At 34.5% G+C, this 72,089-nt stretch overlaps 1 long non-coding RNA gene across 1 annotated transcript; it reads left to right on the top strand.

Annotated features, from left to right (window-relative positions):
* Positions 1 to 33,708: 33,708 nt before the first annotated feature.
* LOC141489830 (uncharacterized) lies at positions 33,709 to 67,983 on the top strand. Its single transcript, XR_012468998.1, has 3 exons — positions 33,709 to 33,924; positions 34,850 to 34,954; positions 67,456 to 67,983. It is a non-coding gene; the product is annotated as an uncharacterized LOC141489830 (long non-coding RNA).
* Positions 67,984 to 72,089: the final 4,106 nt, after the last annotated feature.

The raw sequence follows: 72,089 nt of genomic DNA, 5'->3' as shown, positions 1-72,089 counted from the left end.
GGTTTCTAATACTTTCCAAATCTTCCAATTCTTTTCTATTTTGAGTTGGTGGGGCAGTTAGATGGTATGGTAGTTAGAGTATCTGCCTTGAAGTTAGGAGGACCTGAGTTCAGATTTTACCTCAGATACTTACTAGCTGTGTAATCTTGGGCAAATTGTTTAACCCTGATTGCTTCACATTCAAGGCTATCTCAAGACATCCTGATCCACATCTGGCCCCTGGGCCCAGATGACTCTAGAGGAGAAAGTGAGGCTGGTGACTTAGTACAGCACACCCTCATTCAAATCAAATTCATGTGCATGTTATGGCTTTACCTCCACTTCCTTCCCAAGGTTTTTTAAGAGAATGAAAGACACATATTAGTCAATTTGAATTGGTAAGCTATTTAAAGTCCTACAATGTGTGACTAAGTCTTTCAATAAATTAAAAATTAAGACCTCTAAATAGATCAAAGGACTTTCCCCAAACAGTCTAATGCCTAGGATTGAGGAAAAGAAGTTTCCAGGCTTTGTTTATACCTAGTGAACAACTGAAATGTGTCCTCACCTCATGAAAATATTAAAGCATGGCATTCTGTTGCTTCAAGTAGGATGAGTATAATTCTCTTGGATCACCCTTCTCCCTACCATACATACCTTTTTACTAGGAAGGAAGGATAATGAATGAGTCAAGTCAAATGTTTTCAGTCAATCTAATTCAGTCAATCCAGTTCTTTGCCATTATAAAGCAGCCCTTACTGCTTAGCTAAATCAATCTATTAGAAATATTACTTTATTCAATCAAGAATGATCTCTTTAAATATATAAATATTAGCAATGGAGAAAAAATTAAATAAAGTAGGGTTTTGCAAGTGTGTATATCAAAGACACAAAATAGTCAATAGAATTATGACAAAGGATTGACAAATGTGCTAAGTATTGTAGCTATGTCAACTGTGACATTCAAAAGAGGAAACACCCAAACAACTTTATATTGTTCTACTATCAAACCTTGGGTACTTGGAGCAGTTAACTTGATGTCATTACCTTTCTTGTTATTATCAGAAATTTGTGGTTATCCACACCTATTATATATCTTCCTAAGGTCTTTGCCAATTGAAAATCAATTATCTCCGGCTTCCATTGGGATGTATCTCTGTGTAAAGTCTACCAGAAAGATGTCACCAAGTAGTAGATGATATGTACTATTGGTGTGGTAAGCTCTGAAGTAGAATTCTTGGAGGAGAAAAGAGAAGAGATTCGATGGAGAGGGAGAGAAGAATCCAGGAAGATTAACATCAGAGAAATGGAGGAGAGAAATGTTAGAGGAACCTGAGCCATGTGTATTAAGATTCTGGTTCTTAAAATGCAACACTTTCTAGAGAATAGGTCTCATTGACTCCATCTGAATTTTGTTGGATCCACAGGCTTCTGGAAAACTCAGCATATGAAATACTGGTTTTCTATCCTAGCATTTTATCTGGCATGCTTAAAAGTTAATTTGTGTAGTAGAAAAGAAAGGATTTGTATCTTTAAGACTGGGAGAACTGGAGCAGGTTGTTCTAGAAAATTAGTGATGGAGTATTTTCTATCTTAATTCTATGCTATTTTCTAAGTGACTAGAGTGCTGTTCTTGAAGTTAGGAAGAGCTGAGATCAAATTAAGACATTTGATAGCTGTGTAAACTTGAGCAAGTCATTTAAAGGCTCTCAGTCTCAGTACCTATAGTCTCAGTTTCTCTATTTATAAAATGGTAATGATAGTGCCTACTTCATAAAGTTGTGAGGATCAAATGAGATAATATGTAGTTTGACAAACTATCAGTAATTCTATAAATGTTCACTATTATTACTATCATCATCATCATCTCAATAAGCATCCTTTTATCTTCTAAGTTATAATGTCACATGTTTAGTTCTTTCTGGACGGGAGAGGAGACTATTTCAGGGTTATATAGTGGCTTATGAATAGTAGTTTTGAATAAATGATGGACTTAAGTATATTTCAGGAACTTAATTCTTTTCTTTTTACTTAATGCCAGCTCTTGGATACTTTCAATGGACTGTGTTGTAATCGGGAAATTTGAGAGAGGAATATGAAAACATATGTGCTAGTCATTTCAATAGTTATCTAGCTTTTAAAAATGTTCATAGGGATAGGGAAAACAGCAGACCTTAAGATAATATTTAAGATAAATATTTTGTTGAAAATATTAAATAGAAATTAATATTTAAAATAAATATTCAAAACATATTGCCTAGGGAAGTGATAATCCTTAGGGGAGAGATTCCCCAACTCCTTGAATTTTAAAAAGGAATGTATTTTGGAGGATAAAATACTTTAGAAATATTATTTACACAATATACCAAATGAGAATGAATATCTTTTTTTAAAAAGCAATAATGAGTTTTAATAAAACTATTGAGTTTGGGGGTTCTTTTTGTACCTCACCTGAGATTTTAATTTATAAAGGCAGAAATTCCATTTCCCAGAGCATATCAGCATGTCAGTAACTCTAGAATGTTGCCTAGGAGACTTCAAGATTAAGTGATTTGCTCAGGGTCACAAAATCAGTATAGTTTATATGTTAGGAATGAGAGAAACCCAATTCTTCTTGAATTTGGTAATTATATCCATATTGCCTCTGTTTACTGGTAAGAATCATAAATTTGTAGTAGCTGAAAATGGGTATAAACTTCAATTTCATTACTTTAATGTTGCTACGATTAGTTTCATGGATGTCATTTGTTCATTCATTCATTCATCATTCATTCATTCATCAGTTTATTAAACAAAACTTTGAGTTCAGGACATTGCAGCAATTCTAGGTTAAAACTTCTTATGATCACAAAGATCTACTAACAAATTTCCATTGCTATATACTGAACAAATCTATTAAAAATCACCTACTTATCTTCCCTCCACTTCATCACACCTTCTTCATCAAGAGAATGCTGAAAACTAGTTCAGAGGGTATGTGAGTGAGGAATTTTTTTCATTTTATGGCTGTGTTCTCTAATACTCAACTTCTTTCCCCCTATTTCCTACTGCATTCCTGTAGTCCCATGACTCTTATTTTCATTCATTTGCTGAAATTCATGAGAAGACCATTTCCTTTGAGTGAGAGCATTCATAGGAAGTAAAAGAATTAGTCAAGTTCAGTAGAAGCTGGTTGCCTTTCTAAAATGTATATGGTGAAAATATACTATTCACTGTGAAATTAAAAAAACCCTTCTCTTTCTGATTTGGAGCAAAGCTTTATTATGCTTTCAAATGTATGTTAGCACAGGCTATGGGTTGAATTAAATCACTTTATATTTTTGTAGAAAACAAGGTATTCAATCCTGTTCTACTGATAAGGAGTTCTTCCACACATCCTCAAGGGTACCTTTTTATGCTACTAACCACATCTATGTGAATTTCTCCATACAATGGATATTTTAAAAATCTCTATTGGAACGAAGCTTCTTTGATTGGTCTGTATTATTTACTGAGAGTATATACAACTACCTGCTAACATAATCTAAATAAGTCATTACAAGTCCATTGGGCATGCTGTTTTTCTCATTCCTTAAGCTTTAGTGCCTGTGTTGTATGGATCTGACATTTAATAAATCACTTGAGGGCCAGCAAATACATTATATTCCAGTGGTATAGACTGTCTAGACAAAAGTAGATGGAGAGATCTTTCTGATTTCAGTAGTGGGATAGCATTTGTTTTCTACAAATTGGTTCTGAATCAATTGTTCAGAAACTCTGCACATCCCCTTATACGTTTTTTTTGTGGGAGAAAGGTATAAAGAAAGGCAGTTTTCTTCTCCATGCTTAATTTAAGAATGAGCAATAGCTGAAGAAACTACAGTCCTAGAGATAATTTTCTAAAATTATATCAAATTCCAATGATGGAAATATTTGCAAAGGTTTTTTATATGTGATTTTGGTTTTTGGAATTCATGAATTCTCCTCCTCTATTCACCCTTTAAAAAAAAGAAAATCATCTAATTAATAAAATATATTTTTATTATTTGCATATGCATTTTATATATATGGGTATGTGTGTGTATATATACATATATGTATTTTATAAATAGAAACATAAATACAAACATGGTTGTATAGTTCATGGGCTATAATATACACATATAACATATATGTATGTATCAATATAGATGAAAAGTGCATATTTATATGTATATGTGTATACATATATACATGTGTATATAATTTGTTTACTCATTTCAGTCATGTCCAACTCTTCATGACTTCATCTGGGGTGTTTTCTTACAAAGATATTGGTGTAGTTTGCCATTTCTTTTTCCTACTCACTGAGACAAATAGGGTTAAGTGACTAACTCAGGATCATATAGCTAGAAAATCATTTCTCTGATCATTTTGGTTTGTTTAAGCCAAGATTTTAAAAATTTCATATGTACAAAATCATTAAATTCTACCACATTAAAATATTCATAAACTATACAATAAACAGTTGCAAATGCTCAAAAACAGTGCAAAATTAAAATAAATATTCAAAATTCTCTTTCCTTCTCAAAATATAGAAAATCAATCTTAAGATTTTAATGGTACGTGTGCAAAAATCCAAAATGTTTTCTGAGATTTGAATTTTAATCCTGTCTAGGTAGTGCATCTACTAACACATTGGGTAACATAGTATGTCATAAACATGAACAAACAAAAGCACACAGAATAAAATTAGGCATAGTTTTGATTTACCAAAGTGCAAATTAGAAAGACTTTCCAACTGGAAAATTTAAAATGGGGTATGAAAATACTTTCTTTCATTATTGTTCACTTTTATTAAAAATTATTTGAAACAATTTTATGTGTCAAAAATAAAAGATATATAGTTATCATTAATTATAATTAAGAGAGATTAATTAATTATTGGATTAATCACTATCTCCATTGATAATAGACTTCCTAAACCAAGCTAATAATTTCAGTCTTCTTTGGATTAACTACATAAGGCAACTATTATGGTTGTATACTTTAATTTTGTCTTTTAAATTTCTATTTATAATTAATCTCTTTGATAAATGATAGAAAGCTTGATTTCAATTAACCAGAAACCCTCATATAATTATCTCTTCCTCTTCCACTATTATGATTTTTAGGTATTGGCATTCTTATGAATATCATTCCATATTTATGTACATACAAATATTTATTGTGCCAGGCTTATAAATAGATGGAGTTGTTGCCCACATAATCTGATTTGAAGGATATTGGGAAGACCACTCTCTGAAATTACCCTTCTCATGGAGATGTTAAGCAGTAAAATTGTGGGAAGAAGTGCATTTAATCATTACATAGCCATTACTATTGAGTATATTTCTAAAGAATAATTCCTCTTTGAGAGCAAATAATTGAATTAATGATAAATGAATTAATCAGATTTCTTTCTTCTTTGATGACATGAAACAGGCCAATGTGAAAATACCAAAAACTCAGAAACAGAGACATATTTAAAAGAGGAGGGAGAAGGAATTGGAAAGGACATATGGGGTGAAGGGGTGGGGAAATTAGAGCTGCACTAAGGTGGACTGACTGGTGCTCTAGTCCATAGTACTAGGAGACTGAATGTACAAACATTTCTTCAGTACTATGAAAACAGTTGTCTGAAAACTATAAGAAAACTTCATTTATGAAAATTGTTTTCATCTTACATTAAAGAGTTCTTGATAAATATTTGCAGAAGGACAATAAGAAAAAAAGTAATTGAAATGTTTTAATATCTCTTAAGATAGATGAGGAAAAAAGAAAAAAATTACAATCTTGTCATTCTCCAATGTTCTGTTATTTTTTTTCTTCTTTTAAATGGAGATAGAAATCGGAAGAATGGCAAAATAAATTCTGGAAAACAAGTTTTAGGGATAACAAATGAAAGTTATCAAAGAGTAATAAATGAAAGCTATATGTAAACTTTTTACTTTTGTATCATCCCTACATTCTCAAAGAAGAGATTCAAGAATACTGGGCATTTTGAGTGCAAAATACCACCATAAAAAGAGAAACAAATCACTCTCACAAACAAAATATTACTAATGTAGCATTTATTTCTGAATTAGCTATATCTTTGTACAATCAAGTCATAATCTTATTAGAGAAAAAGATAAAATAAATAATGAATATATATATATATCAAAAATGAAAATTGAAAGATGTAGGGTACAATGAAGCTTCATTTGTAAAACCTCATTTGTAAACTTAATTTGTAAAATATTTCATAAGAAAATGGTGGAAGATTGTGACCAATATCATTTCATAAAATAGTAAGAAACAGTGTAGAAAAAAAGAGAACATAAATCTTGGCAAAGCATTCAATTAGGAAGGCATTTAAGAATAAAGCTGAAAAGAAGACAACAGGAAAAAAGGTAGAGACCTCTGATAAGATTTTAGTTAATTTTTTTACATATAAATGACAGTAAAATTATCATAACTAGATTCTAACATCATAGTCCCTGATATAATTCACAAGGAAGTAGAGATCATACACACACACACACACACACACACACACACACACACACACACACACATACACACTCTCACAACTGGGGAAAAAGTTGGAACACATAAAGTATATGCACAGAGTTAATCCATGTTAAAGGTAAAACCATGTTAAGTGTATTGGCACCTGTTCTCAAGACATCTGAAAGAGGAAATGGAAAAAAAAACACATACTTTATTATAAGTGAAAAGAAATGTTTAATGTAATATCAATAACTACCAACTCAAATAACTGGTTTCAAATCTACAAAATATTTATGAGAATAATCTACAGACATTGATGGAAGTCTTGAGAAAGGAACAAACTTTTGTGAACAATATTCTACAGTAGTACTTTTTATAGCTGCAAAAACTGTGGCACCAATAGCTTGCTGAAAAGCAAGCTGTATTTGGTATTTGACTTCAAAAATTGTTTGAAATAGGAGAATAAGAAAAAAATGAAGAATGACATTAAAGAATTGAATGTTAGGAAGGCAAGATGGAGATAGTCATGTGATAAGAATAAGAGATGAAAGATGGACAGTTGAGTGTTTTGAAGTTACCTTTTTGTTATTAGGAAAAAGGAAATCCTCCAACATATTAGATGGGTAATCTGTGGCAAACTTTTGATAGAATATGAACAAAAGTTAGGCAGAGATGGATAAGGTGAAATATGCATTGTTGGTTGAAATTCTTGCACTGGTGAAATCATACACCTATTAGAGTATTTAAGTTTAAAGAGCAAATCTTGCCTTTAAGGTCATATTATATATATATTTCATGAATATGTTAAAAATCTCAAGAGAGCCTTTGAAATATGTATCAACACAGATAACTTTGACTATTCTTTCATGTTTATTATTTAGTAAATCACAAAATTTAGAAATAGATGATCCCCAAAGATAATTGGTGCTTTCCTAGAGGCAGCCCAGAGCAGAGTTAAAATAGAAGAAAGATCCTTATAGATGATAGGGTTCTTCAGATATTTCTTTTTTTAAATAAAACATTGTATTGGTTGCATCAATTCCTATAACATACCAAAGCTTCCCTTATTTCTCTTCCTTCCCCCCTTTTTTCCTTTCCTTCCCTTCCCTTTCTGACTTCCAAGTGAAATCTAAAAGTACTTAAAAGAGTTCATGCTAACTTATATACTTGGGAAAAAACCAAAACCAAAAACAAGTGAACAAAGAAACCTCTCAAACGTAGTGAATCAGTTAAAAGGCAGCAGAGAGGCACCTTTGAGTTTGAATTTAGGAAATGATGCATCATTATCAAGAAAGATTTGACAGGGAAAATGGTGTTAAGGATATTATAAAAGAAAGAGAGAGATAGAGACAGGGATAGAGAGACAGACACAGAGAGAATGTTTGTCCTATGTTTTTGAAGAGAACCAATGACATCACAAGATGATGTCTTGAGTCCTGTATGAATTGGATTTAAGTAAGGTAGAGCTGTTTACTTTCCACAGCCATTGAAGTCAAGTGGCAAGACAAAGTCAAGATGACTGGCAGTGGCCCACAATGTTGGGAATAATCTTGCTGTCTTCTTTGTTTGACTAAGCTCTAAGCATTCCATAGTTCCTTCATCAACTACCTTCATGTCTATTGGAACAAATTGCTCCATCCATTCATTACACTAGGAATGGGGTAGATATGCTGCTAACTCACGGATGGGTTTGAAGTTTGCTGGCTACCCTCAACCTGGTTTAGCCTATATACTAACATGGTTTGCTTGTGCATACTGCATTTTGTAAAGTGGTCATTCATGAAGTAAGGGAAGAAATAACTTGCCTACTCCATTTGTATCATTGTTCTATAAGAAAACTAGAGAAAGGTTCTTAGCCTTGGGTGAATCTCCTTTCTCTTAATGAACAACTTATAGGTAAATGGACAAACTTTTAAAGAAAGAATTAGACAAATGCAGTTCATATAGATGTGACTGCAAATTAATCAAAGTATCCTAGTATAATCTAGAAGAATGCTATTCACATAGGAAATTCTCAAGATGATTGAAATCACTCCTTTTGCACTGAAATTAAAGCACTGCATGGAATGCTATATTTAGAACTGAAATGGGCCTTATCTAGTCTAATTCCCATTGTGTAGCTGAGAAAAATTGAAATCTAGATGTGTTTAGTCACACAGGTAGTAAATAGTAGAGCTGTGATTAGAGCACACATTCTCTGATTTCAAGACAAGCATCCATTCTGCTACTGCTTTCCAAAATCCCCAAATTTCAAATTGCAGTAAAGCTCAAGAATTTTAAACTGTGAAAACAATTCATAGAACAACAAAAATATTTCTTAAAAAGTAGGTTATAAGTTTCTCATCGTTATTTCAAGTTTGTTTTTTTAATCTGTTTTGGGCAAATGGTTGACTAGAACAAATTCGGCTCAGACAGCTTCATGAAAGGACTTCACAACTAAGCCTTTATAAACCACAAATAAATCTCTAGAGAACTCATTCAGAGAAGTACTACTAAGTAAATGATGTTCACTATCTCGTCCAATTTAAATAGACTGAAGTCATGACCCAATTCAGAGGCTTCCCAACAAGTTGAAAGTAGAAGCTGGCAACTACCTAGAGAATTTGATTCACCAGTTCATATAGATAAAGTTCTCTTCCCCCTCTCTCCCACCATCATTTGAAACTCTCAAAGGAATGAAATATAATTAACTTGGATTGGCAGAAGGAAGTATAGAGAATTTGAGATGTGCCTCACAAAAAAGTGGTACAATATTATTTTTCACCTCAGTGGTCATGTCTTCACCTGATTGACATTTCAGCATGTAATAAGGGGGAAGTTAGACAGACCAGTTATGCACATAGCAAGAAAAAATATGGGGATTACCTCAAACATGCAAGAAGCACATCTTCTTCCCTCTGCTATTTCCATGCTTTTCCTTGAATATGACAATTATTCTAATTCTAAGCATTTTTAGTGGCCCTCCTGCCTAGATGCTCTTCCTCTTTTCTTTTCACCTTTTGACTTCCCTGGCTTCCCCCGTCTCAACTAAAATTTCACATTCTATAGGATGTCTTTCTCCAATCTCCTTTCTTCTAGAGGTTTATCTTTGCTGATTATTTCCAATTTATTTTGTGTAAAGTTTATTTGTACCTAGACGCTTATATGCCATCTCTTAGAGACAGAGACTATTTTTACTTTTCTCTGGATTCCCAGTGCTTATCACAGATTAGGTGCTTAGTGAATGTTAATTTACTGACTGACATTCATACATGCTGAATGTCATTGAAATACAATTGAAATACAATTTCAACTAACTATGTTAAGAAAAAATGGGGGGGCAATGTATATACTTTTCTCTATGTGTATATTTGTATAAATTTATATCTATTTGTATAAATTTATATCTATGTATCTATAAATTTATATCTATATCTGTAAGTGAAGTTCCTAACCTTAGGGCAATAAGTCAAATAATCAAAGCAGATCTTTGTAGAACTTATGAACTTGAGTTTTGCTAAAGATCTTGACATTCTGGGTAATGTGCTGAAGATTACAAGATGAAATTTAGTAGTGATAATTCTATAGCTTTCACTTATATAGTTTACTGGTTTGAAAGGACTTTATATACATTAATTAACTAGATCCCCTCAAAAATCCTATCAAGTAAGTATAGATACAACCTTTTCCATTTTACAAATGAAAAAAGTGAGACAGAACAGGGTCAACTTTACCAGGATCACCCAACTAGCAAGTATCTGAGGCATGAGTCAAACCAAGATCTTCCTGGTTCCAAATGACCACCCAAATACAAGGGATTACATTAGACAACAGTTCCTATGAAAAAAGTCAGAACTTTAAGTTCAAGGAGACTCTGGAGTATAATATCATAGCAAAAACATAACAATACAGAATAGAATCAGCAATATTTGTAGAAGTATAATGTGGAGGGGAGTTAAGTGACAGTAGTGCAGTACTCTTCCCTGATTGAAACATATCTGGAGTTCTATTCTGGGAGCTTTCATTTCCCTTTCTCTTTTCTTGGACCTTTTCCATCACCCCCCCCTTATATTTTTTTTCCTTTTCATAATTTTCTTCTATGGGTTTTATTTCTAACTTTTTTTTTATAGTATAGGCTCTCCCCTCTACTTCAAACAATTAAAAGCATCTATCAGTGGAATGGATATTATAAAGTATTGTTCTCCCTTTTAACTGAAGGCATTTAAGGATAAATTGTGTGATCTTTTCTTAGTGTAGTTTTACAGAGATTCCTGCATTGTTTGGAAAATTGATTCAAATGATTTATAAAGCCTATTCCCATTCTAACATTTGATGATCCTAGCAAATAGTTACTTCCCTCAAGAGCTTAACATCCAGTGGATGAATAAAAACTTACCACAATAACTTATATAATATGATGGGTAGGGAGCTAGCCTCAGAGACAAAAAGAACTGGGTTAGATTCTGCCTCCATGACTCTGGGTGAGTCACAATGCTTTAGTGCTCTAGACAAATTGGGGAAACTAAAAGTTGCAGGGCAGATGTTTACCTGACCTGCCAGAGAAAACTTATTCATTTTTATTATAAGTCCAATATCTATCCCTTAGTGTAAACAAAAGACCAATAACAATCCAAGGTAGAATATGATGAAATTCAAATTAGTTAAATATTTTAGTGCCACGTATATTTAGAAGAGGGAGAAATCACTGTGGTTTGGGACATTTGGAAGATTCAAGAAAGAAATGGTCTGTGTAAAAGGGATGAGATTTTAATAATCCTGAAAAACAGTGGATAACATTTTAGACTAGGACATAATATAATTGTAACACTTAGGTCTTCCTCATCAACTGCCTCCCACAAAGGTAATATGGATTTGATGTACTTGGTAGGTTGGAATCCCCTCCTAAATATCACTTGAGAGTTTCAGTGATAGGTTTCCTTTTATTTTTTTTAAGTCATGATGATAAGATCAAATAAGGTTGAAACTATTTTTGTATTTGAAGATTACAGAGCTATAGTGCTGGTTTTTATTCTCTTTGAGTTTCTGTTTGTGTTTTGTCCTTATTGAACTGAACCAAATAGAAATGATTTTTGAGTTTCTGCAAGTTTGTGTTGTAGTCATCTTGGGATATGGGATTTTACCTAGAGGGATTTTTGAAATGATAAAAGCTAGTTGAAAGAAGACATTTCCTCCCTTGCCTATTACTACTACCTGAAGAAACAATAAATCCTCAGAAGAAAGAGAAATGATGTCCTGCAGAGACCAGGAGGAGTCAACTAAGGCTTTATTTCCTCCCTCTGGCTCAGTAGGGAATATTTTCTGTTAGAGAAAAGTTGTTAATTTTGATATGAGAGCACTGATAGTTAAACTTGGATGGTGTAGACAAATTTTGTCTCCTCCCCCCCATGTAAATCTTGCTTTGTGTTATAACTGGGAGAGGATCAGATCCCATAAACTACATCTACCGTTAAGATAGATTGAAGTTTGAATGGTATCATACTCATAATTTTATGTTAAAATTTGTCTCATTCCTGGCTTATTCCTGTATTTAGTCACTCAGAAATTGCTAGCTGAACAGATAAAGAGCATTCTTTTAGAACACAAGCATGAAGATGGTTAGAAGAGATTCTTTGTCCCTCAGAGAGAATTCTGAAGGATAACATACTGAAATAGGAAAATCTAGAAAGACTAATGAATATATCAATGTATCCATGATACCGAAGAGTTTTTCTTACTCCTATGTTTGACTTTGTTAAAACTATTCAATGGGGTAGCTAGGTGGTACAGTGGATAGAGCACCGGCCCTGGAGTCAGGAGTATCTCAGTTCAAATCCAGCCTCAGACACTTAATAATTACCTAGCTGTGTGGCCTTGGGCAAGCCACTTAACCCCATTGCCTTGCAAAAACCTAAAATAAAGAAAAAAAAGACTATTCATAATTTGAAGTGACCTGGCTGTCAACTTACTAAAAACTGCAGCATTTATAACAAGTTTAGGTTCCTTTTATTTTCCTGAGCATATTAAAATGAAAGATCATTAGTGTTACCTCCCCTAGACTACTCAGAATCACCCTGTATTTTGGGCAAGGTTGAGTTTATCTGGATTGTGATTAATTAATGACTTCATTTTTTATACTATTGTCACTTCCAAGTCTCTTCCCACTATCCTAATAAATCTTCTCTCATAACAAAGAAGTGCAGTTAAGCCAAACAAATGAACACATTAGGCATATCAAAAGATGTATCTCTTATTCTGTACCTTTTGTTCTCCATTTTTCTCCTGAGAGGAAGAAGTCATACTTTGCTAACAATTTTTCAAATCATTACTGGTTTGGATACCTTTCAATGTTATTTTTCTTTGCATAATTATAGCAAGTCTGTAAATTATTCCCCTGGTTCTGCTTACTTTGTTCTATATTTGTTTATAAAGGTTTATTTGGTGGCTTCTTTTCTGAATTCCAGGTTTTTCCTCAAGTGTTTATATTTGCTGTTTCTTATGAGAAATGTCTCTAGTCTAATATAATTACATCAAATTCTTATTTTTATACTATTTGGGTTTTTAAAAATAGCTATCATTTATATATGTTATTTCATTTTAGCCTCATGAAAACTCTGTGAAGTAAATACTAGTATTATCTTTATTTTATAGATAAAGAAATAGACTAAGAAGTTAAGCCACTTGCTAAGGTTCACACAGTTAGAGTCTGAGGCAAAATTAAAACTCAAATTTTCTTTGAATCCAAATCCAGCACTTCACCTACTATGCCACCCACCTGCCCCTGCCATTTTCCTAGCACTCATATAATGCCATGCCCCTACTTCCCTCACTCATGATTTTTAAATAAAGATCAGGCAAAACAACCACCAACTCTTGGTGGTTCCATGACATTGGGGTCTGAACTGGGGTGGCTTCTAGAGATGGGCAGCATGTACTTGAAAGTGGGAAGATCTTCCACATTTTGTATACTTTCTTCTTTTTAGGTTTTTATGATAGTCCTCTGTTCTGTTTTTTTTACTCTCTATTTCTTTTCTGGTTCCTCAATCACATAAATCCTGAGCCCTCTTTTCTTTTTGGTTCAACTATCTTAGTTGGCAACCTCATCAGCTTCCAAGAGTTCAAAAATTATTTCAATGCAGATTATTCACAAATCTTTATATTCAGCCCTAGCATTTTTAAAATTTATTTTTATTAGAGATATTATTTGAGTTTTACAATTTTCTCCCCAATCTTGCTTCCCTCCCTCCACCCCCCCACGGAAAGCACTCTGTCAGTCTTTACTTTGTTTCCATGTTGTACCTCTATCTAAATTGGGTGTGATGAGAGAGAAATCATATCCTTAAAGAAGAGAAGAGAAGAGAAGTTTAAGAGGTAACAATATCAGACAATAAGATATCTGTTTTTTTCCTAAATTAAACTTCACAGCTCCTTATCTGGATACAGATGGCACTTTCCTTTGAAGACAGCCCAATATTGTTCCCGATTGTTACACTGATGGAATAAGCAAGTCCTTCAAGGTTGAACATCACTCCCATGTTGCTGTTAAGGTGTACAGTGTTTTTCTGGTTCTGCTCATCTCACTCAGCATCAGTTCATGCAAATGCCTCCAGGTTTCCCTGCAATCCTGTCCCTCCTGGTTTCTAATAGAGCAATAGCGTTCCATGACATACATATACCACAATTTGCTAAGCCATTCACCAGTTGAAGGACATTTACTTGATTTCCAATTCTTTACCACCATAAACAGGGCTGCTATAAATATTTTTGTACAAGTAATGTTTTTACCCTTTTTCCTCATCTCTTCAGGGTATAGACCCAGTAGTGGTATTGCTGGGTCAAAGGGTATGCACATTTTTGTTGCCCTTTGGGAATAGTTCCAAATAGCTCTCCAGAAGGGTTGGATGAGTTCACAGCTCCACCAACAGTGTAGTAGTGTCCCAGATTTCCCACAACTCTTCCAACAATGATCATTATCCTTCCTGGTCATATTGGCCAATCTGAGAGGTGTGAGGTGGTACCTCAGAGAAGCTTTAATTTGCATTTCTCTAATAATTAATGATTTAGAGCATTTTTTCATATCAGCCCTAGCATTTTTGCTGAGTTATATTTTACATATCTAGCATTGCTTTTTGGACATAATGATCTAAATATCCCACAAGAATTTCAGGCTCAGCAAGTCCAAAATAGAAGTCATTCTTTTTACCCATAAACCTTCCCATTTCTAAACTTCCCTCTTAGTGTTGAAGTTACCTTCTCTTTTAATCATCTAGGCTCAGTCTATTCCTTTGGATAGACCTTTGAGTCATACTCAATTTCTCCCTCTTACTCAACCCTCATAGACAATCCATTGTTATCTATGAGGGTTGCCAGATATTGTAATTTCTACTTTCATATCTCTAGTGCAAATTCCCTTAAATCCACTTATAGATAGCCTCAAGTTAATTCAGATCCTAATTGACTCTTGCCTGAAATAGTCTTCTAACTGGCCTCCAATTCTCAGTCTCTACTAATTCCAAAATGAAGTTTATGATGATTTTTCTAAACTATAGATATGACCAGAGGTGACAAATATGCAGTCTGCAGATTGCCTGTGTCTTGCAATACTTTCCCACTACCTGAATCAGATTAAACTGTGTTAAGGAAATATTTAACAAAATAAATAAACAGGAAAACCCCACAGATTGTTGATATGTTTTTCTAATATGTGGCATATGCAGATCCTTATGTATCATTAAATGGCCCTGTTTCTTTCTGAGTTTGATAGTACTAGGTCTGACCATGTCATCTTGTTACTTAGTGAGAATCTAGTGAACTCCTCTTATCCTCAGGATCAAATATAAAATCTTCTATTTGGCATTTTAAGCACTTCATATACTTGCCCTTTTCTATATTATCATACTCTCTCTCTCCCTCCCTCACTCCTTTCATCATCTAATTATGTATCTATCATCAAAATATCTATTTATAAATCTATCAATCTACTTATCATCTATCTATCTATCTATATATCTATCTATATCTATCATCTATATATCTATGTGCCTTTATATCATCAACTTACCTATCATCTTATCTATGTATCTATCAACTATATCTCTATGTATCTATGTTTCTATGTACCTATATATTTAGGTATATATACATACATATATATATATATATATATATATCAGTCTATTGTCTATATATATGTATGTATCAATCTACCTATCATACATCTATGCAACTAGCATTAATATATCTATGTATCTATCATGTTTTTACACATCTATCAAGTTATTTTTACACTTTGTATATTTCAACAGAATGTAAATTCTTTGGAGAGAAGAACTGTTTTTTGTTTGTTTTTCCTTTATTTTTGTTTGTAATGCTTAGAGCAGTGCTTGACATGCAGCAAGTATGCATTAAATAATTGATTGATTGACTGATAGAAACCACATTTGACAGTGTAATGTAACCTTCTACTCTCTATCTCACCAAAAAGAGTTGTGTATTTCCTCATTTCTTCTCCAGGTCTAAGACTTCATGATAATTACAAACCTTGGGCAGCTAGGTGGTGCAATGGATAGAGCACCAGCCCTGGAGTCAAGAGTACCTGAGTTTAAATCTGGCCTCACACATATAATAATTACCTAGCTGTGTGGCCTTGGGCAAGCCACTTAACCCCATTGCCTTGCAAAAACTTTAAAAAAATTGCATACCATAATGGAACAATTTTATTTTCATTTTTGTTTATATTAATTGCAGTCCTAGTGTATATTGTGCTATATCTACTTTCTGCTAGTTCATATAAATTTTCCAAGTTTTCTCTGAGTCCCTCAATTGTCATTTCTGATGCCTCAATAATATTTTATTTGCTACATTTTTTATGTACAAATTGCTCTGTAGGCCCATTGATCAAAAGTAAAGAAAAAAAAATTAGTGGGATCTAAGCTTTGACAAATAGGTAAAAATAATATGTTTTTCATCATCTTACAGTGGTACCCCAGTCAATTCCAATTTCAACTTATTAGAGAATCATAGAATCTTAAAAAGTGAAAGGGACTTTTCACATTATCTAGTCCAAGCTGTAACTAAGTAGAAATTCCCTATATGTCTGACATATACAGCTTATTTGACTCTTGACCTATCAGACTAATGTTTCTTATGATGGTCCTTCAAATATTTGAAGATAATTTTTTTCTTTGTCTCCCAAATATTGCTCAAGCCACTCTATACCCCACGTGTCCTTTCTCAATAATGTGCCCACAACTGAATACAATCCTTAGAAGGTATCTATCTAGAACAGAGTAGAATTAGATTATGACTTCTCTCTTGCAAAACAGTAAGAGATTACTGTGACTATTTTTTTTCCTTTTTTGATTTTTTCTCTTTTTTTTTTAGGTTTTTTTTTTTTTGGTAAGGCAAATGGGGTTAAGTGGCTTGCCCAAGGCCACACAGCTAGGTAATTATTACGTGCCACCTAGCCACCCCTATTTTTTTTCCCTTTTTGAAATTGCACTCTGGTAGCACATTCTTTTTTTTTGCCCCATAAGTGGCTGTTTGCAAAGTATTTAAAATAAGTTGTTCTCTTCATTTGGTAGTCATTTTTGTAATCCTGTTTACACTGTTTCTTTGTTTAGTAAACCTTCTTTAGTCTCTTGCATATTTCAAAAGTCAATGTTAGCTTAATTCCTATCTGAATTCTAATAGATTTCCATTTACTTAGATTTGATTACATGGGTATTTAAAAACCTTTCTATCTTGGCTGACTAAATGCACTGTGGTCAAAAATTTCCTCATGAAAAAAATAAACTATTTTAAAAAGCATTTTAGATTTAAAAAAAAGAATAATTATTACTTGTAAATCACATGTCTACTTCAGAGTGACAAATATTTTAGGTTAGGGGCATTCTATATTTTTCTGCATTTTTGCCAAGCCTTCAAAACTTTTCTTAATTATTTCAGTTAAACCTAGGATATAAACTTTACTATAAAGTCATTCTTAATTCTCTTTCCTTTGAGCCATCACACACAAACGCACAACACACATAGTAACAAAGCCTCATCAGTATAAATGTTTCTATGTTTTATTTGTTTTTTATGTTTAAGAGAGGAAAAGGAGATTGATTGCAAGGGTCATAAAAGTAATGATGCATTTAATGAAAACATATATTTTATAGATAAAGTAAATTTTTAAAATGACTTGAAGCTACTACACAAGTTAATGAGATGAAATGACCTTCAAAATGTTAGTTCTTTAACCTTAGGTTGTCACTTTTGTGATTTTAATTTCTTAAATATTCATTTTATTTTTGAAACCTTAATGATGCTATTCTCTCTTATTATCATATGCTTGACTTTTCTGTAATGTTTTGGATGAGCCTCAGGGATTTCTGAGTTCTCTCAAATAATAGTAACCCAGAGTGTGAAATCTGAATTACTCAATATTATGTATAAGTATTGACTGCCTATTTCCTTTTAATTAGCCATATGAGAAGGGACTGGACCTGTGATTTCACTAGTGTAGGAAATCTATTCTACCAGTTCAACTTGACACCTTCTCTGTAGTTTTCTTGTCTAAGGGAATTGCTGAGAATACAGAGAGTTAAGTGACTTGCCAAGGGTTATGCAGTCAGTCTTTGTCAGAGACAGGATTTGAACACAGATATTCCTGGCTCCAACATTAGCTCTTTATCCACATCATTGGGGATTTGGCATCAGTGACTTTGTTATGAACTGATGAACTATTTTTTCATTAATTGACTTAAATTATGTTATAAAAGAGGAATTATAAGATGGTCCTTGGAAAGTCTTTTTCTTTCACATAATAAGCATGTCAATGCAACTTTTACATAATGGGCATATCAATGCAGCAACTATTTATTTAATGTTTCTCAAGCATTGTGTTAGGGCTGGAGATACAAAGACAAAAAATGAAATTATTTCTACCTTTCTACCTTCAAGGAGCATACTACATCCTACTACAAAGATATAACATTTTACCCAAGTCAGGAAATACAAAACATATACTTAGTGATATGAAGTAATTTAAAAAGAGAGACAATACTTGCAATTGTCAAGGGAAGTGAGAAATCAAAAGGATAATTTATGTAAGATGTAACCACTGAGTTCTGATCTTGAAGAAGCTATGGATTATAGCAGGAAAAGGTGAAGGGGAGCAGGGTAGTATATCCTAGACATGGGAGACAATTTTTGAAAAGATATAGAAGTAGAAGATGGATTTTTATAGATGGAGAATGGCATAGAGAGAGTGTAAGGAATTAGATGAAATAGACTAACAAATAATTTTTTTTTGCTTTTTTGGAGGCATTTGGAGTTAAATGACTTGCCCAGTTTCACAAAGGTGGCAAATGTTTGAGACCAGATTTGAACTCAGTTTTTCCTGATGCTATGGTTGATGCCACAGTGCCACCTAGCAAATATTTTAAGAGTTTAATTGCGGAAGGCTTGTTGGTGTTCAAATTTGTAAAATAAAGTCATAAGAGCTTTCTTGGGCTGAAGAAACTAAAAAAACACACACTAACTTTTCTATTACAAGAATTTCCCTCATGATTTTGAGGGCAATATTTGAACTCAGAAAATTAATATAATTGGACTGATTAATTTTTTCCTTCTTGCCCCCCCCCTCCAACTCATGGAAGGCAGAACCACAGAGTAAAAAAAAAAAGCAGAGTTTGGAATTATGTTCCAATTTTAAATGTTATATTAGTCATTTGCTATTTTAAGTGTTATTGGGCCAGTCATTTAACTGGGAGCACAGATTACTTATCTATAAAATGAAAGGATTGGATTAGACTAGGGGTTTTTTAAACTTCATGCCTCCAAATGTCCATAGATAGATTTCTTTAAGGAAGTGTCAATATGCAAATTTTTATGGAAAAAATACATATTTATTCCAATAATCTATTTCCTTTGTAATACTGTATTTTATTTAATGCATTACAAACATTACTGTGGAGTACAAAAGGATACATGACACAAAGAAGGCAAATAACCCTGAACCAGATGAATTAAGAGGTTCCTTCTACCTCTAAATCTATAATCCTGTTTTGATTATTTTGATTGGTTGAGGAACAGAATATCTTGTCCTCTCTTCAGAACTCAAAAATATCTTGATCAACAGGTCAATACAAGTTCTGAGTGCTATTCTAAACCATTGACTCAATTTTCAAATTATTGGAAGAAAGCTTACAATTTAATTTAATCAGAGATTTATTGTTACTGAAAGGTTAAATTATTCTGATTTTCAGCCGTTTGCTAGGGCAGCATTATTAACAGTAGAACCAATTTTTTTGGTCCCTAATGCTCATGAGGCTTTATAAATGGTCTATGGTGAATTGGAATGACCTAATTTTAAAGATACATTTAATTCAACTGTGTGCCTCTAGACCTGGCCTTAGTTACTTATGATAAATCATAAGAAAAGAAAGTGCATGAAAGAAGAAAACTTGCTGTACATCTTCAGATGTAGTTACAGTGAGGACTATTCCCATTGAGTAGTAGGAACTTTGGAGAAAAGTGCCTAGTTAGTGAATGCTTTGTGCTATTCTTGACCATTTCAGATTCATAGGTTATTACATTCAAAGAATCACAGACTCAGAGAATTTAGAGTTGGAAGGGACCATTCATTTAAGATTGACTTCATTTTAAAGGTTGGTATGAATTCATAATCCTTTCTAAAGTAAAATCAGAATAGTATTTATATTTGAAGACAGAGACATGCCGTCTTAGCAATTACATTATAAAGAAATGTTTTAAGTCAAAAAAGAGGTACCAAGTTAGTCTCTTATCCCATGAAAAGAATGGAGAAATTCCAATATCCCCCTGAAATGATGATTTTTTTTCCTCTCTGAGTAGTGAAAGAAAAACATTCATTCAAAAATAACCTTTAGGGATTTCTTAAAGAATAAAATAGACCAAACTTCCATCTGAAATTGAATAGCTAGATGGAGGGAAATGGCCTAGAGGGAAATGGCCTAGTGTAGGGCTTTTTAACCTAGGATCTATGAGTAGATTTCTAAGAGTACATGAACTTGAATGAAGAAAACAACATTTTCACTTTCACTTATTTTTTTGCAATCCTAAGTAATTTTTATGCATAAAAATCTATTTTGAGAAGGGTTCCATAGATTTTACCAGACTACTAAAGGGGTTTATGATACAAAAAGTTTAAAGACCTCTGAACTTGGGGCTTCAACTTGGATTTTCTTTTTTTTTCAGGTTATCCAATTTATTGGCATACAGCTTGGCAAAGAAACTCTGAATCATCTCATTAAGTTCCTCCTTGGTGGTTAGTTCACCCTTTGCATTTTACCCCTTTAATCTTGCTTCCCCCCCAGAAGGCAATCTGTTAGTCTTTAACATCATTTCCATGGTATACACTGACCTACAACTTGGACCTTCTAAGTTTGCATCAAGCTACTTGAGATCTCCTTAAATACATAATAATATTGAAAAGAATCAAAGATTTAGATTTAGTACAAATCAATCTAAAAAAGAGGCAATTTAAATTTGTTGCAACTTGGGATAAGCACCATATCCTATTGTTTTCCATGGTCCTAATGTATAAAATTCTTTTATCTATAAAAAAGATCAACAGAATGGCATAGCAATTCATTTTAAGTGTAATTTCTCATTTCTTTTCCTGAAATATCTTCAACCGTTGTAAACAAATACTTGATATCCAAGCATAATGTAATGCAATATCATCATTCTTGTGAGAAAATGATGCTGCTGATGCACTATCATTTGGAAACCTGGTTTGAATGGTCACTGTAATGACAGAAATGGCTATTACTTGTGAAATTAATAGATATTTCATTAAAGTTCTTGAGTCTATCCCAAGCCTTATATGTTTTCTCAAATCTGCTTTAGAAGTGGGAGAAATAATGATCATGTCATATGAAGACACAAACAGGAGATTTTAGTAGAATTTTAAATTAGGTTACCTCCTGATTTCATAGATACATAAATCTAAAAAAATCCAGGATGGGATTCAGAGGTTACTTCCAACTCTCTTGTTTTACACATCAGGTAACTGAAATCTAAGGAGTCACAGATAGGATTTGTATTTGTATACTGGTTCTCTGACTTAACAGTGTACTTTCCCTAATGTCATAGAACTATGTTATTAATGGCACAATTACTGGTAAAATAAAATAAGTAAAAATCCACTCATATTGTCTCATACTTGGCAATTTATCCACATATTCTCATAAATCTACCAGAAAGTGTTTAAATGGTCATTCTGGGGGCCTTTCTTCAGTCATTGCATGGATATTAATAGAGCATGTGACTGACAACTTTCCTCTTTCCAAGAGACTGACCATTTTCTCTTCCAGTCAAATATTGAGCTGGTTGCCTCTCATGAATCATTCCTGGATGATAGTGGGTTACAACCTGTCCATACCCACTGTGTGGCTGTCCCCATTGCCTTTTGGGTCTAATTCTTTGTACATTGTGATGCTCCTTTATTCATAACCATATAATGTCATCAGAATAATAGGGTTAATGGGCCTCATTTGACAGCCATTTTGATGATCCTAAATTAGTCTAGGGGAAACTGATATTTTCCAGTCCTCCCAGGTATGCTTTTAATAGAAAATGAGATCTCAGCTTTTTCAAATGACTTTGTGAAATAATAGATGGACTTTTTCTTCGAATTTGGAAGAGAAGGGTTTGTGTCTTTTTGGATACATATTGACTGTTTAATCTTGGTCAAACCACTTAACTTTTCTGTGCCCTGAAGACACTATTTAAGATTTATGGAAGTGACAAAGAAGGCATTGATGTGCATTGGTAGAGGGATAATCTTTACTAGGAGTAGCATATACCACTGAAATCATAGGTCTAGACCAAAAGAAGAAGAAAAAGCTTTACAACTTCATTTTCTCTTCCTTCATGTTCTGAGTACTCTCTCTTGCACATATTTCTTACAGTTTTATAGATTTGAGTTCAGTAGCTTGCATGCAAGGATTCTTAAATTGCCTGCAGGTGAGCAGAGGCCTCCTTATATCCAAGATCAGTAAATTTCACTGTACAAACACAATAATAAATCCATGACAGGTTGGTAGTGCTGGCACACCTCAAAATGGGACTTATTTTGTTCCCAAGCTACTTGTCTGAAGCACCTTCCATTTTCTAGAATCTTTCACCTTTGGAAATCAAACTATGGTTACAACAAAATTTATTATATCTTCTGCAGAATTTAGAAAGTTCATTTCAAAGGTATTTTTTTTTCAGAGAACCTGTGGAGGTATTCTGGGGAGCACTTGGAAATAAAAACACAAGATAGTTTAGCCATTTTTTTGCCTTCACAATCACTGAAATGAATTATTTTAAAGGACCATAAATATTTAAGTGTTTTTTTCTCAAAAAATTTGGGGTTTGAAAGACATTTGGAGTTTGGAAGAAGTCTGTGGCACTTTTCAAGAATCTTTACAATGGGTGCATGCTATCTATTTTTAAAAAATACTATCCAATATTATATTGTAGAGGCCTAGAGCAAGGGTGAAGGGGGAAAGTTGAAAGATATTTATGTAGTAAGAATGAAGTGAGAAATGCAGGCAGCTGATATCTAAGCAGTAGTATCTACTAACTTTCCAAGAGGTACAATTCTGCTTCTTAGTTGTGGCTCACTTCATTGTAATTGCTTATATGGTCCACCTGGGAAATCCATGTCCTATGAGTACCCAAAACTTTTTTTTTACTATGAAGTTAAATACATTCATTGTGTCATCTATGTATCAGACACTGATAGGTACAGAGATCATAAATACAAAGAGCGACATAATCTCAACTCTCAAGCAGTTTACATGTAGGTAGAGTGAATTTAGCTGAATTTAATTCATTTTATAATCTGATATCATTTTACCATGTGGGTCTTATCCCAGAATGCTTTCTTTCATGTACCCTGTGTTCTAGTCATCCTAGACTGCTTGGTTTTTCATAGATCCAATACCATCTCATGTCTCTATGTTCTCACAGAGGCCATTCTTTTAATTTACATTCTGAAAGAATTTTATTATGTCAGCATCCTGAGTATTACTGACTCAGTTAAGAGCAAACTTGAGCTTACAATTATTCTTTCCAATGGGTATCATGACCTTAAAAGAATTGATGGTGACACCATTATTTATTTCCTAACCTATGTATTTCCAATTCAAGTAAGAAAAGTTTCAGTAGCTCAAAGTTCATTTCTTATAGTAATGTATAGACTATCCTTCATTGTCAAACTGTTTCTAAGTCCTGGTATTTAAGCAGAAGTACCTAATATAGGAAAAAAAGTTAATCTAACTTCTCAAAGGTGTAGAGCTCCTTATCCAAGTTGAGGCTTATTTCAATATGCTTAATTATGTGATACAGCTGGGAAATCTATGTCCTATGAGTACCTGAAACATTTTTTTTAATATGTAGCTAAAAACAGTTTCAAACATAGATATTTCAGTATATAACCAAAAAACAGAAAATTGAATATAAAATGATGAAATCCTTTTAAATCCTTTTTTTTTAAAAAAAAGTATATATGAACTTTATCATAGTAGTAATAGCATTGTTCTGTTTATGTCCCCTTCTGAATTTCCTCTTCTTTTTACATGTACTTTTTAAGAAAAAAATTCCATTGACACTCCTTTCTGAGCACCTAACTCTCCATGCCCTAGTTTCATTCATCTCTAATTTGTGCTCTCTGTGAAGATTTTTGTTCAGGTTATGGCTCATGTGTTTTACTTGCCTGGATAGCTTTTTGCTGGTAGTCTGTAATGAAGATGTCAGTTGATTTCGAATTCCTAAAATTTCTTCTATCACCTTTTGAGGGCCAGACCTTGGTCCAGCTTGATGATTGGGACCTAATCATTGATGGAAAAGAATAACCAATGTTTTAGCAATGGAGGCACATCTTCCTTTTTTGTATCACAAGGAATCTCTGGATACAAAAATCTACCACTATTAATAAGAACTGGTTTCATTTTGAGAGCAAACTGAATGCTAATATATATAGCCTTTTCTGTCTATTGAAAGATCCAAAATAAATTAGAGATTTTGAGGTCATATCAGTCACATATAGTTGCATATGCTATCATAAATCTATAACTGGAAATGACCTCAGAAGTTGCCCAGTTTAACCCACTCATTTCCCAGGTGAGGAAACTGAGTTCCAAGATGATTTAAGGGTTTTTTTTTGGCACAAGGTCACAAAAGTCAGGGGTAGAAGTAGAACCCATATCTTTTGTCTCAAGAGATAGTGCTCTTTCCATTGTACCTCATTTCTACCTCAGGGGTATGAGATATTCAAGGAAGATTGATCTCTCTGATGTGAAGGTTTGCTGAGCCCTTTTCAGGGCTGTCCACCCACCTTTGGTGTCTACCTGATATTTGGTTCTCACCTGTAACTCTAAGAAGTTGCAGCATGAATAGTGGTCATACGCTCTTGGGGTGGATGGGATAAACCAGGTTGAAGGCAGTGGATGGGACTTAACTGTATTGGTAAGTTAGAAGGGGGAGTATCTAAGCATGTGAAGACTTCCTCTAGCAGAATGGAGGGAATAATTGTTCTAATAACTTGCTGAAGCAGACACTGGTCAGACATTGAAGAGGACAAGGTCATTTACTGTATCTTGGGTCATCCTGACGTTTGTTTGGTCACTCTACTTCGTTGACTGGAAGAGAAAGCGAGGCTGATGACTTTGTGTAACTCTGCCTCACTTAAATCCATTTCACTCACACTCATTTCAAAGACAAAGGACAAAGAATAACTTCCACCAAAACATCTAATAGACTCTCAGAAAATGAAAATGCCCATTTATTTTAGAACCACACAATCCTGTAATGGGTAGAATTTTTGCATTTTTTGGTGGGTAAGTGTAAAGACTATTTGGACCACTAGAACCAAGAAACTGAATATTATTTCATTACCCACCATAATTCACCAGGGGAATATCTCTACCCGTCATACCACCGTCTTCATCATCTTACAGAATTTTGTATAGGATTTGATGAGATAATTAGTAAAAACCTAAGTTTAATAATATGATGACACATAGTGCTAGACAGAAAATGGAAGTTCTTGAGGCAGATGATCCCAGACTCTGGTTTTCTTTCAGAAAACTTAAATGTATTGACTCACTATCCATTAGAGTTATTCTGTGAATAGCTTCATGTTATGGTTTAGGAACTGATTCTTTCATACAAAGAAAGGGAATTTCTTGAGCACTGACTCTTGAAGGGAGGAAATTACTATATGAGGTTTGTTGTGGTGTATAGAGCATTGTCATGAGTCAAAAAGTCATTAAGTGGGGTTGAAAAAGAACTGGGCTTTGCACTCTACAATTACTGTTAATTATTTGAATAATGGATATCCAGTGAAAAGGGTGTTATCTATCAGTCTCCCCAAAGTATTTTTATATGCCAGGGTAATTTAAACCATAAAGCTGCACCATATGTATTTTGGGAATGGTTAGGAGCTGAGACTGTTGAATGTAAAAAAGATGGAAACCAGAATAGAGGATAGAAAATTTGTGGTCTATTGTGAGTCATTTAATAAGATTTCTCCATTATTTATGGGTCACATATGAATCTTTTTGCATATTCTACCTTCTCTAAAAGGGTGAAATAAAGAATGTTGAATATATAGATTTTTTTTGCATTGAGATCTTGTATAAAAACCTGATAGCCATTGTCTACATCTGTTCAAACTTAGACATGAGCTATGTTCTGAGATGTCTTAGAGTAATATCTGTATAAAAACAAAAAAGAGTCATTTTATAAAGTAGTTCTCAAGACTGAACCTTCTTCAAGCCAGTCAATCAATAGTCAGTCAATAAATATTTAATAAGTACCTACTAAGTATAAGATATAGTATGGGACCTTGGATCATAGTTTATAGGTGAAGACTGTTCCTCTAGTACCACCTTAACTGTAATCACTTTAGTCTCAAAAACTTAGCATCTCTCTCTCTCTCTCTCTTTATATATATATATATATGTATGTGTCTATATGTATGGATATTTGTCTGTGGCTACACACACACACACACACACACACACACACACACACACATATATATATATATACATATATACATATGTATATATATATATATATATATATATATATTCAAGTGTGCACACTTACATAAATGGAGAGAAAACCCCTAAACGGTCATACTTTATATTTATTATGTTCTCTAGTTTTATGCAAACATTTCAATTTATATGTCATAGTCAATTCTCTTTGCCTGTCCCATTCCCTTATCTTATCTGTACCTTTGGAATATTGCTTTAGGAGTAAACTACATGGGCCTCAATCTATCTTAAGGGAATTTTGTGAGACTTCTCAATGGCCCTTGTAAAAGACCTTGCCTTAGCATGTTATTTGAAAATTATATCTCTCAGATCCATTCATCTAGTTATTTTCACAGATCTTCAGACTGTCTCAACATGCATTTGATGCTAATGGATAATTCTGATGCTACTAAAAGACATAGAGTAATCTACTGGATGAAAGGAAATCTCAGGGGTTCACAGTCCCATAAACACTTGTAGTGGATGCTGGATGATGTTATGAGCCAACATGCTCTAAGTAGCATGCCTACATCAACTTCCATGATGCTGACAAAATGTTCAAGGACTAAATAGTAATGAATTACAAATAGTATAAGAATTAGAGAAAATATAATTTCTATTAAATTGGTAATATCTATAGGCCTGAAGCAATACAAAAACTCTATTAGCATGACCTCTGAATTTAATAGTTGGAAATCTTACTTGTTTTCACTTGTGACAAATTACCAACACCATTAAGATTTTGCTTTAAAAATATGAATTCTGTAATTAAAATGACTCATGTGTATAATATATGTTTAACTAGATGTGTAAAAATTTCTTTCCTCGTTTATACAACAATGCCAGGGAAATGGCATTTTCTTGTTCATCTTCCTTCATAGAGCGTAACAAGACCAACTAGAAGCAATTTGAAAAATCTCACCTAGTAGGTCCTAGAAACATGGGGAGGGATATGTGGCTATTCAATTGTTCCATCTATAGTCAAAGAGACTGAGGTAGAGCTCTGAGCCAATGTCACTTTATTAAAAGACTCAGGATTCCTTCTTTTTTTAAAGTTTTTTTGCAAGGCAAGTGGGGGTTAAGTGGATTGCCCAAGGCCACATAGCTAGGTAATTATTAAGTATCTGAAGTCGAATTTGAACTCAGGTACTCCTGACTCCAGAGCCAGTGCTCTATCCACTGCACCAACCTAGATGCCCCCTCATGATCCCTTCTTATGAAGATCTTTCTCACAATTTGAGATGCTCTTTCCTTCCAGGGTCCTACTTTTATAAGTCCATATCTAGACTTTTAAGAATGGCTATCTCAAATACAGAACAATTCCATTAGTTGATATATAATGCATAGACTAGAATAAGCTAGAATAAGTAAACCAATATGTTAGCAGAGTCATGAGTTGGGTGAGGCAAGAATAGTCTTTGTTGACTAGGTGGTCATAAAATGGATGGCCTCCTTCTAAGGTTGGGCAAGAAAAGTTGATCCAGAAATACAAAAATACATAGGGACTTTCCATGTGTTTGAATCACCTCTACCAAGCTGAACTTGATCACCCAGACAAGAAAAAACAAGGGTGGAGGGCTTCTACTTAGGTCCCTATGATTACACAAATGATTTTACAATCTGTAGCTCATAGCTCTGGAACTTATTATACAGAGCTTATAATCACTTACCTTATGGAATCATATTAGATTGATTGATATTAATTGGAATAGTAGGAGTTCAACTGAATTACTTCTCTCAGATAATAGGTGTTAGGAGGGCAACTGTGGGTGTTTTTATTTTTTTTAACAATTTCTGGACCTGAAGGAAGTGCTAATGTAGGCAGGAAATATAGCTCAGGACTTGGGCGGGGGGAAAGAAGATATGATTTTACCCTGTCAAAAGACTGAAGAGCATTATATCATGTTTGTGTCTGCTGGGCAAATTTTTATGAAGGGAGAAGAGGATAAGGTAAAGAGTGGAAGCTATCTAACCTGTCCTAACATTTGAGTTGTAATACTTTTACTTTTGGGAGCTCTATACATTCTCCCTCAGACACACATCTATTCCAGTGATGCCAATTCCAGCGACTGACCGTGAGAAATAGGAGAGATGCTATCTACATTCTTCTAACTGCTAATTTCTTGACAGAAGTGAAAATTCTCCTTTATTTCTTGACATACTTTTTCTTCTTTGTCTTCTCGTCTTTTACCTTTTGAAGGGACATTTCATTCCCCATGTGAACTTGAGAATAGAATCACATCCCTATAGTTCTCTTTCTCTTCTAGAAAGAGACCAACTTTCATTGTGAACATACATCGAAATGATCAAGATAAAAGAAGAATAGAGAATAGAACTGTTATTTCATTGTTATAGGGAGATTTCAGTTGTCAACTGGATACCACCACCACATACACATATGTATATATGCATATATATATATATTACAGCATTATATAAATACCAAATACATTGCAAATGAAGGTTATCACAGTCTCTAAAATTTATCATCTTAAACTGTTTCCTAAAGCATCAAGAAGTTAAATGATTTGCCAAAGCTCCTATAGTCATTATATATCAGAGATGGACCAGAACCTCTTTTGGTTCTGTCATTCTGTCATTATATTTCTACTTGCTATGTGCCATCTAAGTATTACTATGGATATTAATAGCTGGCATTTCTATAAATTTCTATCAATCTGCAAAATGTTTCCCATAAATTATGTCTTTTGAGACTGGTAACAACCCAGAGAGCTGGGTTTTTACTATTTACTATTAGTATTTACTATTACAGATCAGAAAACTGAAAGGAAGGAAGGTTAAATGACTTGCCATATTAAAGATGATATTTAAATCTACATGCACTAGCCTTTAAATCGAACCTTTTCTCTATACTATATTGCCTGGAGCATGTTAATTCCAGTGTAGATCCTTATTTTGATGACTGCCACCTGAAATTTTGGGCAGGAACTACAGATTAATAGATGAAATTGAAACTTTTTAAGTTTAAAAACAAAAACTTGTGCAATTCTCTCTTTTTTTCTTCTTGAGATTGTTGCCTAAAACTAGAAGGCAAAGTTTATAAAAGAGAAAAAAATGTAATTATAGTAAGTGATTGGAATAGATTTTAAGCATCAAGAAGTTGTGAGTAGAGATTTAGCTATATTCATGTAAATGAAGCTTTTAGTAAATCCTCTTTCTCTTAGCCTTAATTATGAAAATCCTCTTGAGCTTCACTGTGAGCTTTGAGCTATTGTGCACCCTCCCAACAGAGGCAATTTTCTATTGTTATCTCAGAAATCTGGAGGTTCCTTCAGTTGAATGCCCAAAAAACTCTATGGTGTTATGCTCAGGGTCAGTTATTCCTTAAACTGCCAATCAATCTTTTTTCCTTCTGGAGTTGATGTAATTCTACTTAGTAGAAATCATGGTCCAGTGAGTATAAAATAAATATGTGATTTACAGGACTTTCTTATATCACTTTATGAGCATTTGTTAATATTTTGAAAAATTGGGAGCACTCAAGCCATAGGAGGCTTTTAACCAAGCAGAGTAAGGTTTTCTAGAGAATGAAGCTTCTAGAATACTTGGTAACCTAAGTGGTTATCAGTAGCAACAACAAGAAAGATAGTAAAAGAACAAAGAAGAGAGCAAAGAAGAGAGGAAGAAAGGAGAGAAGAAAGTAAGAAAGGGATTAAGGGAGGCATAAAGGAAGGAAAGGAGGAAGAAAAAGAAAAAGGAAGGTAGGGAAGGAAGAAGAGAGAAAAATGAAGGGAGGAAAGGAGGATAGAGGGGAGAGAAGAAGGAAAGAAGGAAAAGAAGGAAACAAAGGAGAAAGAAACAGAAGGAGGATAAAGGGAGAAAAGAAGAAAGGAAGGCAGAAAGGGAGAAAATAAAGAAGGAAAGAAGGAAGGGAAGAAGGAAGGAAGGAGGAAGGAAGAGAAAGGGAGAAGTGGAAGAAATGAGGAAGAATGAGAGGAAGAGAAGGAGGAAAAGGAAGAAAGGAGGAAAGGAAGGAGGCAGAAAGGGAGGGAGGGAGGAAGGAAGGAAGAAAAATAGGAAGAAAGGAGGGATGAAGGAAGGAAGAAAGTGAATGAGGAAATTTGAGGAGATCAGTAAGTAAATTATTGATCCCTATTGTCCTGTCTACTACTTCAGTTGTACAAATAATGATTTCAGTTGAGACTATGGAAGAGGAATTTAAATCCAAATATTCTTTATTAACTATAGAAAGCAACTATTTTATTCATATGCATATCAGTCTACAGGACATTAAATTTCATTAATCATTTAATAGTATCCAGTTTATAAATATATATAGTTCTATTGACATCTAGAAATATCTATTTAATATAGCATTTTAAGATTTTTCAAAATACTTTATATATATATATATATATATATATATATAAATAATTTGAAGATTAAAAACTAACAATAGTGTGAAAGTAACCTATTCAGTTCCATATCTAGCTGGAATCCATAACAAATATAAGAAAATAATGAAACAACAACAATAATATTAAACACTCTTGTCCTATCTTAGCTGAACTTATCTTCTATGTTATGGAGAGGATAGCCACACATTGAGATAAAGCCTTCAAGTGTATATTGGGTAAAGTAATGGATTGTGGCAGGAAATGGTCTAGCTCAAAGTTAAGAATTTTTTCCAAATTTATACTTGCTCACTTATTTATTAATATTTATTGATTTATACACTTTCTTGTTTATTTTTCTCTATTATCTGTTTATTCATTTACATATTTTGTATGTGTGTATGTACGTATATATGTATGTATTCACATTCATATGTCTGTATCCAGAAGGGAAATCCTGAGATTCTAGTTTTAAAATTTCTGGGAACATTCCAGAAGTGATTTACTTGGCTATAGAACCAGCATCCAAAAAAAAAAAATAGATGAAGGCCCAACAGAGTGTATTGATGGGATCTCTCTAGAACTTTTAATAGTTGCAAAACCCCTAAACAAAACAAAACAAAACAAAACAAAACCCCTTACATTGCTGCTCTGCCACTCACTGGTTGCATTAATACATGCGAATTTATCTTTGGCCATTGTAATTTCCTTATCTATAAAAGGGGAAGTTGGCCTAAATGATCCACAAGGCTCTTTAAGCTCCCACATTATATGTTTCTAATGATATAATGCTTTGAAGTTAAGAAAGTACTTTCCTTAAAACAACCTGGAGGATGTTTCAATTAACCAGGGCCATTTTATAGATGGGAAAACTGAAGTTCAGAGATTTCAATGACTCTGATCTTGTGACTTTCTTTGAGTAACACAGTAAATATTGGAGTTGGTGTTCATTGACCATTTGGTTCCTGACCTATCCAGGTTCATCCTCCTTCAAAACTCCTTCAGAATAATATCTAGGTTTAGGCATAAAGGTTCAGTATGAAACTTTGCTCTCTGAATGATCTTTACTTGAATTTTTTTATCTTAATTTTTTCCTAACTGTAAAAATATAAAAAGCAGAAAGATACATCTTCTAGATCTATCCAAAAACATAGCAGCAACAAAAATTCCCTGGTGAAAGATGAGTGACTAAGAGTCATAATTCTAAGGGTCAAGGACAAGGAATTCTATTTATCATTTGTTCAAATGAAAGAACTATGGATCCATGACAAAAATGTCTGGCTAATCCATAATTTAATGAAATAACCAAGTGAAAAAGAAATAAAAAAGACCTTAGCAGAAACTTTAAATTGACATTCACATGAGACTGTTTTAGGTTTTTACATGTAAATTCTTTATTCATATTGACCTCAAAAGGCACAACTAGATAGAAAGAATTAATATTTCAATAATGAATACTTGTTTTAAAGAAATCTCCTCTCCCAACTTTACCACCCCCCCAATACTTTCTTATAGAGAAGTCCAGAAATGGAATGAGCTGCTTTAGGAGATAATGAGTTACCCATTTTTGGACCTCTTCAAGTGTATGCTAGGTCATCACTTACTGAGTTTGTTGTAAAAACAATTCTTCTTCAGCTGTAGGTCAAATTAGATGACCTTTGAGGTTGTATTTATATTGGAGTATCTATGATTTTGAGATTCTTGTTAATATAATTAGAATGTTTATTCCTGATATGAGATGAAGAGAAATGTTCAATCATACCAGGGCACAAGATCATGATAATAGTCATCTGTCAGTCAATAGGTATTTCTTAAGCTATGCTATTACTTTGAATCATGTGTTGTACTAAATACTGGTGATACAAAGAAAAATCCCAGGATTATGGTATTCTAAAAATACAGTGCTGCTATGTAATTATTGTTATTATTATTACATTACAGAATCATATATCTGGAGCTGGAAGAGATCTCAAGATCATCTTGCTACTTTATTTTATAGATGAAGAATTCAAGGTTCAGGGAATTCAATCAAAAGCAATCAATCAATTAGGTGCTATGCAAAATGTTGGGTATACAAGGAAAAGCAAAAACAGTCCCCATCCTCAGAGCACTTACCTCAGAACTGGGTAAAAAGGTGTGAAATGATTTGTCGGAGCTGACATTGTTAATAAGTGGGATTTAAATCTCAGTCCTCTGGCTCCAAATCCAACATTCTTTCTATTGTGCAATGCTACTTTCCTATTTCAAATACCACAAGAAAAGTATGTTTAAAAACATTATGAGATCATTCTGTCTTTTTTTTAAATTTTATTTATGTCAATGGAACCACGCAATTTGCCCAAAGTCACACAACTGAGTAATTATTAAGTATCTGAGGATGGGTTTGAACTCAGGTCCTCCTGACTCCAGGGCCAGTGCTCTATCCATTGTACCATCTAGCTATGCTTCATACTGTCTTTAGAAAGATTAGCACAGTAGGCCAAGATTGGTACCTAGAAGACAATGAAATTTATGCAACATCCATCTGCCTCTTTCCATCTTTCTGGTTTGCATAGCTGATGGATGCCATGACTTTCTTATTGGCTTCTGGGAGAGCAAGTTTATCATCTTTCAGTAGGCAGGTGAAGTGTTAATTTTTTGGACCCTATTCTTGAAACATATTATGAATGAAGCATAAAATAAAGTCACTTAAATCCTAGCAATTGGCAGTAATTATAACAAAAAGCGTGTGTGTGTGTGTGTGTGTGTGTGTGTGTGTGTGTGTGTGTGTGTATGTGTGTGTGTGTGTGTAACCAATCTTTCTTGCATCATTTTAGATAAAGGCTATGATCTGTCAGTACCCTGAAGCATAGAAGGCTGCAAAGTGATTAGAACAGATTTTTCCACTTCCAGGTATATTACTAGAAGAGGTGAGGAAATCTCAATATAACACCTGACAAAAAAAAAAGACTTCAAACTCACAACCAAATTCTGACTGAGTTGGGAATTTTCAAGGACTCAGGAGGATAATGCCTGTGCTTTCTGGCAAAATGTAGAAATCAAGGTCAAAGATTATGAAGGTACTTCAGTTCTTGAATTTAAGTGTTTAAAATACTATGCTCAGGGACTGCATGGTTTAGGGGAAAAGGTCCTAAAGTCAGGGAAGGTAGGTTCCTTTTGTCTTTTTGGGCTTCAGTTTCTTCATCTGCAAAATGGGAGGGGGTTGGACTCCAGACGCTAAGGTTGTAATCTCTAATTGTATGAGCAGTTAGCACTGCCTTAAATCAGCAAGTCTATCTGGATCTATAAAGATCATTCAATAGTTTTAGGTACTGTAGTAAATGTTAGGAAACACAGCAAAAAAAGAAAAAACAAAAACAGTTTCGAGTAGCTCACCATTTAATGGAGTTTACAACATGTAAACTGTATAAAAACAAGACATCTTCAATGTAAATGAGAATGAGGGTTTTTTTTTAAATGCCTTGCTAATATAACTAGACTTCATGTCGCCACGAGACAGGAACCTGTCCTAGTGCTTAGACATCTGCACATAGTAGCCACTGAATAATCACTTAGTGAATTTTGCATCTTCCTTATCATCTAATGGTGCCCATTTAGCAGGCTTCTGGGAAATGTTTGTTGAATTCTTGGATTGAACTACTTTACTGAATATATAGTCTTTCAGTAGTCACTCCATGTATTTGTTTAATTGGAATTGGTATCTCTAAAGTATAACACTATTCAAATTGAAATCCTCTTCTGCTTAGTGATAATTATTTTGGGGAAATTGTACCTGCCTAATATTCTGTTCATAAAACATTATATTTTTGGTCAGAATCCACATAAAATTGTCATAAAATTGTGACTATTTCTAGTTAAAATCTCTAAGCAATTAAAAATTAGACCAGTGGTTGAGCAAGCAATGAACACTAAAGTTATACTTTTTTCTCCAGAGTAGCTGCATTTTATTTATGGTCTCCAATTTGGGTTGCAATTTCTTTTCAGAATACAAGATTCCTTAGTAAAGAAGAGAGAAAGGAACCACTAGATGTTGCTCTAAGACAACTTCAGGGGAAAGAAAAAATGAACAAACAGCACTTTGTCCTCAAGGTTTCTATCAATCATTATAATTTCCGTAAAAAATGCAAAGATTAAATCAGAGGCTTAGAAAATAAACTCTAAATAGTCTCATGATCTGCTATTAAAATTTGCAGAGCATATACATATATATGGCATATATTTAAACTGTCTTATTGCTAAGAATATACATGTATATATTTAAAAATCTGTCAGTGGCTATGTTTACATAAAACCCAAATGACAAATTTAAAAATGAAAAATTCAATCAATGTACTTTATTTACATGATACCAAACAATGAGTTGCCCCTTCCACCCTTCCCTTTTCTACTCTCAATTTCCTGAAGTGACTAGTTGCTTTGGTACCATGGAGATGCCAATTTCTTTCTTTTTTTTTTTTTTTAATAAAGCAAATACTAAATAAATTTTGTTTCATGAAAGGACTTCTATGTGAGGGTTTCTGGATACAAGGAAATGAAAATTGCATGGTCTCTGTATTTGACTTTAATTTTACTTTTCCTAGTGAGCTAACATTCCCATACTAAACAGTTAGCAGACACATGGAATGAGTTTGTTTGGCTCATTGATGCTTCTCAGTCAGAAGGCTTCTTTGGGCTCTGACTTGGCAAATTCAGACTGATCACTGCTGAAGTGGAAATCAGGATTGGAATATTAGTAATGTTACAGTGTGAAAAATCAGGGAAATTGTCAGGACTTTACAGGAAAGGAGAAGGTATTGGTTCCTGCTAAAGAGAGTCTTTTCACTGTTCTTCCTCTCATCTGCATTGGGTGGATTGGGAGATAGAAATGCCACTCTGGTAAACATTACATGGATGTGGCATTACACAATACCTGTATTACAGGATTCTGGGCACAACACTTTCCTTATCTTTTAATTAATTTCAGAGTATAAAATGAGGATTAAGCTATAGTGAATCATAATTTCCCATCCATTCCTTTTCCTGCCAAAAGACAAGACAGGCTGTTTTCCAAAAGAGATAGAAGGATCCCTCCTATCATACCTCTCCTCCCTCATTCTCTCCCCCCTTCTCCCTTTCCCCTTTTTCCCTTTTAAAAAGTCCATTGCTGCTTTCTTAGTCTTTGGGTAAGATCAAGTGCTGTATCAGTACATCGGATGTGTCCTCTGTAGGAGACTTAATCCTCTTCTGCCAGGGGAAGTGGCTCAGTGATCTAATGGGTTTTTATATCTCTGATGACTGTGATGTATCATCTACTAATAAATATGATTTAACATTTTTACTGCTTCTTTTATGCTGAAGGATACTAAAACATTGCTTGAAATTTTAAAAAAACCTGAGGTACAAACCATTTGCAAATATCTTTGTATACTATGTATTTATAGTAAACAGAAATACAGAGAGACAGAGATAGAGAAATAGAGAATGAGACAGACAGAAGACAGAGTTAGAGATATAGTGGAAACCTTTAGAGAGATACAGATAGAGAAACAGATACAGGGACACAGAGTCAGATTCAGAGATAGTATTTGTTCCTGCAGAAAGAAACTCTAGAGGACACATTCTCAAGGTAATAATGTAAAACTATTTTAGTTGTATGGAAAAAAAAATTATAGGAAGACATACCTCATTGCTGATGAATGTCTTTCAGTAACCAGGGAACTATTTGGCAGAAACAGTTCAATTATTCACCATTACTGGGTACTGGGGTAAGAAGATTTTCTAGTTGAGTAAATTTCCAGATAACTGAAACTCCTCTTTTGGTACCACTATACTTTTATTTCAACCATTTGTGGGGTGGGGTGGGGTACTCTCCTATTGGCAAGATATATGTGCTTTAAGCAAATACTCTCTGACTTCTGTTTTGGGTTCTAAGAATCCTTTTCTTTTTGCTTACTGACTGGTACTTAGCTGGGTTCTGAATTGGTTGATGTTTGCTACATAAAAGAACTACAAATACATGAAATATTGTTACTGATGATTTGTTTCTTGGGTTCGGTTCTGTCCTGAGATGAATCGAGACTTAGACTCAGGAATGCAGGTTTTGGAAAGAAAATAGAAATTTCTTAAAAGAAGTTACAACATATAAGAAAGTAAGAGTTAAAAAAAGAGTTTAAAGAGGCCATGTGGATTTCTGATTGAATTGTTCAGGCCAAGTGGCCAGGGTTCAGCAGGAGATTAGAAGGTAAAAGTGGGCGAGCCCCTTCCTCAGTCTCCTTAAATTCTCTCTCAGAATCCAAGTCCCACATTGGAGATTTTGGGGAGGGGTCTCTTTTGGGTGGTCTTGGATGTTTCCAGGACCTGTGTTCTAATCCAATGCCACCTAGTTGCCCCACCAGAAAACAATCCAATCAAAATCAGGCTGAAGGTCTGGCCCTCAGGTGTGGCCTAAATTAGATGATAAAGGAAGAAGGAAGATTCACTTTACAATGCAAACAAAAGAATTTACAAAGTTGGTCTCCAACTGATCTCATCACTTCCATACCCAAGTTTCTCTGCATCAATATTATTATAAATTTATTGTACATCTTGCTTTTGTTTTGGTCCTGAAACTAGAGATGAGAAATATATTTACCTTTGCACCAAAGACCTCATTATACTTAAAGAAAGATTTGAACTAAAAGGTACTTTATATTTTAGATAGAAAAATTACAGTTGAAGCCAGAAGGGGATACTGAATGAAGCAATGACAGTTCAAATTGCTGGAGTTGGGAGAAAAGTTGGTATGGCAGGAAACCACCAAACCCTGAACTAGAGACCAGAGGAAACTTAAAATCAACAAGGTTTGGAGCCACAGATTTGGAAGCACAAACTTAGATGATCCTTTTTGCTTGTTATGAGTTATATGGACTATCCAAATCCAGATAGGAAGTTTGACCTCGATTTGGGATACTCATCATCATACCTTTCAATAGCTCAAGTATTATGTAATTTATTATTGGTAACTAAAGGATGATATAATTGGGGGGGATGCTCTTAATGATGGGGGGAAGAAACTTTCTTCCTGGGAAACTACTAGAATATTAAAGATGAATTCTTGATCATTTTTGATTATACAAGTAAGCAAAATTCTATAGCCCAATGTTATATATTTATATATGACAGTGAGTAAAGTGAGTAAGATAGCTGCTTACTTTTATTAATGTATTTTGGCAACTGTGAATCATTCTTCATTGGGAAGAAATAGTGTTACTAGAAATATTTAAGAAGGAATTAGACAAGAAATTCACAAAAATTTCACAAAATCTAGAGTACTCCTTTCCAGGTATTGCAGGTATGATGGGCATCCTTGTATAATTGAATAATAACCTATATGATAGGCAGTTTTAGATTTGGGGTGTGGAAATGATGTTGGATAAACTGAGAACCATGGATTTTTCAGATTTGTAAATAGCATCAGGTCTTGTGCTTTTGATGCAGTGACCTTGGTTGCTTTATTCAGTAATGATAACAGGCTCAGCATGAAGGCAGCATTTAGACATGATTTAGAAAATCAGACATCTAGAAAGATTGGGTCCAAGTGGAGCAATCAATTTTTCAGAGTGTGGCTATAGCAGTAGGGTTGCCAGGGTCTATGATTTTGGTGCAGTGACCCCAGTCGCCTGGCCTGATGGTGCAATCTAAATTTCTCTTGTACCTTCTCTGTATGTCTTCCATGCATAATGTGCTGGACTTTGAGTTTGGCATACCCATATTCAACTACTTGTATGACGCTGAGCAAGTCATTTTGCTCTAAAAGGGAAATAATCATAATATCTACCTTCCAGGGTTGTTGCTTAAGAATCAAATGAGGCCATTTTTGGAAAGGGATTTTCAAACCTTAAAATGCTATAGAAATGCTAGCTATTGTTATTATTGGTAGAACTGTCCCATAGCCAATGGATACTAATACCAAGATCACTTAGAGTAAAGTAATAAGACCTAGGTACCTAGGTTCAGGTTCAGACCTGGTTGTGCCTTAGCTCCCACAAAGATGGTAACCAGAGAGACATTGTTTATATTTATCTGGGTAGGAATATACCCTAATAGGAAATTTCATATTCATTTCTTAGAGGATAATAGGAGGAACAAGGATGGATGTTAGTAGACTGGATCTTAGGCAGTGGCACTGAACATCCGTATTGTACTCCAAGGAATAAGAAAGGACTAGGCATAAGCAAAATGGGGTCATTTTTACCTTCTTGGGAATTGGCAAGGACTATATTTAGACATTCTAATTGGCATAACAAGGGACTTGAAAAATGTCTGCCTTTTGTATACAGTGCAACATATGAATTTCTTTGCATTTAAAGTTGATATTTAAGGATGTCAGCAATCTGACTCATCTATCTGTCCAGCCTCTCTTCACATTACTTTACTTAACATACTCAGATATTCTATCAGAACAATCCAATATTTAGAAAGCTCCTCAAAAGATCATAGATTTAGAACTTAAAGGGATTTTTGGAGTAGAGGTATAAAATGAAGGTAGTCTAACCCCTTCATTTTACAGAAAAAGAAATCAAGGTAGGTTCACACACTAATAAATGTCAGAATCAGGATTTCAACTCATATTCTGTGAATTCAAGACTCTTCTCTGTGTCCTGCTGTAACTTCATTTCTACCTATCAATCCCTCTTAACTCTTTAGATTTCACCTTCCCTGATCATCCTAGGTAAATGTTCTTTACTTTTTCAAAATTTTCTAGAATATTGTTACTGTCTCTCTTTTTTCTTTCATAAATGTTACTATATATTACTCTTGATTCTGTGTATACTCCTTTAGTGGAAACAAAGTATTTTTGATGACAGGGACTGTTTCATTTTTCATTTCTTTATTCCCAGAAGTCTGTGTAGTATTTTGTACATAGTAGGTGATTCAAATGTTTAATTAATTAAGTTGGATTATAGTTAGGAGAGCATTGGTATTATTCCCTTATCAGAAGGAAATAGTAAATGTTAATTTTTTTCATCTTTATCTTCTTTGAGAGGTCAATTTAGTAAACTTATGGTCTTCTGCTAAAAGTATTACAGCTAAGGAATGTGGAAGAATATTATCAAAGTTGAACAGACTTGGGGAAGCACAGAATATTTTTGTTCATTTGGTTAGGGCAATGTTTTCTTTTGCTGTTGATTTTCTAGCTTCATCCTATGTCTAGAGAAGACATACTGTATTTCAACAGGATCATAGATTTAGAGCTCCCCTTCCCTTCCCTTATTTTATAGATGACAAATCCAGACTTGGTGACTTGCTGAAGATCATATAAACAACAACTAGCAAATCTAGAATTTGAATTCTGATTTCAAATTCAGTATACTTTCCCTAACTTAATATATATTTATTTTCTAAAACATACCTTAGTTTGTGTCTTGAATAATTTATGATCCTAACTCTTTCACTTCTTTCTACTCTTTTAGTTAAAGGAGTAAGGACTATCTTTTGAGATAGCCAGAGAGTATGTATGTGTTTGGTCCATGTGTGGAAAACAGGTATTTTTGCAAATATGCTTGAAAATAAGTTCCACCAAATGTGGGCAATGTGAAATCATTGTTACTGTTGGCCTTGACTTAAGACAAACAGAACAAACAAAATTCTACAAAGGAGGATCTAACTTTACTTTTTTTTCTGTCTTTCTACCTCAGCAAAGCCAAATTCTCAAAGCCCAACTGTCTCACAAATGCCTTCTAATGGGCTTTGCTTATTGTGCTTGTCAAAACAGCAGATAACTCTGCATTTGCATTGCTAATAGGTTGCTTTCAAAGCAGGTGTACTTTTCAGTTAGTTTTAGATTACCACATATTGCTCTTTTGTATTTGAGCAGGGCTAATGAGACCATCTGCAGATAGGTACATCTCTCTGTGAATAGACCAGTATCCCCCAGTGGATCATAACAAGTTCAGGATTGAGTAAGGTTAGACTTGTGCCAGAGATGTGGTGGGGGTGGGAGAGGTTGTTGGCTGGTATGAGAGGCTGGGAGGTGTAGAGATTTTTTTGATTTATTTTGAAATCATATGCATCTTATTCTGGTTGCCAATGAATAATAACAATAACAATAACAATAATAATGTAGCTAATATTTATATTATGCTGTAAGGTTGGTAAAATGCTTTACAAAAATGTGGTCATATGATCCTCACAGTCCTAGGAGGTAGATGTTGTAAATATCTCTTTTACAGATGAAGAAACTGAGACTGACAGAGGTGAAGTTACTTGAGAGTCACACAGTAATTGAAGGTGGATTAGAATTTTAAGTTTTCCTGACACCAGACACACTGTTCTTTCTATCTACTGTGTCATCTAACTGCTTTTAAGAAACAATATTAAAAACCATTGGGGGAGGGGCAAGAGATCTGTCTTATTTATCATCCCCAATACTTAATAAATCTTGTTGATTTAGTAAAAATGATAGCTAACTCAGAGAAAAGGATGGCATCTCTGGGTGCTTATTTTCCATCAGAATAGTTGAATTTTGATGCTATCTCTAAAGATGTCAGTCATATAATACCTTACTTTCTCTAAAGATGTCAGTCATATAATACCTTACTTTTATACTGAAGCACATGCGCTACAGTTCTGTAGGATGAACAAGTGTGGGTGGGTTGCAATCTGTGCTTGGTGGATGGTGTGTCTACATCAATAAGCTCATGGATCTGTCAAAGCAATAAAGTAGGAAAAGTCTAAAATCCATCACTTTTTTAGTGCAGAAAGAAAACTGAAATATGAATATGGAGACAGGTTCTACTACTAACTTAGGGACAAAGATTTCACTGTTCACGTGTTCTGATTAGATCAATCTTTTTACATAGGGAAGAGAGGAAATTCATTGAATGATGAATCCACAGATACAATCACAGACTATCAAAGGCATATTAGCAACTCCTGACTAGTTTATTTTGGGTTGATAAATTAAAAGGTTCCTAGAATCTGATTACTCTAGCTTTATACATTTGTAAAGCACTTTATCTCTCTTTGTTTTCCTTTGTATAAAATAAGTTAGTCCCAATCTTTTCAGGTCACTCAGATATAGCCTGAAGTTTTGGTCAGTGTCAGGACTGGTTCATTTGTTATTTCATCTCTTAAGTTTATTACTGGTATTCAAGAATCTGGAGCATATAAACTTTGGTTTACAAATATTTTGATAATTTTATTTCAGCTGATTTTCCTCTGTAACCTATATATTTTGTTTTATGCATTTAAAAAATAGAGATCTCTTAGTTTAACTAGTTAAAAGGGGCCTTGACACACAAAAAGATAAAGAATATTTCATCTATAACAGATGCTGAGCCACAGGATAGCAGTGAAGCAAATTGGACATCTGTTTCCTTAGTATCCTTTGTTCACTAAATTGGTTCATATTCTACAATTAAACTGGAATAATTTTGTTAGTTGTATACAGATCTATGTCTTTATTCCTAGAAATCTTGGACTGAATGAACAGAATTCAGTTATCTTGTTTATAAAATGAGAAGGTTGACTAACTGATCTTTGAGAACCATTTGATGCTGAACATTCTTTAATTCAGCACATTAAAATTCTCCACCTAAAACATCCATTAAAATCCATTGTGAATATGAAGCTGTAGTAGGGTCACCAACTATCCAGGGCATGGTTCCAATTTACAAGTGGAATATTCAAAACTATTGACTGATTATATTGACTTCTCAAGAGTGACAAAGTTAACTATTGATAACACTATTGATTGGAGAAGACCCTTTCCCCTCTTTTGGTTCCCATTACTGTAGTCATGCTTCCATTTCTAGAATATGCCCATTATATTTCTTCTCTACCTTCATGAAGGGTACACTGCTTTGCTATATGTTCAGCAGATATCATATGACTGACCCAATCAATCCATTGCTTTCAAAAACCTGAATCTAAGCAAGTGGGGATCTCTACATGTGAATTCAGGAAAAAGTATTTCATAAGCACTTCTTCTGTTTCAGGCACTGTACTGGGTGAAGGAGATTTTTTTTTAATTGTGCCAATGCATTATGGCTAATCTTAAGATTTAATCTTTGAGAATTCCCTGGAGCAGTATATACCAGAGGTGGGACTTTTACCCAGGATTTCTTGACTCTTAGGTCAATCCTTTATTCATTATGGGCAGATACATGACATACTTGATGGAGAGCTAGGCCTACAGTCTTTGACTTCAAATGCAGCCTCAAATATCTACTAATTTTGTGATCCTGGGCAAATCACTTACTTCTGTCTGCCTGTGTTTTCTCAACTTTAAAATGGGAATAATTATAAGTATCTACTTCATAGAGTTGTGAGGATCAAATCAGATATTTGTAAAGCACACTTATCACAGTGCTTGGCTCACAGTGCAATATTAATAAATTCTTATTTTCATCCTTCTTATGCCATATTACCTTTCTTCCTTTTTATTTATATATATAAATATACAAATATAAAGCCAAAATAGTTCCTGTTCTCAAGGCATTTACATTTTAGTAAGGAAGGAAAACATAAAAGTGGTGGACAGGGATGGAATTTTGATGGATGGAAGGAATTTTGGTCTGGATAGATAGTAGCAAATGTCCCATGGTAGAAGTTTAATAAAAAAAATTAATAAAGGAACTCTTTCAAATAATTAACCATAGATTTGCATTGATTATATTGTCAAACATAGAGGAATTCTTATTGTGTGCTCTTTTGAGAATGTCACTCAACAGTTCTATATTGTATATGTTATATTTACTGAAAGATTAGATAAATGTATAGTTGAACAGATACAAAGAATCAAGGTAGTTTTTTTATGATAAATTAACTGTTTCCTTGGCAGCAATGTGATTTGTGCTGGCCACTGAAGTCATTTATGCTGCACAGTAAAAATGGTGCCAACATTTCCATTAGAGATCTGAAAGCTCAGGATAATGTTTACTACTTCTAGTAGTTGAAGGGATGCCCAACAAAAGGGAATTGAGTAGAGACTTCAGTAGTTTGTGGTATACAGACTGAACAGACTCTGGGCAAAGACTGAAGCAGGCCCAGTTTGTATTTGGCTTATTCTTATTGGCTGTTTCAGGATATTTACTACTAGTAGTATTTTGCCTTGCCCAGGAGTCTATGGCACCAATGTTATCTCCCTGTGTAGTCCTATTTGAATCTACCTTCTGTTCCCTCTTTGTTAACTTTTACATTTCTCTGAAAACTCTTTATCTATTTCCTAAACCTTGTTAAGTGATTGCCTAGCTTAACTGATAATGTTAATTGGCAAAATGAACAAATGTGATTATATTATTATTATTTCTTCTAGCTAATAATTTTGCATTTCAACCAAATCTCCATTGCTTAGGTCTAAAGTGCAGACTATTATGAAAAATTGAATTTAGGCCAGTAAGTGATTTATTTGAGGACAGAACTTTTCAGGGTCCCAAAATCATAAACCAATTTGCTTCAAATCTACTTACCTGTATGTGAAATGCTTTGTTCTCCAGTAGAATGTGAACAACTGTTTTAATTTCAACATATCATCTCTAGGGTCTTACACATTATGAATACTTAAGAAAATGTATGTTATTTCTAATAGAAATAATTTGTAGAGAGTCAGAATAGTGTAGTCCAAGAATAGTCTAGGAAGTTCTGCCTATGAATGTATTTCATAGGAGAGGTGGTTTTTGATTTGGCTGAATTAGAGTCTCCATTCTAGGAAGAAAAAGCTTCAAAAAACCTGCTTTCAAGTCTTGTCTCTGGTCATGTGGTTATTTTAGTTAATCTCTCAGTGTTCTAGGCTGCTGTCTAGGAGCTTAAAAACCATAGGTGTTGCTGGATCTAGATTGATCTGGGGTAGTAATCACTTTGATGAAACTACAATATTGAACAAACAATAACTTACATTTTCAATTTAAAGTTTCAAAGCATTTTCTTCACAACTGCCCTGTATAGAAAGCAATACAGTTATCTTATTACCATTTTGTGTTCATTCATTTTTCAGTTATGTCTGACTAAAAGTGACCCCATTTGGAGTTTTCTTGGCAAAGATACTGGAGTGGCTTGCTATTTCCTTCTCCTGTTCTTTTTACAGAAGAGGAAAATGAAGCAAATGAGATTAAGTTACATAGCTAGTAAGTGTCTGAGACCAGATTAAAACTCACAGAGATGAGTCATCCTGATTCTAGGTCCAGTACTCTATCCATTAGGCCATCAAAAAAAGAGAGGGCCTCCTTTCTGGTTCCAATGCAACATGAATCCAAGATTTTCTGTATGTAAAGAAAAAGTGATAACTACTATACTAGGGAACTATTTTAGTGATGAGGAAACTGAGGTCTACAGAGTAACTTGCCCTAATCCAGTTACCAAATAAATATTAGAACCAAGATTTGGGATCAAGTTTTCTGATTCCTATGCTACCACTTACTGCCTCTTATAGTCTCTATTATCTATAAGTGGAGCCAGGACTGAATAAAGACAATTAAGAACCTGAGAATCAGAACCTTGAGTATTATCATTTAGGACCTTTGTTTTTCCTAGAACAGGGACCCTAATTCAGTCCTGAAACCAAAACCCACCTCTCCTATGAAAGATATTCATAGGAAGAACTTACTAGATCTTCACTGATAAACCACTTATATGTCTTTTTTAATCAGGAAACTATTTTTTACATAATTCAATATAATGTAGTAGAAAAAGAATTGACTTGGGAGTCAGGAGACCTGAGTACTAGTTTCAGTGACTTTGGTAAGCCAAATAAACTTTATAGAGGTTTGTTTCTATTTATGTAAAATGAGGGTGATAGCAGGGTTTAATAGAATGACAATTAAACTTTCACACTGAATTCGAAGGAAGGAGACCCAAGTTCAAATCCTGATTTGATTATATACTTCTTGAGTAACCATGGGCAACTTAATTAAATCCTCTGAGTCTCATTTCTTCATCTAGGGGAAAAATTAGATGGCCTGCAATGTCTCTTCTAGCCTAGAGCTTTTATCTATAATATCAGAAAGGAATTTTGAGGTACCTCTTGATGCCAAAAATCCTATTAATCTACTTTAAATTCATCATCTAGCACTTTAAGAGCCAATTGCTTCTTGTTCTATCCTTAGAAGAAATGGACAACAGCCAACCTCAGTTTTTCAACAGCAATCCTTCAAACACCTAAAGACTGTTTGTGAGAAAGCCTATGGGCTTCTCTCCTCTCAGATGAATAATAACCAGTACTTGTGAGGTTTTCTCAGGGGCCTCATTTGCTAGCCCTTTAATCATTCTCATTGCTCTCCACTGAAACTTCTCAAAGACCCCAAGTCCCTCATCAATTGTAGACCTTCGGATGGTATTCAGTAATCTCTCATTTTATGAGTCTAATAAGGGGGAGATGTTTGAGTTGACTTACCTCAATGATTCCTGAATACAAAATTCATGTAATGCCTTCCTGAATCAGACTAACCTTTTAACAACTATACTTTATCATCATCTTGGGTTCTACTTAGAAACCTTATATCCCTTTCAGGCTTTTTTCTTTCCGTTGCCATTTATGAGCAAAAACAGACATTTAGAGGACTTATGTCATTTCATAGTGATTTTATAGAACTTAAAATTATGATGGGAAATTTCATGTTGGGAAGTGGGTTTATAAACATCCACAAGGAATTTAACCCCCCCTCCCAAAAAAAGAAATGAATTCACATCTTAAACATCATGGAGGACATGATGGAAGAATTTTGGAGTTACTTGAACTTTTTTCAGTGTTTTAATTTCTGCCTCAGTCAGTGAGTGCTATTTATTTATGTTCCCCATATAGATGTATGAGGGAACAGGTACTCATTTAATGATTCTCCAAATGCTGAATTATCAGAGAAAATGAAGTATTCCCAAAATATTTTTAAAGGCAAGGAAAAAAAAAAGAATTGCAAGAACAGAGTGGGTAAGAGGTTTATTAGAGGGGGGAAAATAATTATTCAGAGGCTGAAAAATAGAGAAGGAAGGGGGAGGTAAGGGACAACTACATATTTGAAGAGGAAACAATAACTTTGGGTCTCTTCCTGTAGAAACAGAAAATGCATGAACTGAGGAGAAGCTGCTTGTCTTTCAAGAAATGATAAAATTGAGCCACAGAAGCTATTGGCTAAGTTATCATTTAGCAAGGGGCAGGAGAAAAGAATGGAATAGTACTGATTGGTATTATCCTACTCAGAGTTTTGACAAGTTTTGGAAACATGGTAGATACCTAAAAAAATGCTTGTTGACTGAATAATTCCTGAGACATATATTCAAGATACTCCTAAGTATCTTGTTAAAAGTCCTGAGACTTGTCAAACTGAAACAACTATATACAAAGTTTTGCTAAATAGATCTAGAAAATACACTAGACCAAATCTTGATGGAGAAATTAAAAAAAAATCAGTGTTCTTTGACATGTCTAGTCTAGCTCAGGATAAGGAGTCAGATAGGGAGGTCTCTGGATACTGGAAGAGAGAGTAAGGTCTGGAGCACACAGTTCATGGACCATTCCAGTGACTAGGGATAGCCATGAACAGAGGGAATTCCAGAACTATACTATAGCACCACCAGATCCATACATAGAAACTATGAGACTTGACAGATGAGAAAACTAATAGTTTTGATATCCACTATCTACTTCTGAGTCACATAACCAGAGTAGAATTTAAAGGGAATCTGTATATGGGGGGTAGCATTTCCACATTACAGCATAAGGAGGCCCTTTCTAACATCTGTCCTATAAAGGAATAATCAGGGATAGAATCCCAGAAAGGTAGGAATTCAAGAGCAAAGAGGACCCTACAAGTCTACCACTTAACCAAGAGAGCTTTCCAGTAGGATCATAAGGGTGGAGAATAGCAGCAGTCTACTCTTTTGTTGTTAATTGTTAAGTCTGTTCAATTGTGTCATTTAGGATTTTCTTGGCAGAGATATTGGAGTGGTTTGCCATTTCCTTCTCCAGCTCATTTTACAGATAAGAAAACTGAGCCAAATAGAGTCTGGATCTCACAGCTAGTGTTTGAAATCAAATATAAACTCAGGACTTCCTGAGTTTGCCACATTCTTTTTACTGTGCTTCCAAGTTTCCTTATTTCTGCACAGAACCAAACCCATGTCAGGAACTTGCAGAACTTAGCATGGGGCAGCAGTCAGATTTTGCCCTGGATCAGACCTCTTTGAGAGCACTAAAGCTTATAAGTCCCTTGGATTCCCCCAAATTGTGAAATAATACAATACTCAATATTCCAGGAAAGAAGGAACAGGATCAAGTCAGACCTTCCCTCCAGAAGTGATGCAGAGCTTAACCCTAGTATCAAACTTGAAGAATGAGGGAAAAAAAAATCTCACTATAAAGACCTATAGAGGTGGTGAGGAAGCTCAAAACACAACCCAGAAGATGAGTATAGTCATCTAAAGTATTGCCTCATAGTAAAAACAGAGGTGAGTCAAAAATTAATCTAGAATTCTTGCCAGAGATAGAATAAAAAAATTTAAAATCTAAAAAACAGTTTTTATAATTTAATGAGAGTGTTCAAGGGAAAAATTGGAGAAAATATGAGAGCTCTGGAAGAGTGATTTAGAAAAGGGATTACCATATTTCCCCATGTATATGACACAACGTTTTTTTGAAAATGTTGGGATCTAAAAACTGGGAGCATCTTATACAGTGGTTGTAGATTTTTTTATGTGCATCTCCCACTTTTTTGAGCTTGTTGTCTTTGGGGTCATTGTTTCTCATTTGTAACCAGTATATTAGGTTACATTTTGCCATGTTTTGCCCATAAATGGCTCAGAAAAGATTTTCATACAGTGCTGAATTCAAGTTCAAAGTGATCCAGTTTGCAAAAGTCAATGGAAATCATGAAGCTGAATATAAGTTTGTCCTCTTCCAACTGAGAAAACAATCCAAGACTAGCTATGGGAAGAAGAAACCATACTAAAAATGCCTGGCAGAAGAAGTTCATGAGAGGTAAGTCAAGAAAATGGCCTAGGTTAGGGAGGGAATTGAATAGATAGATTGAAGAGCAAAGGGTCATTGGAATTCCTGTATCCACAAAGACAGTTCAACATAAGGCCAGCAAAATTGCCGATGAAAAAGAAGTGACTAATTTCCAAGGACACAATTTGTGCTTCAGCTTTATGAAATGGAATGGACTAAGCATGCATCCATGCACCAGACTTACCCAAGGAGTGCTTGTGGTCAAACACAGATCAGAACACAGGCAGGAGAGCCTCTCCCAAGACAGTGATTCATCATCAAACACAGATGAGAACAAGCTAATGGATGGGACTTTTGTCAGTAATGAGAAGTTGTAGGGATTTTATGATGAATAAAACTTGAGTTCAAATAACTTTAAGTAATACATTTTTTTCAAATTTTGAACCCCCAAATTAAGGTGTGTTTTATACATGGGGAACTATGGTAATCTTGGTACAAGAAGTGCAAGGCTCAAGTCAACTCCTGGCAAATTAAAATGGACCAAATAGAAGCTGAAGACTCCATGAGGTAACAAGAAATTTTAAAATAAAAATGAAAAATTGAAAAAAAGTAAGAAAAATGATCTGGAAAACATAATATAAGGAAAAAAAAATTAACCATTATTCAACTACTTGAATACAGGACCAAGAAAAGACTTCATATTTCCAGAAATTTTAAAAGAAAATTGCCTGGAATTTTCAGAACCAGAGTGTAAAATAGAACTTTCTAAAAGAATTCTAAATTGAAAAAATCCAAATTTCAGAGTTTTTAGATCTGTTTATGTATTCATCTCTGGAAACCATTCACATACACACATATTTATATGGGAAATAAAAGATTTGACCTAAAGACTCTGAATTTTGAAGTTTTCATTTTTGAGTTTCTTTCAATAAATGACCAGTGTAACTCTACCTACATACACGTATGTGAATATGCATACACATATACATACATACATGCATATATAAATATATGGTATTTGAATTCTTTCTGCCTTTCAGAAAGAATCCCAGGATCAAGAAGTCACAGTAAAATCCACACACTATTTAGCAGTCACTATTATAAAGGAGCACAAAACTTGTAATCCAATATTACAGAAGGCAAAGAGTAAGGGTTCCAGGCAAGAATAACTTATGCATCAAAACTGAGCAAAATGCAAGTGGGGAGGCCAAGGGAAATTTAATTGAAATAGATGACTTTGAAACATTCCTTATGCAAAGGCCAAAGTTGAAAAGAAACATTGAAGTTCTAACACAGAAGTGAAGAGAAACATAAAAAGGTGAACCTGGATGAAAAATGGTAAAGAACTAAAACAAAGATAAACTACTTACATTCTAATATGAGGCAGTTATACATGTTTCCTCTCTGAGTCAGCCATCATATGAGTCACAGAGAGAGAGTTCAATTAGGCAAGATTTGGGAGTGCTTCTAATTTGTACTGATGATCTTAAGAAATGAATGGTAAGAAAGGTGAAGAAGAGGGCAGCTAGGTGGGGCAGTGCATAGAGCACTGACCTTGGAGTCAGGAGGACCTGAGTTCAAATATAGCCTCAGATAACTTAATAATTTTCTAGTTGTGTGACCTTGGGCAAGTCACTCAATCCCATTGCCACAAAAAAAATAATAAAAAAAAGAAAGCTGAAGAATTTACTTGGTTGGGGGAGGGACAGGAAAAGAAAAGGACAGTAAAGGAAAATTATTTCACTTAATCAAGATGTATAAGTACACATCTGTAAAAGGAAGAAGAGGATGCAGTTAACTGTTGCTTGAATCTCACTCCTATCTGGACTGGTTAAAAGAAGGAAAGATACACATATACAGATAGCATGGTACGAAACTATGTTTCACTCAGCCAGGAAAAGAAGGAAAAGAAAAGAAGTAGGGAGGATGAAACTAAAGGAGACATTAGCCTTAGCAAAACAAAGACTAAGGATCTACAAAAATTTTTTAAATCTTTTTGCAAGGTAGTGAAATATTGAAATTTTAGGGGGTGCCCATAAATTTGAGGATTAGATGAACAAGTTAATGGTATATAAATATGATGGAATAATGATTGTGTTTACTTTTATAAGTGTAATGATCAGTCACAGTTCCTGGCACCTTTTGATGGAAAGAAGAAGGGTCCAATAAGCAGAATGAGACTTTATTTTTTGGATATGGACAATCTGGAAATTTTTATGATTGAGTATAAAGAGGTTTTTCTCCATCAGTTTCTTATGATTAAATGAAAGGTGTCAAACTCTCTCATGACTCTAGGTTCAATCAGATTTATTTTTTATTAAAGATATTATTTGAGTTTTACATTCCCCCCCCCAATCTTGCTTCCCTCCCCATTCCCCCCCCCAGAAAGCACTCTGTCAGTCTTTACTTTGTTTCCATGTTGTACCTTGTTCCAAATTGGGTGTGATGAGAGAGAAATCATATCCTTAAAGAGAAGAGGAGTCTAAGAGGTAACAAGATCAGACAATAAGATATCTATTTTTTTTTCTAAATTAAAGGGAATGGTCCTTGCACTTTGTTCATACTCCACAGCTCCTTATCTGGATACAGATGGTACTCTTCTTTGCAGACAGCCCAAAATTGTTCTTGATTGTTGCACTGATGGAATGAGCAAGTCCTTCAAGGTTGAACATAACTCCCATGTTGCTGTTAGGGTGTACAGTGTTTTTCTGGTTCTGCTCATCTCACTTAGCATCAGTTCATGCAAATCCCTTCAGGTTTCCCTGCAATCCTGTCCCTCCTGGTTTCTAACAGAACAATAGTGTTCCATGACATACATATACCACAGTTTGCTAAGCCATTCCCCAATTGAAGGACATTTACTGGATTTCCAATTCTTTGCCACCACAAATAGGGCTGCTATAAATATTTTTGTACTAGTAATGTTTTTACCCTTTTTCCTCCTCTCTTCAGGGTATAGACCCAGTAGTGGTATTGCTGGGTCAAAGGGTATGCACATTTTTATTGCCCTTTGGGCATAGTTCCAAATAGCTCTCCAGAAGGGTTGGATGAGTTCACAGCTCCACCAACAGTGTAATAGTGTCTCAGATTTCCCACATCCCTTCCAACAATGATCATTATCCTTCCTGGTCATACTGGCCAATCTGAGAGGTGTGAGGTGGTACCTCAGTGAAGCTTTAATTTGCATTTCTCTAATAATGATTTAGAGCATTTTTTCACATGGCTATGGATTACTTTGATCTCCTCATCTGTAAATTGCCTTTGCATATCCTTTGACCATTTATCAATTGGGGAATGGCTTTTTGTTTTAAAAATATGACTCAGTTCTCTGTATATTTTAGAAATGATTCCTTTTTCAGAATCATTAGCTGTAAAGATTGTTTCCCAATTTACTACATTTCTTTTGATCTTGGTTACATTGGTTTTATCTGTGCAAAAGCTTTTTAATTTAATGTAATCGAAATCATCTAATTAGTTTTTGGTGCTGTTCTCCAACTCTTCCTTAGTCATAAACTGTTACCCTTTCCATAGATCTGACAGGTAGACTAGTCCTTGATCTTCTAATTTGCTTATAGTATTGTTTTTTATGTCTATGTCCTGTAACCATTTGGATCTTATCTTGGTAAAGGGTGTGAGGTGTTGGTCTAATCTAAGTTTCTTCCATACTAACTTCCAATTATCCCAGGAGTTTTTATCAAAGAGGGAGTTTTTATCCCAGGGGCTGGACTCTGGGTTTATCAAACAGCAGATTACTATAATCCTCTCCTGCTTTTGCACCTAGTCTATTCCACTGGTCCACCACTCTATTTCTTAGCCAATACTAAACAGTTTTGATGACTGATGCTTTATAATATAATTTTAGATTGGGTAGTGCTAAGCCACCTTCGTTTGCATTTTTTTCATTAAGCTCCTGGCAATTCTTGACTTTTTATTTCTCCATATGAATTTACTTACAATTTTTTCTAACTCATTAAAGTAATTTTTTGGAATTTTGATTGGTAGGGCACTAAACAGATAGTTTAGTTTTGGTAGAATTGTCATTTTTATTATATTAGCTCTACATATCCATGAGCAGTTGATATTTGCCCAGTTATTTAAATCTAATTTAATTTGTGTGAGAAGTGTTTTATAATTGTTTTCAAAAAGATTCTGAGTCTGTCTTGGCAAATAGACTCCCAAATATTTTATATTGTCTGAGGTTACTTTGAATGGGATTTCTCTTTCTAGCTCTTCCTGCTGTTTCTTGCTAGACATATATAGAAACATTGAGGATTTATGAGGGTTTATTTTATAACCTACAACTTTGCTAAAATTGCTAATTGTTTACAGTAGTTTTTTAGATAATTTCTTGGGATTCTCTAGGTAGACCATCATGTCATCTGCAAAGAGTGAGTTTTGTCTCTTCCTTCCCAATTCTAATTCCTTTAATTTCTTTTTCTTCTCTAATTGCTGATGCTAACATTTCTAATACAATATTGAATAGTAATGGTGATAATGAGCACCCTTGTTTCACCCCTGATCTTATTGGGAATGCCTCTAGCCTCTCCCCATTGAGTATAATGCTTGTTGATGGTTTCAGATAGATACTGCTAATTATTTTAAGGAACAGTCCATTTATTCCTACACTCTCTAGTGTTTTTAGGGAAATGTCAATAAAATAAATAAAAATACAATATTACATAGTTAATGTTCATTGTGGTTTTCTATGTCAATATACTGGATTTGATACCACTGGTGTAGATAGTCAATAAAACAGTAAATCATCCCTTATTTGAAGCCTTTGATGATTTCTGAGATATAAATGCTTACACTCAATATTTAATTGGCTCAGGCCTGATCTGGCTCCAGCACAGTCCTGTCTAAAAGTGCCTCATTTTATTGCAATATCAAACTTAAACCATGATGTCCAGAGTTGGAACATAAAACATGAGGAATAGACATAATTAGAAGAAAAAATTATGGCCCAGTTTTGTTCACACCACAAAGGCAGAATTTGAAACTCGGTGTGTTGTAGCTATGGGCTATGTTTATTGTCATGAACCAAAAGTTATTTGTTTAGTAACTTAAGTTACTTTGCAAGTTTCCTTTAGGAATTTAACATATTTCAAGAATTAAATGCATGAAATAAGATGTGATAACTGTGAGAATTTGAGACATGCATGAAAAGGAGAATGGTAAGATAGAATTTGAATCAACAAACCTTGAAAAGAAGACTTTAATAGAAAGTGGAATGAATAAAATGAAACAGAATATTTAGTTAATAAGAAATTGATATTTCAAGTAAATATACTGATTCCTGTTGGTACTCTGACTATTTTGTGTTTCACTCACAGCTTTCTGGTGCTTTTCAGCTTGTCTTACTGCTTCACTCTGTTGGGAAGCTTCAGAAATCTTATTTTGGTTACATTGCAGCTAATGACCAAGGGGATGAGTGAGCTGTCACATTGTAGACATCGTTTTTTTTTTTTCCTGTGGAGTTGAGAAAGTGAAATGTAGCCTGTGAGAGAAACACCATTTATTTAAATGCAGATATTTTGAATTATTAACCTAGAAATGTCAAGAATGAATATTTAAGAGAGAGAGACATATCAGTGTCTATGCACGATGGACATATGTTATAGCCTTTGTTCTTAATTTAGGACATCTAGAAGGTGCCAACTATACCCTACAGATCACAAATCTCTTTACTTACTTGGATACCAAATTTAAAGATGATCAGTGATGGGACTTGCTGACAGTCAGCCATCCCACTTCCTGCCTCTGTGTCTTAACAAAGTCCTCCCCTCCCCTCCCCCTGTAAATCCTTTCCCTTCCCAATCAATCTTCTTTGAATCTCTAGTTTTATTTAAGGCTCAGTTCAAATGTCATCCCTTAAACTAGATTATTCCTGTTTCCCCACAATTATTACTAACTCAAATTATTTTGCATTTATATTATGCAGATATTTTATATTTATCTCTTTGTATATTTCCCCAAGCCCATATAGAATACAAACTTCTTGAGAGTGGGGATTATTTTTGTTTCTGTCTCTTTATATACAGTGCCCATTGTAATTCATAATGGGCAGCTAGGCAGAGCAGTGGATAGAGCATTTGAAGTCAGGAGGATGGGACTTTGAATCCAACCTTGGACACTTGATTCTTGCTAGCTGTGTGACCTTGGGCAAGTCATTGAACACTGACGGCCTCATGTTCAGGGCTGTCTCCAGTTGTACTCATTTATATTTGGCCTCTGGACCCAGATGTCTCTGGAGGAGATTGTGAGCCTGGTGACTTAGCACAATACCCCTTCACTCAAATCTAATTCACATGCTTGTCATGGTATCACCTCCCTGATGTCATGGTCTTCTTTGAAAATGAAGGAAAAACAAAAAAAAATCCTGGGACATTAATGCATGCTTAAAATAGGCTTGTTGATTTGAGTTGAACTGAAGGAAGTTTTCCTCTTTCCCTTTCCCCCATCCCAGAAGATGATGTGACCATCATCGGTGGGGAGAACAACTCTAGAGAGAGGAGGAAGAATTTAAAGCCTTTACCACTTTTGGTTCTTTGTCAAGGCTCCAGAACAATAAGGATCACTTGAGATTTGTGTTGGCAGATTCCTGTGAGCTCAGATCAGACTGCGGGTTGGTTCCAGAGAGGTTACTGTGCAGTTGTCACCTGGGAAGAAACCTCTGTCTTTTAGACCGAGTGTCTCTTGAAATCTCTTTGATTTAAATTGTAAAGGGCTCCCAGCAGGTTGCGTGGGGACTGTCCAAATTACCCGGATATAACAATAACCTAGTTTTCTCTCAGATATCTTTGCTTTCAAGGTGGCTGCAAACTTTATTTGGAGAGTTCTGACTTAATCCTGCAGCTTTCGCCTTCTCTGAATGCAGAGGGTTTGCTCTCTTAGACTGGGTGCTTTAGACTACAGCTTAATGCTGCATTCAGTTGATTTTCTTTTTATTTGCTCCCATGAATCCCTCATGAGGTAAGTTGAAATCACAAAAAATAAATAACTTAGGTTCCCTTCCTGGAAATAGAGGGTGGCTTTTAATCCTGTAATGCATTCTTCAGTCATTATAAAAGCTTAGCAAAGAGAGCAGTCTTCAAAACAGAAAGCCTTGTAATGATTCTGAACTGTGCATTGAAGGCAGGGTTAGCCTAAGAGCATCATAAAAGCAAGAGGAGGGGAGCTCATAAATATGTGGGGAGTGATTTATTACAAAATAAATTATGTATTGACACGAAAGATTACACCATAATTTTTTGTTCGAGACATGGGGAGAGTAAATTGGTTTCTATCTAAAAGGTCACATGGAAGGCTGGCTTTGTGTTTCTGCCATGACATTTGCCTTATTGTCATGCAGGTACACTTCCTCACCTTCATGCAATAAATGTCTCCTTTCACTGTGTTTACAGAAAACCCAGGAACTTTGTAGGCCAAATGGCTCCCTGAATGGGAGTCCTGCAAAGCACCAATTCAAGGCAGAATTCTGCTTGGGGAGTACAGCCATGAGATAGTTTTCAATAATAGTCCCCCCAAAGGAAAAATGGTGGTAGACTTTTATAACTGACAATCATAGCAATTTAAAGTGGCTAGGCTGTTTAATTTCAACCTTTTTAGCAAGCTTTCCACTGTTTGGCATACACTGGTTCCTGGACAAGCTGTTTAATAGGGTGCACCTGAGCTATTCCTTTCCTAAAGAGTTCCCTCCATCCTTTCTACATGAAAACAGTTCTGTGTTTGGATCCAAGCTATTTAACATTTGCAAGGAGGGGGGGAATGAACCACCTTTGAGAGAATAGCCCAATTCACAAGCTGTTGTTTGATTTAATTTCATCAATTCACACCGTATTGCACCTGATTCAGAATCAGAATCCCATTGCCTCAGTGGGAAGTATAAGGTGGAGTGGAGGGGAGAAATGTTTTAACCATTGTTGAGTGCTTTCCATGCACGATTTGGCAGATAAAGGTTATCAGAAAAGTCAATACATGTGAGCTTAGAAAATGAAATGCTATACCTCCCCTCCCTTGGCTAGTACCTTGTGGAGAAGGGGAGTTTCACTGGAAGCTGACCTGAAAATTTATATTTTTGCTCTATAGAATTATACATAATTCCTGTCAGAAATGCCCATTGTATTACTGGGGAAAGGGAGATGTGTTACTTCTGAACTCTCCTCCTTCAGAATCCGATTGTTTCTCCAACCACTTTGTACATGTTTTTATGGATTAAAGTTATTTGTAACCATGCCATCTCTTCTCCTAACTTATAACTACATGAGGACAGAAAGCAAAGCTTTGGAATTGTATGCTGGAATCAAAGGCAAATGGGATCCCAGAAGTAACTAAAGATAATTTAAAAAATTTAAAATTTAAAAATTTAAAATAAAAAAAATGCAGTTGAGGCAGAGAACTGGAATAGGGAGAAAGACTGGAATCTGGGTAGCTAAGGTAGCTCCAAATGAAAAATTCTTTAAATAGCTTTTCCCTCACAAGAATGATTATATCTTTCTGTTTTATATATCTTTTTTATTTAACATAGGAATTTTTTGGCTTGTTTTTAGAAGAGTGGGGTTTTTAAGGATCCTGATGTGAACCTGTGGTTTTATCACAGGAAACTAGGAATTACTAGTGTGAAAAATCTCCTTTAATTATGTGATTAGACAACAGTTAAGGGAGTACTGAGTTATTATATATCTTATATGGGGTTTCATAGTTAGTATATATATATACATACATATATATATATGTATATATATACATATATATACATATATATATATATATATATATATTTGGAATGGTTTGGTGGTAGGTGGAGGAGGTGGATAGGTAGGTGGAGGCTAGCCCTAAGTTCAAGACATGCCTATTATATATATATATATATATATATATATATATATATATATATATATATATGTATATATATTATGTCCACTTGAAAGGTAGAATTGGTGGCAAAAGTTTGGGAAAGGATAGATTTGCGTCCTTCCTGCTACAAGGTAGGACAGACTGACATGCTTCCAAACTTTTAGGGGGAAATCAGAACCGAAAGAGAATAGAATTTGTCAGGGAAAGGAGATGGCCTAGGTTAAACAATCCTAGTACCAAAGACCAGAATGCCAGTAGCAGAACTAGGACTGTAATGAAGGTTGGCTGGCTTAGTTTTTGTCCCCAAAATGGAGGCACCAGAAGGAATTCACTTATGGGAGAAAGACACCAGTGTTTTGGAAGGATATTTCAGTAAAAATAAAGTTATAGGGACAGATGTATGTTCCAGAATGAGGAAGTCCAAGGTATAAGGAAAATGCCAGAGTGATAACGCAGTTGAGGCAGGCATGAAGCAATGTTTGGAAAGTCAGAATTAGAGCCAGGAGAAGAAAGAAGGGTGATCCACTTGCAGACTGATCCTTAGTCATCTGCTGTTCCTACAGGAATACAATTGTTCTGTATGTTCAGAGGAAACAAAGCAAACTAGGAAGCTTTACTATTTAGAATAAGACAACTCCTATGGATACTCCAACAAAAAATAATCTAGGTAAAAAATTCCCTTTGTTGTAAAACTGTAACTAGTACTTTTTTTTTTTTTTTGCAAGGGAAATGGGGTTCAGTGGCTTGCCCAAGGCCACACAGCTAGGTAATTATTAAGTGTCTGAGGTCACATTTGAACTCAGGTACTTAATCCTGACTCCAGGGCCACTGCTCTATCCACTGTGCCACCTAGCTGCCCCTACTCTGCCCCACTTCTAAAATACCCTATACCTAAGCAGCCGTCTCACTGACCATCGCCCACATGCAGAAGCAGACTCTGTGGACTTCACTATGTTTCCAGTTCTTTGCTGCACTGCTGCTATCATTTTTCAACACTTGATCATTACTGAAAACCTCTGGTGTAGGCAAAGAAAACCAGCAGGATTCCAATTCCCTCACTGGGTTTCCAAGCAGGCCCAGATCGGTCTTCCCTCCTACTCTGCTCTGCCACTCAGCTCAGCAACCCTCCCTGACTCAGTGCAGTTAATATGGACCAGATTGACAAGCAAACTGCTCTGGAACTGCAGTGCAAGCTTCCCCAGGCAACTCTTCCCACGGATCTTAACGGTGCTCTACAGGGATAACCTCATGGGAGTCAGTGAGTCATCCCACTTCAAACAGCTCATTCATTTCATTCCCTCAGTGAAAGCTTCTGCCTCTAGCATCAATCACTATGATCGCTTCTGGTGACATGTGGACATCAACACTGGACTCCCAAAATTCAGTTTAGCTTAGGCTGTCCGTTCAGAATATTAACTTTTCACACTAATCTTCCACAGAGCTTTAGTGAGTGAGTTGGAATTGAAAGGATGCAGATCTTTTTTTATTTTAAATCAACCACTTGGGATAAACATCATTAGGTGTAGAAAACTTACAGATTTTCTTTTTTAAGGTTTGAAGATTTAAAACCTCCGTATACATTTTCTTTTTTTTTCTCCCCCCCTTTTTTTTTGTCTTTTAAGAAGGTTTCAATATTCACCTAAAAATACAATGTGGTAACTTCCCTCAGGCTCTGGTTGACCTTGGATAATTTATGTGATTGATCAATTTTCTTTTCCACCTCTTATTCTTGGTTTATGAAAGCCTCAGGAAGGAACTATAAGAGGTCAGGTTAGCCAGTCAATCTAGAATAATTACATGTTGGATAGTATAAGGGAGGGATAGAAAGGAATGAGGAAGGAGAAAACTCCAGAATTTTGAAAAGGACAATGCATAATTACCCTCAGCTGAGGAGCCTCAGTAACAGAGACATGGACAGTACATGAAAACTGTGTGCACTTTTTCATTCTATCATTTACAAATAAACTTCTGACACTTTTAGTTATCTCATGGATTATAAAGTTCCCTTTTTTTTCTTTTTGGACTTGATCCATTATGTAATGGTAAAAGGAATTGGTGATAAGGATTCTCAGTCTGCCAATGCAGATCTCCACTTTCTCATTGTTTAATAATAAGACTTACAGAGCAATCTGGGGCTCTGAGAGATTTAAGTCTTGCTTCTATAGTAGGCTTTCTGAAGACCAAGACAGCCTTTTCTAAGCTACATTGCTCTTCTAGGTTTTACCTTTTAAAAAAACTAAGTTCATTTAAGACCAAGGTCTTAACGTTAATGAAAAAGTATGTTTTCTTTCTTTACATTACTTGCAATTTATGTTTCAATGCTTGTTGATTTTTTTTAAAGGTCTACTGATGAGCCTGAAGTATTTAGGTTGTTGTTTAGGGAAATATTTATTGAAAGCAATGGCACATTATAAGCTAATTAACCAACTGATTACCAACCAATATTTATTGAACTCTTATCGTATAAAATGTATTGTTAGATTTTGGAGGAGGCAAAGAATTACCTGCAGGTTAGGGACTATTTGGAATTTGTTTTTGCATATCCTGTACCTAACAAAGTTTACCTGGTATGAAGTAGGCACTTAAGTAAGATTTTGTTAAATTATACCATAACAAGATAGTCTAAGCTAAGTGACAAATAAATAAGGACATAGAAAGTATAGAATGAAAAGAATTATAAATTTAATATTTATATTATAAATATCTATCATCAAAAAAATGAGGATTTCAATGTCATCCCTAAATAAACTTTGTGCTTCCTTTATACAATCAGTGCATACTTTCTAAAAGACAACAAAGTTTAAGTTAATGTATATGCAAAATATCAGAGATATTTACATCATATTTACAATATAATGCAGTGATAGTGAAGATGTTAGTCTACTGGAGTGGAAATTCTATATAGGAGAATTGTAAGAGATGAGCATGGAACTGGAGGTTGGACCCATATCATGTGACCTACAACTGGAAGGAACCTTAGGATGTCATGTAGTTCAACCTCATTTTCAGGGCATACAGAGGTCAAACAATTTGCTGACAAACATAGTGTCAGAGTTGGGATAGTAGAAGACCTTGAATAATTAAAAGTAACCTTTAAAGAGTCATCAGTTTTTTGATTAGGGAATTTGGATAATTCAAATCAGATCAATAAGCATTTATTAAATGCCTGCTATGTATCAGACACAGTGATTAGCACTGGAGATGCAAAGAAAGGCAAAAACAGACTGCTCTTGATGCAGGGGAAAGATAAAAAGAATTGTGAATGTAGTACTTGGGTGGAGATCTTTTGGGGTTGATGTTTGGGAAGATGAAGAGAATTTGAATGTAATAGAAAGAATTTGGGTGGAGATGTAAATTGACTCTTGAGATATAAATTGACTTGAAGTAGAGAATTATGATTGTAACAGAAATAATTGTAATCTTGGGTGGAACCCTCCCCATTCTTAAAGTATCATTGTTTAATGTAAAATTTATATCCTGATTTCCTTGGGCTTTACCCTCTACCTAATCCCAGGGGTAGGGGAAGGGAGTTCACTTTTTGCCCTCAAGATGAGAAGCAAGACATAAAAACCTGAGCTGGGCTCCAGTTCAGGGCAGACAGTCTTCTCTGACAATGACCCAGCCAAGGCTGCTTGGCTATTCCTTTCTCTCTTTCTCTCTCTCTATCCCTTCCTATGTCTTGTAACCTTTTAAATAAATTTATGTTTTATTTCCATCCATGCTTTCCCCTGCATCACTCTGAAAGAATTCAGTTTAATAAGAGAGAAGTGTATGATTTTTCTGGGGTTCAGTTTGTCATCTATAAAGTGAGGAGACTTGTACAAGGTCTGTAGAGGTTTCTTTCAGCTCTTAAATCTTCAAGTCTATGAAAATGGCATTTAAGTAGAATAATATGATAGCTATGTGCAGAGACCTGGAGAGGGGGCCTGGCAACAGGGAGACTAGTAAGAAAGCTGTTGTAATAACTAAATAGAGAGCATTGATTCACTACTTATAATATTGTAGTATATAATAGGGTAGAGTAAATAGACAATTGAGAAAGAAAAAAAGAGATAAATTCTTTTAAAAAAATTTTTGTTTTTGCAAGGCAATGGGGTTAAGTGACTTGTCCAAGGTCACACAGCTAAGTAATCAGAAACTGTCTGAAGTCAGTATGAGATGGTCATCAGTACTCTATGATAATATCTCTACCTAATAAATTGGATTTGGTATAGGTGGAAATAACTTGAATCGCAACTATCAATGTACTTTTTTATTTATGAGTATTGAAAATCTTATAGACATTGATATCTATATCCATGAGAAGTGACCAAGAAGGGACAATGATTCTGCCCTGTGTGATAGAAAGGGTCTTTGTAATGAGTAACTGAAAACAATGAAAGAAACTTTCACAACTAGGTTTCTTTGTATTATGTACTCCCTTTCAGTCCACTGAAGACTTCATTCTCAGAATAATGCTTTTTATTTTTTTAAGACCCTTTCTCAGAATGTTTTTTAAATGCGTAAAATGCACAAGATTGCAAAGGAAATCAATTATATTGAAATAGCTATCACAATACTGAAAACCAACAAATCCATAGACCTGATGTTAAAAACCCTTGCAGTAAAGTGTGTCTTTGAAATGAACTTTACCAAAAAAATAGAAAGCTGAGGGCAGGTTAACAAAGACAACTAAATATTTCTTCCTTAAACATGTCCCTATTATTGTTTCTGCCATCTTTTTATTTTGTATACCTTCTCAAATTGCCACCACACTTGTTCAGGCCCAGTATTTTTGGCTGAGACAGTATCTTACTGCTCTTTTCAAAGTGAATTCACTATCTTTCATACTTGGAATGGACTCTTTCCATGTCTCCAATTGTTGAAATTATTCTTTTTCCTCAAGGCAACATCAGATACCACCTCTTCCACAATTAATAATAACTGACATTTCTATAACACCTAAAAGTTTGCAAAATGTTTTATGTTTATTATTTCATATGAGTCTCACAATAGGTGCATGAAGTAGGACCTTACAGGTATAATGAATCTCATTTTGTGCCTATCTTTTTATGACTTCTCCAAAACTGATGATTTTCATCTTTTGACTTTTTTTTTTTTGGAACAATTGAGATGAAACTTCATGGCTGCTTTTATTTGCATTTCTCTTATTGGTAATTCAGAACATTCTTTCATTTGGCTTTTAAGTTTTCAACTTTTCTTTTCAGAACTGTTGGCTTATATTTAAAGGAACAATTTCAGTAGAATTGGGGAGGCAAAACTCATCTTGAAGAAGTTTAAGAGAAGTTCAGGTTGGAAAAGAAGTAGTTGGTTGCTGGCACATACTATTTAATCTAGATATTTAGGAATGAACTAGAGAGAAAAGTAATATTGTTGCTTGAAGGGATAAGAAGGGGCAAGTGAAAGCTCCCCCCGCCAAGTTTGGGAGAGTGTTAATTTGGGTAAGAGAAGGAGAAGAAATGGGATAGTGAGGATTTGAGGAATTTATGAAGAGTATCTTGAAGCAAAATATATATATATATATATATTATCTTGACCCTTTGATACTAGAAAATGATTTTTAGAAAAGTGTTTGTTTCTATGGGTGACTTGTAAAATGGTTGTAGCTTCAAGCTAGTTATGCCATACTTTGAGAGACTGGAAAGGGAAGGTAGCTCTTGGTTATCCAGGTACTGTGTTAATCTCTTTAAAAATATTAACTCATTTGGTCCTTATGACAACCTTGCCTAGGATCATAGAACTAGAAAGTTTTGGGAGCCAAATTTGAATTCTGGTTTTCCTGACAGGAGTCCTAACACTCTATCCACTGAATTACTTATTAGGAAAATAAGGTTATGATTCTAACCAACCAGATTGTTTCAAAATGTTAAAAATCACAGAGTGACTAAAAATCATTCCATTCCATCTTTTGGATTCATTTGAAAGGAAGGATAGGTCTAACAGATCTTTTTAGGATGGAAATTAGAAGTCTACTGGTTATTTGAGTGAAATTGGTTTTTACTTCTCCTATGAATTTTTGCTTTGAGATGCAAGCATCTCTTAAATGTGAGTCATAAGAAGCAATAATGAAACAAAATCTCCCTGCCCCCATGATTTTATTAGGGGCTAATGATGAAAACAGTTTGTGGCAGATGCAGCAGTATCTTCTTAGATAAATGTGACTGACGGCAAATGAGACCATGCTTTAGTCAAGAGAACATGATGTTAAGGAGATACCTTTTAAAAAAGTAATTTTACTCTATTGATTTTTGTGTAGGATTCTTTGTTCAACAATCTGCCTTTCTGCAAAGGAAGGCTAAGTGGTTTAGAGGAAAGATCTTCGGTTGAGGTTCCAAAGACCTGGATTCAAATCATAGGTTCATAAAGTGAGAACAGGAAGGAAATTTGGAGATCATATAATCCAACTTTCTTATTTTCTAGATTAAAAAAAAAACTGGTTTAGGGAAGTTGAATGATTTGCCAAAGATTGTATAGGTCAAAGCAGAAACAGGATTTGAATCTGAGTCATCTGACTTCAGAACCACTATACCTAACTGTATCTATTCCCTTTGGAGCCTTGTACAAGTTCTTTGATAATTCTAAACCTCAGTTTCCTCAACAGTAAATGGAGGAAGGAAATAATAAATATAAATAAAATATAAATAAACATTAAGCACCTACTACATGGCAGCTATTGTGCTGAGTATTACACAAATATTATCTTATATTGCAGTTGAGGATACTGAGATATATAGAGAAGTTAAATCACTTCCTCAGGGATACCAAGCTAATATGGGTTTGAAATCTAATTTGAATTTGGGTCTTCCTGATTCTAGTGCTCTATCCACTGTGCCACCTTAGGCACAGTGTGTCTCTTAGGAGATAATACCCATGCTTCCTGCCTCTTGGAGCTATTGTGAAGCAAGGTAATTTCTTCATAAATTTCAAGGCTCTAATTCAATGTAAGCTGATGATTTCTAGTGATTAATTTAATTTTGGCCTTCCAGGTCCTAGCAGAATAATTCTAATTCCTCTTTCACACTAACACAATGTATTTGAAAGGCCTTCAGATTAATCAACATAATCATATCTTAGGCAATTAGGCAGTGCAATGGATAGAGTGTCAAGCCTGGAGTCAGGAAGACCTGAGTTCAAATTCAGCAGTCACATATGAAGTATGTGACCCTGGACAAGTCACTTAAACCTTATTTGCCTCAGTTTCCTCATCAGCTAAAGCTATCTGTAGATATACTTGAAGAAGAACCATAAAAGATGATAAGATATTAGAAACAGCTACATCCTTGAGATTGCATTTCTATCAAATTATTGGGTATTACTTATTAGCAATCATTCAATCAACAAGTACTTTCTGCTGGGCACTTTTCTAGATGCTAGAAAGAGCAAAGGCAAGTGAAAAAAGTGTACACTCGTACATGTTAGAATTGGAACTTAGAGTCAATAATATTTAACTTTATTTTAATTTGATCAGATCTATAGTATTTTGTTCAGTTATTACAACTAAATGAGACATTGATAAACTGGAACATACCTAGGATAAAGAGTGGATGGTGAGTGAGCTTGAAATTATGCAATATGATGGATATGGAGTATTTAACTCACAAAAGAGAATACTTGAGGAAGGATATAACTTTCTTTGGCCATTTGAAGGTCTCATTCTGCTTTACAGCAAAAGGCATAACTGGGATCAAATTGTAGCCAGGGAGTAGTGAATTGCACATCACTTCATATCTTTAAGGTTAAACTGAATGACCAGTTGTAGTGGTTGCTGTATTTGCAGTTCATACACTGGATATGTGCTGAACCAGCAATTTCTAAAGTCCTTTCTTTCACTAAATCTATAAGACTGTGATTCTAGTTCAGCCTTCTTATTATATAAACAAAAACACCCCCAAGATACAGAGAGGTTCTATCTAGGCTAAGGTCAAACCACAACCTAGCAACAAAATAGGATTGGTGTCCAAGTCTCTTGCTTGATTCCCAGTCTAGGTTCTTTATTCTTCATAATGAATACAATATAATTTTACATAATGTATATAATCTAATTAAAGACCCAGAGAACTTGAAGTCACTGTCCTGGTCAGCTAGATGACTCAGCAGATAGAGCGCTGAACCTAGATTAGGAAGTCTTGAGTTTAAATCTGACCTTGGATCCTTACTAGCTGCCTTACTCTAAACAAGTCATTTAATCAGTCTGTTTCTGTTTCCTCAATCTAAAATAAAGATAATATTTATACCTTTCTGTAATGAGATAATACATGTATTATATGTATAGTCCTGGCAGAGTTTGTGGCAGATAGTAGTCATTATACAAACACTTGTTCCTTCCTTCTTCCCCCTTTTACTGAATTCTCTAATTTTCATAAGGCCTACATGGAACCCCCATCCTTCTCCCTTTCTTTCTCTGCTCAGTCACTTAGAGGGCAATTTAAATTGTTCTCCTCCTGCTCTTCCCCGCCTCCCTTCTCCCCACCACCCAAATTGTATGTGCATATGATATATAGGACAGAGGAGTAGGTACCAAGATCTGCTGCCTCTTCAGATGCTGCCTGGTGACTCAGCATCATTTGGATTTTCCTAAACTACTTTGGAGAGGTCATTGTTTTTAATAGTTACCATCCATTTGAGGGAACATTTTTGCATTATACCCCACTACTTTAACCTCTTTGTGAAGTATTCCTAATGGTTCCATGACTCTGGAAATAACTCAGTCCATTGACTACAGACTATAATCTAATGAGGAGCCTCCTTTGATACTGGAAGTCTCTTAGTTGTAGGCCCTTTTTCCTCTTACTTTGTCACTGCTTTTTTCCTGTTTTTGCTTTGTCTTCTAAAAATTCTTCTCCACAACCTATAAAAAAATAACAAGAAGTAAAAAAAAATAGTATAACCATTTAACAGAAGCTTCAAGAAGAATGTTTTGGTAAAAATGTTCTTGAGGTAGGCAATTATACTTTTTCTGTCACTCCCCAATTGCCCTCCCTCTTTGAAGGGGAAGGCTAGATATTTCAGTGCTTTGTCTAGAATACTTAGTACATCTAGAGCCCACATACCTAGATTAAATACTACCATCAAAGGATATTAGAAATTCACTTGGAGATGGGTAAGAAATGGGTATGAGTAGAAGACTACCGAGTAGAAAAGTAGGGATTTGCTTTAACTTCTGGTTGAGTGTGATGCAGGTTGGGGGTGGTGAGGATATGGAGCTACTAAAGTAATGGCCCACTTGATTTTTAGGCCATTTCAATCATGCTTCAGACTAGTTGTAGGCACAGTCTCTCTCCCAAAGGGAGAACTTGGCTCTTAAGCATGGCCATTTGGCAGGAATATCACTGCAGGCAACATCAGGGGAGCACTTGGCTAGCAAGTTCACTGTCTTCTTGGACTGACTCTTTAATAGCATATGTGAGAATGATCAACCAGAGCCTCTGCTTCAGACTCACAATGATTTCAACACATGTCTGGCAAGAGGGTTGTAGATGCATTCCAGGTCTCAGAAGAACAACTAAAAACCTGATTAAATGAAGGTCAAATTCGTGACTTACTGTTAAAGTTCTAAGCTGAATCCAGTCAGTTTGTGCATTTCCAATTACAATTCCTCTGTGTCTCAACCATGCTGAAAAGCAGTCAAATCTATTCTAATGACAATAACGTAAGAGTAATACAGACTTGCTGAAGCAGTAGGACAGACACCCTTAGACCTGGATGTTGATGTTAGAATGTCTTAGCATCTTAGATTTTCTATGGATAAAATGATTAGGGCTATCATTGCCTAAGGTACTGTATTTTTGAGGACTTGACAATGTTTGGTGAATTCTTTCTGATTCATTCCTTTTTCAAGGGACATGAAGAGTAGTAAGAAGATCTTGCGGCTGGATTCCTGGGAATTCTGCAAAGATGAAGTCTCCTACCATCCCTACTTGGAGATCATGTGATAAGGGATATCATACTATGATTTGGGGAGAAAATAATTTTTGATCTTGATTATCAAAAATAGTTTGCTATTTATTATACCATCTTAAGAGCAGTAGGTTATCCAGTCATAAAGATACAGAACAGGCACGAAACAGATTTTTTTATGTATCAATGTTAACATCTTCTGTATCTATGGATAACAGGTTCTCAGGTGCACTGCCGAGTATGTCACTGAAAACCCAGTGGAGTTAAGTGCACAAAGTCAGTCTGAGCACATACTGTAATGGATTTGACCTCAAAGAGCACTACAAAGAGAAATTGCAGATAACCATCTGAACCAACTTCTGAGGCTTGTATCCCTGACTCCCAGGATACAGAGAGAAAAGAGATGGAACAGATCAGAATGAACAGCTCAGAGATAAGAGAACGACTATATGCCAAGGCATTTTTTTTCAAAAAGGAAATAAAGTAAAATAGCAAATGATTCAAGAGGCAATTCTTTTTTCCCCATTTACTACTTTATGACCCTAAATTATCATTTCAGATGTATATTAAAAAAATGAACAGGGCAAGTTAAAATGACCTGATTCCACTAACAAGCATGAAAAAGGAAAGAAATAGAGGTTCTATGCATAACTTAAAGACTCAGAGAATCTTAGAAGTCATCTAGTTCAAATGCCTGTGAGGATAAAGGAATTCCCTTTATAACATCTAGCCTCTGCTTTAATAGCTCTAAAGAAAGAAAACTCACTATCTTATTATTTTTTTATGGTATAAAGAGAAGATCGTTTATGGACAGTAAAAAAAAAAACCCAATCAAATCAAACCAAAAATGCAAATTTAAGAATGGGCAAAAAACTAATATGACAAAGATTTGCTTTTTTTAAATGCATAAAAGATGCTCTTTGGTACAATGTCATATACATTGATTCTGAATTCAAAGGACTTTGCTTAAAATCCTGTCTCTGATACTTTTTTTATTTTTTATTTTTTTCTGATACTGTTTTAGATACTTGTGCAACCTTGGGCAAATCATTTAACAGATATCTCTATCACTCAGTTTCTTCATCTTAAAAATGATTTGTGACTAGATGGCCAATATCTGTGATTCTTGGATCTAAGTGTTTATAAATGTTTAACATTTAAAAAACCAACTCTCAAAAAATTATTCATTAGTATTCATATTTAAAAATTTAACTTGCCTCATTCTTCATTGATTTCTTAAGTCTAGACAATGAACAAAAAGATAAAACAAAACTTGTAATTGATTTCTTATTGATTTTTGAGGTATAAATGTTCATACTGAAAATTTAAGTTAGTTTACCTGAGATGGTTTGAGTGGTTTGAAGCATATTATTGCTTTGATACAATGAACATATGTCTATGTGTATCTATGAATTGATGCAAGAATAGTAGATCTATCACTTGACAGATAAACACATTTTTTTTCATTATGACGATTTATACTGATTTATATGGATCTCTCTTGCCCACTTCCCTGATAAGTAAACATATATGTTGTGAGACAGATGGCTAAGTTGATAGCAAGGTTTAGGACCCTACAACAGATTAAAATAAAACTCTATCAGGCAATCAAACTTGTGACTTTTTTGCTAATCAGCCTCTAAGTCTCATAGAGCAATTTTCCCTAAAGAAGTGGGCTAACCAGTTACGCAGTCTCTCTCTCTCTCTCTTTCTCTCTCTCTCTCTCTCTCTCTCTCTCTCTCTCTCTCTCTCTCTGTCTATTTCTTTGTATCTGTCAAAACACATACACCGTTTAAACTACATAAAGCTACTAAACCTCAAAGGTGAAAGGGAATCCCAAGTACTCTAAATAATAGCTGACTAGCAAGTTGCTCTACATTGTTCATAAAAGTAATCATTCAACTGTTGTATGAAGATCTCAAGTAATCAGATGTTTATTGCATCTCAATGGATATCATTCCATTTTTGAGTATTTCTAGCTAGTTAGAAGTCTTTTCTTTTATTATGCTCAAATCTGCAGTTATTACCTATGACTCCCACTTCTACCTTTTGGGGTCAAGTTAAAAAAAAGTAATTTCTCTTATTTACATTGAAAGGTTGTCAAGAGAAAGAGAGAAGAGATTTATTCTGCTTAGTTTTAAAGGACAGAACTAGAACTAATTATAACTAGGGCAGCTGATATTTATGTAGTACATGAAAGCTTAAATCATACTATCTATCAATCTATCTAGAAAATCATTTTGTTTTAACAACAATGCTATGATATAGATACTACAAGTTACAATATTTCCATTTGTGAAAGAGAGAAAAATAGAGATTCAGATGACTTCTCTGAAGTAATAAGGAGATCAGATTTGAACACTGGTTCCTTCTGAGTAAATGAATAAATGAAGCATTTATTAAGTACTTACTACTGACAAAGCAGAATGATAATTACTAGGGAATCAAATATAACAATAAAGATATTCTACTCTCATGGAGTTCATATTTCTGTATATGGAAAGTTTCACTTACACATCAGATCCCATGATCCTTAAGGTGCAATGGCAAAAAGAGATGCCATTGACTCTTTTTAAATGTCATTTTCATCAATTGCTCATGTCCATTTGACAGTATTTGACAATTTGAAAATGACTTTCATGATATTACTGAAAGGATTCCTAAAAGTGATTCAAACTAAGAGCACTTGTTAAAACAACAAATAACAACTGATGATTGGTTGATAACCAGTGATAATGATCCTGGAGAACAGATAATAATTCAAATTTCCTTACACACAGCAAAAGTATAAGACAGCATTTGCAGAGTCTTTTCTAATAAATGGAAGTCAGAGGGAGTAATATTTTGTCTCAACATAAAGGAAAACTTAGTATCAGAGCTGTCCAAAAATTGAACATGGTCAACCATGTGTCTTATAAGCACAATCCAGGTGATTATTTTTGTGGATTTTATAGAACAGTTTCACAATCTGTGTTTTATTAGGCGATCTTTAAGGATCCCTATACTGCCATTCTATAGATTCCATGGCAAATATGTATGGTTCAAAGTGAAACTCAGTAAGGTAATTTTGGCAGTTGATCCTGAATCAGAAAATTAAAGAACTCTAATGACTTTGGGAGACTGAGAAAAGTAATGAAACCTGTTCTCAATTGGCCAGGAATTTGCTTATTCAAGTTAGAGATAATAGTCCAAATGATTTTGAAAGACCCTAATTAGTTTACTCATAATTAGATAGTGCTGATGGTTATGTGCTCCTTTCCACAAATAGACTCTCTCTCTCTCTCTCTCTCTCTCTCTCTCTCTCTCTCTCTCTCTCTCTCCTTCCCTCTCTCTCCCTTCCTGTCCTCTCTCTCTTTCTCCATATTTTTGTGGCAAAATATAAATATCCACATTTGTATCATTCCTATGACAATATTCATACATACAGGGATGTACTATGTATAATGAGAAATATCTAAAAAATATTACTCTAGAGTAAATAAACTATCATTACTCCATGCTGATTAAGCTCTCTTATATTTTCCCATGCCCCCTGGAAATAAAAGCATTTCTCCATTTAGGAGGAAAACCTTTATACATTAGTTTGATGGATTAAACTAGTGCTTAGAGCCCTCTTTGATTTTTTTTCCTCCTAGAAGAATTGTACTTGATAACATTGGAAATATTGGAATATTGTATGAGACATTTTTGAAAGTATTTATCTCTGCTAAGAAAAATATGATGGGAATTTATTCTTACAAGTGTCAGATAGCGTTTAAGTGATTAGAGCTACTGTGCTCAACTGTGATTTCTGAATATTGCTTCAGAAAAGATCTGGCATGGATTTGGTTTGTATAATTAGGAACCCATTGAAGATTTCTTTTAAGAAAGTGTTCCTTGATAATATTTCCCCATTATAATGGCAGAACTTGATGATCACACATTTTCTTCTTTGGCTTATTTTCCCATTTCCCCACATTTTATGTATTTTTTTCCATTGCTCAGGGATAAAAAAAATAACAGCTGTCATAATATATGTATTATGGAAGTCTTATTTTCAACCTCAAGCAATGATGCCTCCATTATGATTCTTAAGTGTCATGGAACTCAAATGGCAAGGCACATTATGTGATAGAGCCTGAATAGAACATCTACATTTAGAGAAGTAAAAAAAATATATAATAAATGGCAAATGAAAATAAAAAAAAAGATCTTATATAATTGACAAGAGAACTACATAAACAAAATGAATAGAAAACAAAAACTACCCACCCATTCTAATGCTGGTATCTTCAAAATTAACTTAATCTTGTGCAAGTATTATTACCTTCATTGTTATCATTTTCATCATCATTATGATCATCCCTTCAACATTATATTTTCAAGGTGAAGGATAATATTTTGGCAATATTATTGAAAACATGTTATTTCTCTTCCTTCACATTGTCAATGTTTACCTTTGCCTCTTTTTCAGCAGCTCTCCCAGAGCTACAAATATCCTTGCCCAAATTGGAACTCATTATAAGTTGGGCTTTCTTTGAAAGTTCTTCCTTTTGTTGTATAGAGCTAACCAAGCTGAGCAGAACAGCATGATCA

Source organism: Macrotis lagotis, chromosome 5, assembly GCF_037893015.1.
Source record: "Macrotis lagotis isolate mMagLag1 chromosome 5, bilby.v1.9.chrom.fasta, whole genome shotgun sequence".
Taxonomy (NCBI): domain Eukaryota; kingdom Metazoa; phylum Chordata; class Mammalia; order Peramelemorphia; family Peramelidae; genus Macrotis; species Macrotis lagotis.
This window is presented reverse-complemented; position numbering and strand designations above follow the sequence as displayed.